At 54.9% G+C, this 70361-nt stretch overlaps 1 protein-coding gene across 1 annotated transcript; it reads left to right on the forward strand.

Moving 5' to 3' along the window:
• Nucleotides 1-28677: 28677 nt before the first annotated feature.
• RUNX3 (RUNX family transcription factor 3) lies at nucleotides 28678-57942 on the forward strand. Its single transcript, XM_068969054.1, has 5 exons — nucleotides 28678-28971; nucleotides 30906-31062; nucleotides 40805-40909; nucleotides 52067-52225; nucleotides 57395-57942. The coding sequence occupies exons 1-5, from the start codon at nucleotides 28678-28680 to the stop codon at nucleotides 57940-57942; spliced, it is 1263 nt and encodes a 420-aa protein (XP_068825155.1).
• The last annotated feature ends 12419 nt before the right edge of the window (nucleotides 57943-70361 follow it).

Raw genomic sequence — 70361 nt, forward strand, 5'->3', positions numbered from 1 at the left:
GGTTGAAGCTGTTAGGTTAGCTGGGTGACCCAACACGTGACTTCAGCTCTTTGAGTGGGTTTCCTCCTCCGTAAGATAGGGCTAGAGCGGTTGCAAGAGAGAAGGCCACCCTGCCCTGAAGGCCTGCATGGCGCTTGGTCTATAATGAGCGCTCGCTCAGCACGGCCACCTCCTCAAAACTCTCGGCCCCGTGCCCCACCCCGTTTGCTAACTTGCCACCTGGCGGACATTCCCACGTCTCACCCTCCAGCTCTGTCTCTAACACTGACCCCCTGGTGTTAATGCTGGAGAAGAAAACGCAGGGAGCCTGTAAGAAGGACCGTCAGGCCCCTTGTCAATGGCTCCAAGAGACGGGGATAGAGAAGAGCCAATATGAAATGCAGTTAGTCACAAGCCCCGGCGGCAGCTAGGTCCCGCCACTTCCTTGCTATGTGGCCACAGGCAAAGTGTGGCCTCTCTGAACTCAGTTTTCTCATCTGTACAATGGGAAGAACAAACAGTAGCCACCTTAAGGCATGCTGGGTGGGTTAATGAGCTCATGTATATTACATGCTTAATAGAGGTCTTGGCGCAGAGGCAAGACCTCCCCAATTACGGAAATTATGACTATTTAGTGTTCCTGTTCCTCCTGGGCAAGAGTCTGACTCTGAACTGGATGGGGAAGGTGAGAAACCCACCTCTCTTCTCAAGGCCCAGTCTAAAGACCTCCTCTTCTGGGGAGTCTTCCTGGGTTCCCCTCTTCTCCTCTCCAGGCCTCAGGAGTGCCCTGCTCCTGCCCACACTACCCCCTACCCTCCTCCTGGCAAGGGGGGTGCTCCCGGGAGCAGGTTGGGCTTAGAGGAGGGAGTGGGGGCGGTGAAAGGACCAATGAATGGATGGACCAACAAGAACCCTCGGGAGGGTTCCAGCTTCTCCGCTTACTTCCTCTTCACTGTCTGGCTCGTTCTTTGAAACAATGCTTGCTGGTGGGAGTCTGAGCTCTCATGTCCAATCGGCACAGCCGTGTGAAGGTTTAGGTTCCTCTTTGGGGTTTTCATTTGCGTCTGGGAAAAGTGTTTTTGGCAAAAGGTTCAGACTTACGTGTGGGCGGAGAGGGCGGATGCCCATAACTTATGATTTGCTGAGGTGACCGAAGTTAGTCCCCCCCTAGAACATCTGACTGAAATTCCACCATGGCGTTTGGCCCCTCTGGGGTGAAGGGTTGCCCACTGGGCTTTTTTAGAATGCAGGGTAATTTCAGGGATCTGCTCACCTTTGTAAAGAGGAGAGCAATGGCTGGGTGTAGAGCAAGCGGAAGACATAAGGGAAGGAAAACTTGGGGCGTGCAAATGAACGGGGTGAAAGGAAAGGGGATGGGGAGGAGAAGGGAGGTCCATTTTGTCATGCCCCTGCCTCAGACTCAACTCGCCCAGGTGCCCTGTGGCTAAAGACAAACACACCACTATGGCCCCAAGAAGTGCCCTCCCCACCGAGGACTTTCCTTCCATCCTCCTTGCCTCCCATAGAGGGAGCCTCCCACCCACAGCTCTGGCCAGCAAGATGCAACAGGGACAAGATGGTTGGAGCAAGGAGTCTCATGTCCTAGGTAGCAAGGGTTCACGGCACTGAGCCTGGTTCTCCCCTATAAGCAGCCATGTCCCCTCCCAGAGGCCGGAGGACATCACCCGTGGGAACAAGTCCGCCTTAGAAAAAAGACGGGAAGGAAAACACGAAAATGCTGTAGTTTGTGCTACATGATGCAATGATAGTGAGGAGCGTTTATTTCTAATTCTTTTGATGATTGTAGGTTTTCCAAAATTTTTTAAATTTTTATTTATCTATTTTTGGCCATGCTGGATCTTCGTTGCTGTGAGTAGGCTTTCTCTAGTTGAGGCAAGCAGGAGCTATTCTCTAGTTGTGATGTGCAGGCTTCTCATTGTGGTGGCTTCTCTCGTTGCAGAGCACGGCTTCTGGGGCGAGTGGGCTTCAGTAGCTGCAGCATGTGGGCTCAGAAGTTGTGATTCCCGGGCCCTAGGACACAGGATCAATGGTCTTGGCGCACAGGCTTGGTTGCTCTGGGGCATGTGAGATCTTCCTGGATCAGGGATCGAACCCAGGTCTCCTGCATTGGCAGGAGGATTCATTACCACTGAGCCACCAGGGACGCCTGGTTTTCCAAAGTTTCAAACGTTGAATACGTATTGCTTATAGAGGGGATAACTTTAGTTTTTCAAAACAAAGAAGAGGAAGGGGCAGCCCCGCCCTGCTAGGAGCAGGTGAACTGGGTCCCGTCAGTCGGGGTTGCAGCGTGGGGTTGGTCTGCTCCCGCCCAGCCAAGACCCCACTGGCCGGCCCTGGTCTCTGTTCCTCTCCCCACGCCCCTTGCCTGTCGCCTTCCTCCCTGTCTCTCTCCCACCTGGCAGTGGAGCGAGGGTCTGTCCTGGGCCAGGCAGAGCCGTACACATAACAGGTGCTCAGGAAATGCTAGTGGCCTGTACCGTGGCCCCAGTCTGAAGACAGGTTCCCTGGGGAGGGCTGGTGTCCCTGGATTCTCCCATGCCCAGTGCCCAGGACGTGGGTGCGATGTGGGCCAGGTGGTGCTGTTCCGTGGACATTTGCTGAGTACCATCTGCACTCCAAACACTGCGCTGGGCACTGAGGATTCAGGTGCGGACCAAACAGACAATGTTGCCTGCACTCCTGGAGCCTGGTGATGTATGGAAAGAGTTTTTCTCAGGAAAATGCCCCAGTGAGAAAGGCCAGCACCTCTTTGGCTGATGCCCTTCCTATGGATATAGAATCTCAGCCTCCTGGGATTTCTGTAAATCTTCCCATGACCCCACTGAATCCTCATCACAGCTCCGTGTGCTGGGCACCACTACCTTCATTGCAGAGATGAACAGACAGAGGCAGGCCGACAAGTGACGGGCTAAAACTAACATTTCATAGAAGAAAGGCCCTAAGGAAAGGAGACGGGAACCATGTTTGTTAAGGGCGTGCTTTGCCAGGCACTGTGGGAGTTCCCATTTTAGTCACTCAGTTCATCTCTAACCCATGTAGTAGGTGTGATCGAAGTTTTACAGATGGAGAACCTGAGGCCCAGCAAAGGGAAGCGACTAACCCAATGTCATGCAGCTAGTAACCACCAAAGCCCAAATTCACATCAGAATCTGTCTGATAGCAAAGCCAAACCAACAGAAGTCTCCTTTCTACCTGGCAGACATCTCTTCTTTAAGGTCTCAGCTCACCACCTCCATGGAGGCCTCCCTGATTCCTCCAGGCAAGGTAATCCATATTCTCTTCTGTGCTACTAGAGTACCTTCAGGCCCTTCTCACATGCTTCCAGGCTTCCCGGAAAGGATAGGATCTGGGATATCCAGACCTTGGAAGGGAGGATCATTGGTGTTCCAGGCAGAATAAATGGCATCAGCAAAGGTATGGCAGCAGGACCTTGTAGAGACACTTGCTAAGAGACGAGAGGGCCTGGGGAGTCCTGCAGCAATGTGGAGGGAGAAGATGCTAGAAGGAAGGTAAGCCAAGCCTAGAGCTGGGCATGGCCTTCAAGGCAGTGGGGTCCAGGCAGGATCCGAGTGAAACGGTGATGTGGGGCACAGCATCCCGTGATGCACCGGGCTGCTGTCTCTGAAATAGGCCGGTGTAGACGTGCGCCTTGAGCTCCTGTGTGTGAGTAGAGACCACAGGGGCCCTCCTGCACCCGCTTGCAAGTCCTATTTTTATCACTCTCTAGACACACATCTTAGTAACTAAAGCAAACTTGTTCTCAGGCACGTAGAGTGCGCCATGGATGGGCTTGTCTGTGGTCTGACGAGGACAAGTCGATGGTTCAGAGCAGCCAAAACGAGACCCATTCCGGGGAGAATCCCGGGACTGGTGCCCATGGAACAACTTGCAGGGCACAGTGCAAAAGGAGAATGCAGGGCCCCTTGTTCGAAAACCATTAAGAATTTAAGGATGGCAAGATACCGAGCATGAAACCAAGAGAGGGGGTCTTCTTCTTTTTAAAAAATATTTATTTATTTATTTTTGGCTGCACTGGGTCTCAGATGTGGTGTGCAAGCTCAGTGGTTGCGGGCACAACTAGCTTAGTTGCCCCGAGGCATGTGGGGTCTTAGTTCCCCGACCAGGGATCGAACCCGAGTCCCCTGCACTGGAAGGCAGATTCTTAACCACTGGACCACCCAGTGGGAAGTCCCAGTGGGGGCTCTTCTAAACAAGGGACCCTGTGTGACTGCTTGGCCTGCATGTCCGTGAAGCCGACCTCCCTAGAACAGGAGGGACCTGCCCTGAGCAGGAGGGACCCTGGGCTGAAAATGAACCCCTGTCTGCTTTTCCTTCTTGTGCTTCATTCCTTTGACTTGTACAGGCTTCCATTCTTCATGCGTCCACAATTTTAAAATAATAATAAACTAAGTCTTATGTAAGCACATCCCTTGAAGCTTTTAGAACCAGCAAGAACTTTAGGGAAAACATGAATTCACCAAATGCCCACCCCTCCTGCATTTTAGGTTGTAGATCACCTGAAGGACTTAGGAGATGTAAAAATAAACTCTGTAATCTCAACACCCAGAGAAAACCACTATCATTCAGTGTATTTCGGTCTAGACTCTTTCCCCCTGTGTCTGTTTTTTGCCTCTAGAGCGTTGTTCCCTTTATGGGTGAGGCCATACAGAGACTATGACATATTCAAGAACTTCACCAAATATATTGATAACCAGTATGATATATGTTGGGAGATGTCTTGCAAGAGTCTAGAGTGACGCTATTCCATAGAACTTTCTGCGAAGATGAAAACGTTCTGTCTCTACAGGCTGACGCTGCAGCCACTCACTGCGTGTGAATACTGAATGCTTGAAATGGGCTGGCCCAGGTCCACAATGAGTCTGAATAAAGGACTGAATTTTTAATATTATTTTACCTTAACTATTTTTATTTAAATAGCACATGTTGGACCATCTAGACCTAGAAGAACATATGTGCCCAACTGTCAACCCACATTATCTCTTGAGGTGAGGTTATGAAGTTTTTCATTTTCCAACTCAAAATGTTTGAAAAGTTTTATACTCAACCATCGTGAACTGCTTTTTGTAAGCGGAAGAAAGCCGCTGAAGATTTAAGTTTGTAATGTATTCAGTGCTATGGCAGGGAGGCTTTAGATTTTTAAAAGCATATCACCAGGGAAGATCAATCCTGGAAGAATGAGATCTATTTTTATTTTTCCTATCAATGTGCAAGAGAAAGAATGTGGGGTTTAGAATCAGAAGCTGTGGGTTTGCCTCCTGTATCTGCCACTTACTGGCTGTGTGGCCATTTAACCTCCGTGAACCTCAATTTCCTCATCTGTAAGATGGGGATATTGATGCTACTGACCTTGCCAGGATGCTGTGGGGACTGAATCAGACAGTGATGATGAGAACCCAGGGGACCAGCGGAGCAGTGGAAGCGAGTTACTGAAGATGATTTCCGTAGAGGTGGAACCGCTCACTCATCTCTGTGGGGGGCACTGCTCACATCTCTGCCATTTCCTAGAAACCAGGAAATGAGGGGGACATCTCCCGACGTGTGTTCGGCAGATGTCATCAGGTGCCGAGCAGAAATGAAGGGGGCTCATAAAAAGGAACAGAATAATGCCACCTGCAGCAACATGGATGGGCGCAGAGATTGTCAGACAGAATAGAGTAAGTCAGACAGAGAAAGATAAATATCGTATCATATGTGGAATCTAGAAAAATGGTACAGTAAGTTATTTGCAAAGCAGAAATAAAGTCACAGATGTAGAAAACAAACTTCAGGTTACCAAGGAGGGGGGGGCGGGGGTGAACTGGAAGATTAAGTTTGGCGTGTATACACTGCTGCTGCTGCTGCTGAGTCACTTCAGTCGTGTCTGACTCTGTGCGACCCCACAGACGGCAGCCCACCAGGCTCCCCCGCCCCTGGGATTCTCCAGGCAAGAACACTGTTGACTAATGAGAACCTACTGCACAAGGAACTCTACTCTGCTCTGTGGTGACCTAAATGGGAAGAAAAGGAATCTAAAAAAGAGTGGAGATATTATATATATATATATATATGATTCACTTTGCTCTACAGCAGAAACTAGCATAACACTGTAAAGCAACTATAGTCCAATTAAAATCAATCTAAAAAGAAAAAGAAATGAAGGGGACTCTGTGACCAAATAAGATAGAGAATAACTGTACCAACCAGTGCTCCACTGAGGGTTTTGTGGAGGACTTTTCAGACTTTTTTTTTTTTCAGACTTTGATATGCTAACAAACACTGGCTTCTCAAAGGAGCTGGTGCGCTGAGAGCCCACTTAGGGAAAAGTTGCTCTCGGGACAGCTGTTAAATCCATCATAGCTGCAGGTGCTGTGGGAGCAGAGAGTTACCTTCTCAAGGACCTAGGAAATTACGTGAAACTTGAAAGGGAAATTTGCTGGATCCTAAATACAAAATGGAAAGTACAAAATTGGAATCAATAAATGTAAAATTGTCTAGCATTCTCCAGGCCAGAATACTGAAGTAGGTAGCCTTTCCTTTCTGCAAGCGTAATTGTCTAGAAAATATAAATTATGACAATTCTTAAAGAGTCATATTAGTATCAGACACTTACATGACCCTTACTATATGCCAGGCACTAAGTGCTTTGCTCTCTTAATCCTTGAAAGTGAAAGTGAAGTCACTCAGTCAAGTCCGACTCTGGGACCCCATGGACTGTAGCCCACCAGGCTCCTCCTTCCATGGAATTTTCCAGGCAAGAGTACTGCAGTGGGTTGCCATTTCCTTCTCCAGGGGATCTTCCCAACCCAGGGAGCGAACCCGGGTCTCCCGCATTGCGAGCAGATGCTTTACCATCTGAGCCACCAGGGAAGCCCCTCTTAATCCTCACAACCCTACAAAACAAATACTAGTATTAAGCCCGTTTTATGCGTGAGACTACTGAAGCCCAGAGACATTACACCGCCGGCCCACGACCATCCAGCTGAGGCTCAAACCTGCACCTGGAGCCTGTGCGCCTCACCATAGCACGTGGGCTCTGAGTTACTAACAACTGAGGTTTTCCCGGATAAAGGACCAGCTCTCGCCGGCCTCCTTCCTGGGAAAGGCTGGTGGCACTTGCGCGAGCCTAGCCAATCAGAGTCGGCTCTGCTGCTTTCTCGCTGGTGAGTCATTACGCTCGCTGGGCTGCAGTTTCCTCATCTGAGAAACAGGCCAGCGGTCATTGGAGGACCCACATGGGGAGGTTTGTAAACCATAGCCCGTGGTCTACGGAGAAGGCACTTGATGGATGGCGGTCTTCTCCTTCATCAGTGCATAGTTGGGGAAACTGAGACACGGAGTGGTGGGAGCCCGGAGGTGGGGAAAGTTGAGCCAAAGGTGAGCTCAGAGAGCACTCCCAAGAGCCAAGCCAAAGTCCGATGGCTGACCCAGATCCGCAAAGGGCTCCTTTCCCATTTGGCAGGGGAGGCCCTGCTGCCCCCCTCCCAAGAGCACTCTGAGCCCTTCGGTGGGGGCCTCTCCCCCCGGGCTCCTCTCCCTGGAGTCCCTCCCACCTGGTACAGGTTCTGTGTGGTCCAGCACTGTGCCCCAAGCCTCCTGCCTAGGCATCTTGCAGCAATCCTCTGGAATTTTCTATTTGGGTCCCCCATGTGGGGTGAGCCGCACACACAGACATGCTTCTACCCCAGTTCATGGACCTCTTGCTTGTCCGGGGGAATATTCCTCTGCCCCAAGTCACCTCTGAAATTGTGGGCTCAGCACTTGATGTCACTCTGAAACCGCAAGCGGTTGGTATTTTTGTCCCCATTTTGCCGAGGAGGAAAGTAAGGCCCAGAGAAGTGAAGACACTTGTCTGCATTCACATCGTGTGTAAGGGGTGGCGCTGGAGTTGGATGCCAGGCTCTGCTCCCCACTGCCACGGGGTCCCCCATGGGCACAGCCCAGGGCACAAAAGGCAGCTCCTGAGTGCACATTCTGGATACACACCCCACACTCCCTCCAGCACCCCTGCATGTCAGGGGCTTTGTTGCTGGGGTAGAAGTTGAATGACTGAGCTGGGGCCCTCCCTCAGGCAGGGCCAGCTTCATGGGCTGTAACCCATGGGATGGCGCAGCGCTCCAAGTTCAGAAGGTCCCCACACTTGTGTTTCATGCTCCACAGTTGCCTCTTGACATTCCTAATAACCCTATCCTTGGCTAAAAGGGGCTGCTGCAGGGTACACGCCAGCTCAGACTCCAGGGTGGCCCCATGCTCTGAGTGGAGGCTTGCCATTCAGCCGAGGCAGGATGGAAGCTGGGCTTCTCTGCCCCCTGCCCCAGGTTGGGGGCACTTGGCCCAGAGTGGTGGGCCTGGGGCATTGGATGGGCTCCTGAGGGTCTCCCTGCCTGAGCAGACAGTGGGACGAGTGAGGCAGGCACCTGGTCTCGCCTTTGGACACATGGTGGCCCTCCTCGATAAGATCACAGAGGCCCCACTGACGGGAGGAGGCGGCACTACAGCTCAGTCAGCGACTCTGGGATGGGGACCAAGCTGTGGTCTGTGCCCATTTGGGGCTCCGTTTAGGGCCTGCCTTGTTCACAGCCAGGTCCCCAGTGGTGAGCTAGGTTTGATTCCCAGGAGGGCTCAGTAAATACCTCTGGAGGAACGAATAAGACAACACAGTTTTCCCAGAGGAGCCAAGCCCTGGATCCCAACCCTGGGATGATCTGCACTTTCAAATTAGCCAGCCCTGGCTCTGAATCTTAGCCCTGCTACTTGCTCCCCATGGGATATATGTAACCTCCCTTTCATACAGTTTCCTCATGTGGACAAGGAGGAAAATAACAGTTCAGACAATTAACCAAGACAATACTTCAAGTGCTTAGCTCTGCCCGCAGCCCTAGTGAAATGCTCAGGGTGTGAGAACTAAGAAGATTATATCAAAAAGCTCTGCCAACTCCTTCCTCCTCAAAGATGCACGGTATTTACTCTGATGCTAAGATTTCCAGTTTTAACATTTTGGGGGTGGTTTTTCTGTATTTCTCCAACGTTTTCATTGCACTCATATTACTTGTATCACAGGGACGGGGTGTGTTATATAAGGCACTCAATTAATGTTGCTCAGACAGTAAAGAATCTGCCTGCAATGCAGAAGACTTGGGTTTAATCCCTGGGTCTGGAAGATCCTCTAGAGAAAGGAATGGCAACCCACTCCAGCATTCTTCCCTAGAGAATTCCATGGACAGAGGAGCCTGGTGGGCTACACAGTCCATGGGGTTGCAAAGAGTTGGACACGACTGAGCGACTTCCCCAGTTGCTCAGTGGGAAAGACTCTGCCTGCCAGTGCAGGAGATGCAGGAGACACATGTTCGATCCTTGGGTCAGGATGACCCCCTGGAGGAGGGCCTGGCAACCCACTCCAGTATTCTTGCCTGGAGAATCCCATGGACAGAGGAGCCTGGCGGGCTACAGTCCCTGGCGTCGCAAAGACAGAGCTGAGAGATTGAGCACGAGCGACTAACACAATTAACGTTATTTATTAACAGTATTGTTTGAAACAGACAGTAAGAAGGAGGTAAGTCAGAGTCAGCTGCCTGCAAGCATTCACTGGGGTCCCAGCTCCTTGGGGCCCTGATGGCATTTGGGGGCTGTGCCTTCACCCACATGCACCCCTCCCCCACAGTAACCTCCCCCACAGATGCCACTGTTTCCCGTGATCCATCCCCCACGGGCACACCTTCCCCACATGTACCCCTCCCTCACTTGTGCCCCTCCCCACCTGTACTCCTGCCTTTCAGGCGCCGCCCCCCCCCCCCACCCACATGCCTCCCACCTTCGGGTTAGCCCAGCCCCAGTCCAGGGCTCTGGGTAGGAGCTGTGGGTGTGGTCAGGCCACCGTCACAAGCTGCCCCAGTTCAGCAGCCAAAGTCTGGCACCCCCCCATCTACGTCAGGCCCTCAGGCTGTGTGCCCACCAACCCCCATGCTCCCCACACCCCCACTCACAGAGGCAAACACACATCAGAGGCTGCACCCACTGTGACAGACACCCGACTTTTCAGGAACCCCTGCCTGCGGGGACCCGGGGACATCTGGTGGTGTGGTCTGAGGGAGACCACAGGGGAAGCAGCTTTGCCCCTACCCAGGCTGGTCCCCGCTTCTCGGGCCAGGAAGTTCATCCTCTTCCTGGGCCGGCGGGGTGGAGGGTGGTCCCCAGACACCTGCCACTGGGCCATGTCCATGTGGCTGATGCTCCGAAAGGGATGAGGCCTTTGGGAAACCCAGGAGAGATGGGACAGAGTGGCGGCCCCAGCTCAGAAGGAGGCTCTCCAGCTGGGAGGTGCTTCAGAGATGCCCGGCGGGGACCTTACAAGTGGGGAAACGGAGGCCATGCAGGAAGGTCCCGCCCTGGGTCACCCCAGAAAGGCAGAGGCAGAGGAGGCGGGAGCGCGTGGCAGAGAGGCAGTGAGGAAGGCGGGCCCGGCCCAACCCCTCTGGGCTTCGGTTCCCCTCCCATCACATGGGGATCACGCGGGCACCTTCCAGATCCAGCAGCCTGATCTGCTGGGAGCTTTGGAAGGCTCCAGGGAGCTCCAGGTGAAGTCCCCTTAGCTCCCTGGCTGCTGCGGGAGAAGAGGATGCAAATAGGAGGGGTCCCCAGGGACCTGGGTTAGCCCCCCCCCGCCGAGCTCATTTCTGGCCTCTTCTTCCTGTGGGGTTGGTTAAAAAATAGCTTCCCATCTGCCGGGGCTGGAGGGGGAGGGTCCATCTGGGGCTGTTAGGTACCCCCAGCCTGGCCTAGGGCAGAGACTTGCCTACTCCAGCCCCCCGAGGACCAGGCTTGGCAGCCTATGATGACGTGGCCCGTCTGACAAAGTTCTCTCCCTTTGACTCAGCACTGAGTTATCACCACTGCTGGGCTCAGACAAGCCACATGCCCAGGAGGCTGTCCTCTGAGTCCCTGCTCTCCCATTTCACAGATGGAGAGGGTGAGGGCACACACCTGCACCGGGACAGAGGGCAGGATCTGGCCCACCCAGCTTGCAGACCACAGTTCCCTCCTGGCTTCCCAGTTACGCTGGTACAGTGCCCCATTAGACAGCAGCTAGAAGGGGCAGCGGCGCTGGGTCTTTGCAGCCCCAGATTACAAGGTTCACAGCTCTTTAGGGCAGAACCAGTGGTCTACAGGGGTGCAGCCTCTGGGGGGCAGGGCAGAAGTCAGCTTTATACCAAGTCAGGCCAACCGGAGCTGAACCCCAGATGCCCTGTTTCCTTGCTCTGTGACTTCTACAAGCCACTTAGTTCTTGGGCCCTCAGGGATCTCATCTGTAAGATGGGAGACAGTCATCCCAATCACTAAGGAGAGTTGTAGGGGTGCACAGGGCCTGCTACGTGGTGAGTTCAGTCATTGAATTATTAACACGCGTGATATATACGCAAGCCTGGGGTCGTGAGCACCCTCAGAGATGTCTCAGGCTGCTGCATTTAGAACCCAGTGTCTGAGATGGAAGTCATGAGCCTTAGACCATAATGTGGACAAGTGGCTGAGTACATGAGTATCTTCAGCCTGGATGGAACCAGAGAGGCCTTGGATGTAGATGGGGCCATTCTTCTGAGGAGGTCAAACGATCCCCAGGGTTTCCTGCCAGGGCCAGGGGTGGAGTGGGGCTGGGGAGCAGCGGGCAGGTGGTGTCGCGGGCACAACAGTGTCCACGTGGGCTTCCCAGTCCTAGAACGTTCTCCAAGGGAGGACCCAGGAACGCCCCCGAGGCGTCCACACCGGGGTATTCTAGGCAGTGTCTTCTTCATAACTGAAATCTGGAAACACCCCAAAGGGCGGACCACGAGGGAGCACCTTGGTGGTCCAGCCAGAGGTGGGAGTCTGTCCACACTCAACCCCCACCATGCCCAGTCAGCACAGTCACATCACCCACAGTTGAGGAGAGGATTAATAACACGGGGAAATGCACACTGTAGGTTGGTGAGTTTCAAAACCGGGTTCAAAACATGGAATATAGGATCCCACCGTTAGAAAAGAAAAGAAAGAGGGAGGGAGAGAAGAAATTGAATCTGTACATACAGTAAGAATACCAAAAGGCTGAAGACCAAAATATTAACAGTTGTTCTGGGTGGCAGGATTGTGGATGGTTTTCATTTTCTTGTGCATAATTTCATTATTTTCCAATTTTTCTTTAATGAGTATGCATTATCCTTCTAATTAGAAAAAAATGTGTTTTGTTTCCAGAGATGGGGGTGTAGGGGCTAGAGGTTGTTCTTCCCTTTCATAGACTCTAAAACTGAGGCCCAGAGTGAGACAGATGTTCACTCATTCCCCTGTTCGTTCATTCAGTCATTCATTGGTCCTTAAATCCTTCCGGAAAGCCCACTAGAGGAAGGCTCAGTTCTAAGTTCCTGGGCAAAGAGCTGAAAGTACTCAGTTCTGGCCTCAGGGTGGTCCCAGTCTGGGAGAGTAAAGGACACAAAAGCAAGTCCTTATAATGCATTCAGAGGAGGGGACAAGTCCTCCTGGGAGCATCAGAGACAGTCTCACAATGAAGGGGAATTAGGACCAGGCTTTGATGTATGAGCAAGGGTTCTGCAGTCAGAGAAAAGCGGGAAGCCACCCCTCACAAAGCACCATGGGCTATTAGAGAGAAAGCATCTGCTATGTGTGGGAAAGTGTATCAGGAGATAAAGCTAGAATGTTCTGTGAGGGAATTTAAGGGCCTTGAGTTGCTTGCCTCTGCAGGCTGTGTGACTGAGAAAGTTACTGAACCTCGGGGGCCTCAGTTTCCTCATCTGTAAAATGGGCTAATGACCTCATTGAGTTACTGCAAGAACTAAGTTAGCAATCATAAAGGACTCAGAATGGTATTTGGTATACAGGAATGGTCATGAAACTGTTTGCTTTTATGATTGGTTGTTATATACCCTGCATGCATTCTGGGAGCCAAAAGGATTTTTAAGCTAAAATTTAATGTTCGTTCATTCATTTATTTATTTCAGTCATTCAACAGAAAGTTACTGAGATCCTAGTATGACCCTAAGCCTTTTTTTTAATCACTGGGAGTAGAGTTACCAGACAAAATACAGGATACCCAAGTCAGTTGAATTTCAGATAAACAATGAATGATTGCACTTGCTGGGACAAGTTTATACTGAAAAAGTGTTTCTTGTTTATCTGAAATTCAATTTAACTGAGTATTCTGTATTTTTATTTGCTAAATCTGGCAAGTCTAACTGGGGATGTGAAACCAAATGGAAAAAGATTTGCTGTAACAAATCACCGCCAATGCAGTAGTTTAAAGCAACAGACATTTATTATCATACAAATCTGGGGGGTCAGAAAGCCTGCATGGGTTTCACGAAGAGTAAGGTGTTGGCAAGGTTGTGCTTCTTTCTGGGCTATGGGAGAATCCACTTCCTCCTCTTGCCCAGCTGCTAAAAGCCATCTGCTTTCCTTGACTAGTGGCCCTTTCCTGTCTTCACAGCCAGCAATGCTGGGCCAGGTCTTTCTCATGCCACCATCTCTCTGGTTCCCCAGCTTTCCAGATCACAGCTCCCACTGACTGCCCTCTTCTGCCTCCCTCTTCCACTTGTAGGGACTCTTGTGATGTATTGGGCCCATCAGATAATCTCCTTGTGTCAAAGTCCTAAACCTTCACCATATCTACAGAGCTCCTTTTGCCACATGAAGTAATGTATTCAGTTTTAGGGGCTGGCATATGGGCATCTTTGGGGGCCATTAATCTGCCTGCTGCTGGGGCTCCAAGAAGGCCTTTCACTGGGGTGTCAGGGACCTGACTGAGGTGGGGAGTTGAGCCATGTGGACTGAATGTAAAGACTTTCCAGGCAGAGAGAACAGCACGTGCCAGGGCACTGTGGTGGGGATATAACTGTGTGTTTGAGGACCAGCGAAAAGGCCAGTATGGCTGGAGTGGGATGAGGGAAGGGGAGAGTGGAAAGAGATGAGGACAGACAGATGGAAGGTGGGTGTGGTCATGAAGAACCCCACAGGGCTGACTGGAACGGCAGAATCAGTGATGCCCCTCTCCCCTCCCCGCCCTCATCTGCCCTCAACCCCCACCCCCAAGACCATCCTGATCTGCTAACACCCACTCATACCAAAAGCCAAACTGCCCTCCGAGGTACTGCAAGCTGAGAAGGAAAAGGGGTTCCAATGAATTAGACTTAAGGATCTTCAAGGTCTTCCCAACCTAGGTATGCTCAGTTGCATCTCACTCTCCACGACCCCATCGACTGTACCCCACCAGGCTCCTCTGCCCATGGGATGTCCCAGGCAAGGATACTGGAATGGGTTGCTGTTTCCTCCTGCAGGGGATCTTCTCAACCCAGGGATCAAACCCTCATCTCCTGTGTTTCCTGCACTGGCAGGCAGATTCTTGACCACTTGCGCCACCTACCACTTGTGCCAACATAGATTCCTATGTTGACCGGCTGTGATTCCCACACTCTTAAGACCCTCTGATTCTAGGGATCTTATATTCCAGGACAAAAGCCTCATAACAGTGTGACCTTAGGCAGGTTACTGAACCCTGCTGAACCTCAGTCTCCCTGCCTGAAAGTGGGGGTGATCATAGAACCCAGCCCCCTGGGCAGAGGGATGATGCCTGGAGTTAAACTGTACCAAGTGCTCAGCACCGTGCCTGGCACAGAGTGAGCACTTAAAAGCTGTGCGTCCTGATGACAAAGATTCTGACATTCTTGGAGTCTCGGAGCCTGGAGTCCGAGACCCTGCCTCCAGGAGCCTGACACTGGCCAGCTGTGGAATTCCAAGTCTCCGGACCACCCCCCTACACACACACTGCCAGTGTACCCCTAATGCCCTGGCCTCCTCCACGTGCTGGGTGGCAGGCCTACCCCACAACCACATGAGAGACCATTCCCCCAGGGTGTCCCCACACCTGGGAAAACCGGCAGCCTGCCCGGCGCTGGCCCCGCCCAGTGGCTGGAACACCGGGCAAGATCAATGGAGCCCGCCTGGGCTCCCAGGCCCGGCACCTTGTTCCAATCAGGGCCGGGCGCCTTCCGCTTGGGACCCCCGCCCGGGGTTGGGGGGCCCAGCACCACCCCTCCCGGGCCCTGTCCAGCTGCCCACGTTTCCAGCCCCGTGACCCCTGAGGAGCTGTGCCCAAGGCCGGACTCCACTCTGGCTGCTGCCTGCCTGGACTTGGAGGTTTTAGAACATGCTGGACGGTGGGGTCTGGCCCGAGGAGCACCAGACTGGGTATGGGCTTGAAGGAGTCCTGTATGAGCCCCTCCCAGCTCCAGCTCAGTTTCTTCAGCGGCAGGTTGGGCTACTTAGATTCAGTCCCCATGTGCTTCTCAAGGCTACTGTGGGAGAAGCAAAAACGGAGACACAAGATTCGGAGTCATGGACACTCCCGGTGCAGAAAAGGCAGGAGAAGGCAGATGGGAGCAGCAGCTTCCTGCCGCGCCGTGGGCCCTCACCTAGGTTCCCCACTCCCTTCCTCCATCCTGAGGCCTTCAACCTCAGGTCTTGGCTCAGATGTCACCTCCTCCAAGAGACTTTCGCTGACAGCCACCCTGCCCTGTCTAGGGAATTAGTGACCCACCCACTAGGCTTCTCAGGGGGCGCTGGTGGCAAAGAATCCACCTGCCAAAGCAGGAGACGTAAGAGACGTGGGTTCAATCCCTAGGTCGGGAAGATTCCCTGGAGGAGGGCATGGCAACCCACCCCGGTATTCTTGCCTGGAGAAATCCCATAGACAGAGGAGCCCGGCGGGCTACAGTCCATAAGGTCGCACAGAGGCGGACAACACTGAATCGACTTAGCACGTACACACTAATTTTGCTGGCGTGTGTATGTATTCACTCCTTGTTTATCTTCCGTCTTCCCTGCTGGAATCAAAGCCATCAGGTCCATTGCTGGATCCTCAGCACCTAAAATAACTCCTGGCAAATAGTAGGCGCTCAAAAAACGTTTGTTGACTGAGTGAATCTATCGCCTCCTCCATCCATTTGCTGATTTCTCCTTTTCCTTTCCTTCTCTTTCCCTCACCAAATGCAGGGCTCCCCTGTATGACTGGGAACATTCTCCCCTATGCTGCTGGGATAGACCAGGTTCTGTGAGCTAAGGACTTTCAGACCATCAAGCTCCCCCGCCCACTCAGTTTGTCTGAAGTTTAGAGATGGAGCAGGAGGAGGACCCAGCCCCACCCAGGTTCTGAGCACATTCTAGGATCCCCTTTCAGAAGCTCACTCAGGGGCGCCCCGAAAGTCACAAGTGATGAACATCACCTTCTTGCCAGTGACAAATTCACGCCAACAGCAAACGACAAAGAGTGCCCAGTGTCTGAGCCTGTGGCGCAGACATGCCAGGTGGGAATTCATGAGCTTGCTCTAGTCTCTGTTTGGCGCTGCCCTTATCCTCAGCCCCGCCCCAAGGGCCACAGGCCTGCTAGGCGAGGAGGGGCAGAACACTGCTCACCACACGTTCCTGGTGTCACTCTGGGCTTCCCAGGTGGCTCAGTGGTAAACAACCTGCCTGCAGTGCTGGAGACGCAGGAGACATGGGTTCGATCCCTGGGTCAGGAAGATCCCCTGGAGGGGGGAATGGCTACCCACCCCAGTATTCTTGCCTGGAGAATCCCATGGACAGAGGAGCCTGGTGAGCTGCAGTCCATGGGGTCACACAGAGCCGGACACGACTGAGCGACTGAGCAGGCAGACACAGCATCACCCTGGCATCACCCCGTTCATCTACCCCTTCTGGCCTTTGGTTCCTGGGGGTCATCTGTGGAACCTGGGCCACAGCTCTGTCTTGTGTCCATGGTATCTGTCCTCTCTGTAGGCCAGGCAGGGCAGCTCAGGTTGCCAAGGTTCAAAAGCTCAGCTCTGACCTTCACCCAGGGTGTGAACTGGAGCCAGTTATTAACCTTTCTGTGCCTCAGTTTTTCTAGTGGTATAATGGAAGTAATAATAAGGTTACCCACTGCAAGGAGATCCAACCAGTCCATTCTGAAGGAGATCAGTCCTCGGTGTTCTTTGGAAGGAATGATGCTAAAGCTGAAACTCCAGTACTTTGGCCACCTCATGTGAAGAGTTGACTCATTGAAAGACTCTGATGCTGGGAGGGATTAGGGGCAGGAGGAGAAGGGGATGACAGAGGATGAGATGGCTGGATGGCATCCCCGAGTCGATGGACGTGAGTCTGAGTGAACTCTGGAAGTTGGTGATGGACAGTGAGGCCTGGCGTGCTGCAATTCACGGGGTTGCAAAGAGTCGGACATGACTGAGCGACTGAACTGAACTGAGCTGAACACACAAGGTGGGCTTCCTAGGTGGCGCTAGTGGTAAAGAATCTGCCTGCCAACGCAGAAGACATAGAGGCCCAGGTTCAATCCCTGGGTCGGGAAGATCCCCTGGAGGAGCGCATGGCAACCACTCCAGTATTCTTGCCTGGAGAATCCCGCGGACAGAGGAGCCGAGTGGGCTACAGTCCATGGGGTCGCAAAGAGTCTGACACGACTGGAGCAACTTAGCCCCCGTGCATGCAACACATGAGGTGGTCATGAGGATAAATGACATGATACATGTAAAGTGTGAACAGCGTTAGTTATTGTAAAAGAGGGGCCTGGCCCCTAGGATGAGGCTGCTGCATACAGCAATGCACGATTTCAGCATCAGTAGACCTTGGTCCAAATCCCAGCTCCACCCCTTCCTAACCGGCTCCAGGAGACTTATTCAATGCACTTCAGTCCCTCACCTGTAAAGAATGCCCAATGACAGGTACCCGGAGGGCTACTGGTAAGGTCTAATGAGCTCGGTAGGGACCGTGCTTAGCAGGGGCTAGATACATTGAAATTCTCAGCATGGTGGGGTTGTCATGTTTAGGATGGCGTAAGGCCACCAGATGATTCAGCCGAGTGAGCTGGTGGACAGGACAACCTGGTTGAAACAGTGATTTTGCCAAGAATAAACATGTCCCAATTTTGATGCACCATGGGCAATTCTGCAACTCTATGCAAATTTAAGCATTTTTGTCTATTCTTTTTTCAGAAGTTTCAGGGAGGAAGAGCTTTTTAAATATTTTTTATCTTTTGCTGTTCTTTACTGCATAATATAGTAACAGGGGGTATATATAAATATTATTTAAGTTATAATAATAAAATAGAGACCCATAAACCTACTGCTCATCTTTTTAAAAACCCCACCAAGTGGACCTTAGGGCTCCCACCAACACCCCCTCCCCAATCACATCCCTCCTTCTCCTTCCCTGCTGCCAAGGTCAGATGGAGGACCCACTCTCCTGGTCTTTGCGTTAACCATCATCTTGTTTATATGCTTTTTGCTTTCGATGTCATTTTCCATTTATGTGGAGATAGTTTGGAATAAACTGAAAGGCAGAAGTAAAGGATGTGAGCCGTTGAGCTACTAAAGTTTACTTGTGGGGAAACCATGGAAGATGGTCAGCCTGTGTGCTCAGTCATGTCTGACTCTTTGCAACCCCTGCTGGACTGTAGCCAGCCAGGCTCATCTGCCCATGGAATGTTTCAGGCGATAATACTGGAGCAGGTTGCCATTTCCTCCTCTAGGGATCTTCCCAACCCAGGGATCAAGCCTGTATCTTTTGCATCTCCTGCACTAGCAGGCGATTTCTTTACCACTGTGCCACCTGAGAAGATGGTCAATTCTCCCCATTTTATAGATGAGGAGACTGAGGCTAAGGTCACACATTAGCAGGTAAAAATGCCAAGGCGAGAACTCAGAGTTGGTAGGCACTGTGTCACTAACTGTCAGGTCACACATGAAACTTTGGTTTCATTCTCTCGTTTGTTCAATAAGTGCTTACTATGAGCCAATCTAGGCTGGACACTGGCACATGGTCCAGCTCCCAGTCCCATCCAACAATTGTATTCCCACTACAATATCCTGACCTCAACTTGAATACCTCCCACAATGGGGAACTCTCTACCTCCCGAGGAAAATCTCGTTCTGGGAAGGAGGTTAGCAGATACTGGGGATGTGTCTGAAAGCTCTGGGCTCACAAACCACCTAGAGAGTCAATGCCCCTAGACTAAGAACAAATAGAAACTTCCATAGCCAGACCTCAACTCCTCCCAGTGCCTCAGAGTTGGGTCCAGCTGCCTGTGTAACCTTGAACAAGTCCCTGACCTTGCCTGGGCTACACTGCTCCCAGTTCCAGATTAATACGGAATTCTAGAACATTGAAGATGGACAGTCCTCCTGGGGATTAAGCGTGTGCCAATGCATTTCTCTCCCTGATGGGGTTTGTTGGAGGCCTAGAGAGGGAATGAACTTGCCTGGGAACACCAGCAAGGAATAAGTGGCTAGAGCCAGGTCATAAGTCATGACCACAGTTAGGCTCCATTCAGCCCCAACTTTCTGATTCATGGAGGACTGGTTTGAGTTTATCAAGGTGTAAGGCACAACTGCTTCCCCAGTCGATGAGGGCAGCAGAGGAAACCTGGAACATGAAAGAGTGGAGGAGGTCAGTCACAAAGAAGGACTTCCAGATGTTTAGAAGGGAAAGCTGGGGCTAGGGCTCCCACTACATCCCAGGCCAGACTTAAGGCAATGACCCACATAGAAGACCTAATAAATTTAAAAGTGGAACAAACAGCTATAAAACTGGGACACCCGCCCCCACCAAGTCCTATGGGTCTAGGCGCAGGCCCACTGCTACCCAGCCTGGGAGAGAGTGCTCCACTCCCCACTGACTGGGTATGACCATGAGTCCCTTCACTGGTCTGGCCTCAGTTATCCCTTCTGTTTTGGGAGAATAAAAAAACCTGCCCATATGCAACACCATCCCCACTGGGCATGGTGAACATAAAGGACTGCAGAATGGGGAGCGGTTCAGACACTGGCTTTGGTGTCAGAGGGACCTGATTCCCAGTCTAGGATTCCTAGCTGCATGGAAACCTCTCTGAGCCTCAGTTTTCCACATGTGCCAAAATCAGAAAGTTGTTCTGAAGTTCATCTCAGACAATGTAGGTGCTCAGAAAACACTCTCCCTAGGCCTGGACCCATGCAAGGGGCCAGGGGACCTGTGGCAATTGGCTAATGGGAGGACCTGTTGCGCAGGACCGGTCATATTGTTGCAAAATGAAAATACAGGCCCCTTGTTCAAAAAGTAATGAAGAAATGTCAAGGCAGGGATGGCAGAGCAGAAACCAAGGGTAAGGTCTGGGCGACTGCATGGCTCATGGGCCCGGGAAGCTGGCCCCGTCTGTGGGGACATCTGGCATGGCTCAGACTCGGTTCAGGTTGAGGGGCTGAGGCCCTGACACCCCGGCTTCCACCAGCAAGCGGAGGGCCACCCCCTCTCGCCGGGGCTGCAGCTGGGATCACGACCACTGGGCCCGGCCACGCTTGGTGGCTGTCGGAGGCGGCATGAAAGACCAACTGTTCTCCACCTCGTCCTACCCCGTTTTTATCTCATGCCATGCATACAGCGCATAGCTGATTTCTTTCCGCAAAGAGCTGCGCTTTTTTTTTTTTTTTTTTCTTTTCCAAGGGCGACGCTGGAAAGCCATGTGGCTTTTATTGCTGGCAGGAATGTCTGAGGCGTTCCTCCACCACCACATGAAATGGAGCCGTAATCTTCATCTGCGTAAGGCCAAAGCCCCCGGTCTCCTCAGAGCCATCGGCCTCTGAGATTAATTAAGGCTTCACAAGGACTGACAGTCATTAGAACCTTTTTGGGGAGGTGGAAAATCCCTAATGGGACTGGCTGGGCCCGGGAGCCACTGGGTGGGCAGGGAGGCGGGGGGCGGCGAGGAGGGCCTGCCGTGGAGGGGAAACTACCCTGGACCAGAGTCACTGGGCAGCGGTGAGAGGGGGTCCAAGGCTCTGCCCTTGGCCTAGGCTGTGACCTTGAGCGAGACCCTTCCCCTCCCAAGGCCTTGGTTCCACCCCTTGATAAACGGGAGATTTGGATATGCTATCTCAGAACCCTGTGGAGTCTGACATTATAAAATCCTGAATCCTGCCCACAGTTTTCATGCCAGGATTCTAATTCTATTCCATGACTGTAACTTCAAGCATCTGATTCTGGTCCATGAGAACAGAGTGTGGTAGTCAGGAACGTGGGCTCTGCAGCCAGTCTGCCTGGTTGGAATCTGAGCGCCACAGTTTCCCAGCTGTGTGTCCTTGGGCAACTTACTTAGCCTCTCTGTCTTTGGTTTTCTCACCTGTAAAAGGGGGTGATAACTGTACCTCTCCCATAAAAGTACTGGGAGGCACGGATGAACTTAACTGCTGTCAGTAATGATGAATAATGCTCAGAAATGTAATCGTGTGGTTGCAATCCTATCCCCCAAATTGGTTTGGCATACCGATTTCTTGGAATCCCATTCTTGCCACCTGCTTAAGGTTTGGAGACATGTTGAACCTGGAAACTCTCCTATCTTTCTTCTACTCTGCAAGAGGAAACAGCCACTCAGAGAGCCCTTTCCCTCCATGACTGCCAGAGCTGAAGCCCTGCGCTGGGACTAGGGGAAGACTATGCTCTTCCCGGAAGCCCACTTGGGCTGCAAGATACCGGGCTCTCCTCTGCCCCCAACAGAAGAGTCCTCTGATTTGATGGGTGCAATAGAGGGTCGTTTGGCACCCACCCATTGCGTGGATGGAGGAAGGCCCTGTGACCAGCCAGCAGAGGGGAGACAGAGCCTAGCTCTGCACCAAGAAGTCGTGTTAGAAGAAGGGTCTTTGAAGGACTTCCCTGCAGTCTAGTGGTTAGGACTTGGCAGTGGCCTCGGGTTCGATCCCTGGTCAGGGAACTAAGATCTCAGAAAAACAACAACAAAGAAGGGCCCTCAAGACCTTCTTGTTTGAACCTCTCAGGTTCTGAGACCCAGAGGAAATAAGTTATTTACTGTCTGAACCTCAACTTCCCCATCTGTAAAATGGAGAAGACAAAATCTCAACCCTGCAGAAGCATCATGAGGGTTAGTGATAACTGAGGTAGCACCCCCAGCACATGGCAGGAGACTAATCAATTAGGGTAACTATTCATCACAGACCAAAGAGCTCTGCCAGAATTATTTCTGCTTTATAGATGACCATGGGCTTCCCTGGTGGGAAGTTCAGCACTAAAAAATCTGCCTGCCAGTGCAAGAAACAGGGGTTTGATCCCCAGGTCGGGAAGATCCCCTGGAGGAGGGCATGGCAACCCACTCCAGTATTCCTGCCTGGAAAATCCCACGGACAGAGGAACCTGGCGGGCTACAGTACATGGGGGTTGCAAAGAGTTGGACACAACTGAGCGATTAAACAACAGCAACAGGTGACCAAAGAGAGCAACAAGGAGGGCGGCAGGAAGACCAGATCCAGGGGCAGGAGCCGGAGCCAGAACACACTTCCCTGGCCACTGATGGGGCCACCTCCTCTCCTCTGGCCAGGCTTGTGCTGAGACCAACACCCTGCCCTCCTTCCACCCTCTCCCTTTTGGAATCTGGGCATCCAGATGCCATGGGCATCCCTGCAGGGAAGCATGGGATTTCTCCTGGAGCAAGGGGTCAAAACCACCCGGGAGGTGGGGGTGGGGTGGGGTGCAGTGTGGTCTTGGCCCAGGGTTCCAACTGCGGGGTTCCAGCAGAGTGGGTGGAAGTCAGGCCACCCCACTTTGGGGGCCACGCTGTGCTGCCCCCAGCCTTGCCGAGTCTCTCTTCTTCTTCTTTGGTGACACGGGTTAAGTCTCTCCCCATTCTGGACCTCCATCGTTCCTATCTGTAAACTGGGGACTATAGCTGAGTCAGCCTCCTCGCAGGTGGGTTGGTTCCGAGGTGAAAGGAGAGCGGGCAGTGGGTGGGCCTCAGTGGACAACTCCCGCAGCCCCTTCCCTGAGCCCAAAGGATCTGCTCATTTCCCAGTCCACAGCTATTTAACAGCTGTCATTGCCTCTAGCCCCCCCTCCCTTTTGCAGTTAACGGTATTGAGGTCTTTCGGTATCCATCCGTATGCGGGCTCTTCCCCTTTCTTCATTTAACCAGTGCAAGGTCGGAGGGGTGAGGCAAGGAATGTACACAACCATTTGGGGTGCCTCCTCCCCAAATTTTGAGTCAGATTGAACTTTTAATCTGATCTGGTCCTCTTTAGCCCAGAAAACCTTGGGCAATGTTCCTTTTCATTTAAACTTGCGTTGACACCTACCACACACAATTGAGGGTTGAAAGACCACTTCAAGCCCAAACACGGTGCCGGTACGTGGGAACAGCTCAGCTAACACGGCTGTTACTGCTTTTCCTGCTTTACCATCCAGCTTTACCATCCAGGGGACCAAGGTTCAGAGAGGCGCGGGCCCTGCGCAAAAGTCCAACCAGCCAACGGCAGAGCCTCTAGCTGTGTCCCACCCGCCGTCTTCTCCCCAGCTCCCTCCCCCTCCTCTCGGAGTCCGGCCCTTTCCAAAAGAAAACAGTCTACAATTTGAGAGGACACCTGTCTTCCTCCTCCAGTCCTCGAAGCAGGAGCCTTCCTGAAAGGCTGCCCAGGGCGGGTGGCCTCAGAGCTGGATTCTCTAGGGTGAAGGCTCCCTGCCCTGAGGGCGACAACCCTTCAGCCACGCTATTGTCTTTCATGGCCCTTTCTCACTAATTATATATGTATATTTTATCATATAGATATTAATATTCCCTGGTGGCTCAGACAGTAAAGAATCCACCTGCGATGCGGGAGACCTGGGTTCGGTCCCTAGGTTGGGAAGATCCCCTGGAGGAGGGCGTGGCAACCCACTCCAGTATTCTCGCTGGGAGAATCCCCACGGACACAGGAGCCTGGCGGCTCCAGTCCATGGGGTCGCAAAAATCTGGACATGACTGAGAGACTAAACACACAAACATTTTAATATATAATACATATGTATCATATACGGGGCCTTCCCTGGTGGCTCAGTGGTAAAGAATCCGCCTGCAATGCAAGAGCTGTGGGTTCGATCCTTGGGTTGGAAAGATCCCCTGGAACAGGAAATGGCAACCCACTCCAGTGTTCCTGCCTGAGAAACCCCATGGACAGAGGAACCTGGCAGGCTACAGTTCATGGGGTCGCAAGAGTCGGCCACGACTGAGCTACCTCCACCACCATATAGCATATATATTAATAATAAAACTTACATATGTGTAAATGCGTATATCTGAAATAAGGATGCAGACAAGCCCTAGTTTAATTAGCAGCATTTGCTTTCTTATTCTTGCACATAGAACAACTGATGGTATATCTGATATGGTGAAGCACAATACCCCTCCCCTTCAGGTGTGGAACCATCAGAACAACCTCCGTTCACAGTAGAGGAGACTGAGGCAAAGCGAGGGACAGGAATGTTCCTCCTGGAGTTCCAGGGCACAAGGCATGAAACAGGTTTCCTCATGGGTCCCTCTGGAGTCAGGGGTGTGTAAGCCAGGCTGGGAGAAATCATTAGCTTCTAGCTGACTGTCCTCTGTGTTATTCACTGGACGAGGGCTCCTGCGAGAGGCTCCAGGGAATAAAGGGAACAACCACCTCCCGGGGAGGGAGAGGGGGCTAAGGGAAGTTTCAAGTTAGGAAAGTGTCTGCCTGGGGGGAGGTAGGGAGCGGGACCAGTGGGTTTCCCGAAGGAGCGTCTGAGAGCCCAGGGGAAGGTGAGTCCTCAAGATCAAGGCAGGGTAGTCCTCTGGTGGTGCCTGAAAACCCTCCTGCAAGCTGCCTCTGCCTGGAGGCAGGTCACAGACAGCCCTTAGCTCCCCAAGGGACCCCACCACCACCTCCAGGAGAACCATCCGGGACAGGACCACCATGGACCAGGCTCTGACTCGGGCAAGCTTTAAATGTGAGGACTGGATATTTCACAAACGGAAAATGTGAGGCCCAGAGAGAGGAAGGGACTTGCCAAAGTCCCTGGACAATGGGTGATCAGGACTTATTTTTGAGCATAACAGTACCAGCTCGAATGGATGTAGCACCACCTACGTGCCAGACGTGTGCCAAACACTTTATGCACGATTCTAAGAGACCACTGTTATTACTCCCACTTCACAGAAGAAACAGATGAGGCTCGGAGAGTTTTAAGCAATTTACCCCAGATCACGGTAGGTGATGGAAAAACTCAGGCAGGGGAACCACAGACCCAAGCTCCTTCCACAGCCAGTGGACCTCTTAGAAGAAGGTTTTCCAGAGCATCTATGTCCACTACCTGCCACAGACAGGGGATCCTCACCCCTCCTCAGGCACCGTGACTCCCTGGAAATCAGACTCGTTCTCAGAAGCTCTCTGGTGGGAGGGGAGACACGTGCAGGCACCTCACTACCAGGAATGCAGCTGAAGCACCCTCCTAAGCACCCTCTAGCAGCAGGAGCGCAGCGCCCAACACGGGATCATTCTGACTCCCTCCCCCTGGCGGAAGGAGTGTCTCCCAGAACCCAGGTTCTGCAAGGTCCCAGGCTGTGTTTCTCTTTACCCAGCTCTGGGCCAAGGTAGGTCCAGACCTCCTGGCTTCCTCTCCCTGTTGCAGACAACCTGGCATGCCCTTAGATGGGGGCTATTCGAGAGTGGCTGTCGATGGGTCCCAGAGAAGAAGGGATCCCTGTCCACACAAGATGGGGAAGGGAGAGATATCTGTGGGCCCCGGGGGGGGGAAGCAGATTTCCAATCGAAACTGTCTTTTGAAAATGGGGAGAGACGGGGTGGGGAGAGGAGAGAGAGGTGTGATGCTAGGTCTGTCCGTCTGGGGTGGGGACAAAAACGGGTTGGTCTTAGGTTGAAACTGGGACCGAGCTGGTCTATTTCTCTGTGTGTGCTCCTCCCCCCGGGTTCCCCAGAACAGGACAAGACTGCGCACATCTACCAGAGAGAACGTTCTGCAGGGGGTCAGAGGGTGCTGGACCCTCCGGGGTCTGAGATAAGGCACAGAACGTCCACGTCCATGGGGGGCGGGGAGGGCAGCCTTCGATCTGCCACAAAGCCACTGGTTTGTCCGATATGTGGCTGCACAGATGGTGAGGAATTGGGCGGGAGGGTGGCTTGTAGTAGCTGGCCGGTGGCGCCTGGTGCACATCTGTGCCCAGAACCTCAGCGGCTGGCAGAGTGCAAGCGTCAACTAGCGGTGGGTCCCGGGACTGCTCCTTGCCCCGCGGCCCCGGCGACCTCAGGCTGGGGACCCAAGTGTCTACAAACCCAGGTTCCCTGGTTCTGGCGCCCACCGGCAGCAAGCGCTTTTCTCTTGGGCTGGAGCCGTGCGGGCACTTGTGGCCAGGTGCCAGGACCCACAGGAGTCCTATCCTCAGGAAACCCATTTGTAAACCGGCCATAGGACGGACGAGAGGGAGAAATCAGGCGGAGAGACCAGGAAGGGCACTGCTGCAAACCAAAACCACTCAACAAATCGAATTTACAAACCCCAGATGCAGCAGGTCCTGACCCCCAAAACCGCTCTGGGGCAGCACAGAGTCACCCGCCCTTCCTGGCCCCAGGCCGTACCTGGACAAGACAAGGCGGGCCTTTGCAGCGGGAAGCTCCCAGAGGTCGGACGCCCCAAGGCCCCTGTACCTCACTTTCCTCCAGGTCTGCAGCCAGTGCCAGCACTCCCGAGTGTGCAGGCCCCTCCTGGCGATCTGCAACTCCGACGTGCAGGCTCTATAACAAGGTCCAGCGAGGGACCTTCATTGTCCCCGCTCTCTAAATGGTCTGAGGGGCCTGGTGTGAGGCTCTGACAGGGCTGGGGACCACCTCTCCAGGTGGTCGAGGTTGGGTCAGGGCCCGGTCCATCCTAGACCCCATACAGGGCTTGATTTCGTTTGGCAAAGACTAAGCAGCCCGCGATGGGTCAGATCCAGGGCGAGATCTTGCTGCCGCCATCGGATCCTATGCTTCTCCGCTCCCGAGGTTTGGAATCCGTCGTTTTGCACCTGTCCAAGGCCGGGAACAACGAATATCCCACCCGATCTCCGAAACGGCGGGCAGATTCTGCACGCGTTCGTTTCCCAGACTCCAGGCGGTCCATCTGGGGCGATAATCCAGAGCGAATGGGGCTTGATCTTTCCAGTCCTCCTCCTCTGTGTAGCCTGTCCCTAGGCCCGCTCTCCCGGCGTTAAGAGGCTGGAGAGGGGATCGTTCGCCTGTTTTGCCTCCGGGAGCGGATGGGCCACGCGGTCGGGAGAGGGGAGAAGGGGAGAATGAGCCGGGCCGGCAAGCAGAAAGAGCTGTCTACGTTCCTGCCGCAGGGCCAGAGCGCACTGCCCGGGAAGACGTGGGCGTGGACCCGCGTGGGCCAGTTTGCATCCACCGGGTGGATGAAAATTTCCTGCTTTGGAAGCCGGGGCCCTTATCCTTTGCAGCCTTTCCCGCGCGTTCTCTGCACGGTTTCTTTCTCATCACGAACTCTGGTCCTCTTCTACTAAGCAGGACGGCGTTTACATGCCCGCGGGGGGTTGGGGCTTGGGGGTTGGGGGAGCGATGGGGGAGTGGAAACGCTCGCGTTTTTCAGGCACCGTCGTGTTTTTCAAAGAGCCATAGGCCGACGACGCAGCGAGGCCTGCGCGATCCTGAAAGTCATTTTTGGAGGGGAGAGCGGAGAGGAATGGTGTTACTTGCCCCCACGCCGATGCGGGCACGGAGGGGACACCCTTCTCTCTGGCCCCGGGCAGGGAGGAAAGTTGCGCAGGGCTCGGTGCTGCAGAGGCCTCTGGCTGGTGAGCGTCATCTCGTGTGCGGTCATCTCGTCTGGGGTCAAAATAATTTGCGGGACAGGTAGAGGCAGGGAAAAGGCACTCTGGGGCCGCTACCCGCTTGGTGTTACCGGCCTTGAGGGCCCCCCGCCCCGTGCAGTCCCCATCTGGGGGAGTGGGGGGGTGCAAGCTTCACAGGCCGAAAGCAGCTGGAGCTGGGGAGGCCTGGCTGCCGGCGGCCGGGAAGGGCACCCGAAGAAGCTGGAGGTGGGGGTGGGGGTGGGGGGGTGGCGGCTGGAAGGACTAGACGTTTTAAACAAATTCTCAGCCTCGGCTCCAGCTCCCCAGAACTCTGGAGGAGCCCAGGGCTGTCGCGCAGGGAGTCGGGGGACCCAGCCCGGACCCCAGGCGCCCTCCCCGGGCGGAGCCTTCCGCCCCTCCCCGTTGGGCGGCCTGCGGCGGCCCCCGTTCCTCCCCGGCGAGCGCAGCCGAGGTGCCCGCGATGGGGGCTCCCATTGGCTGCGCGACGCGTCGCTCGGGCCGGCCCCGCCCTCGCGGGCCCCCGGGGGTACTAACCCCGCGCGAGCCGAGGCGGCGGCGGCGCGGCCACTCGGTTCTCGAGGATTTTGTTCTGGGGCTGCGGCCGCCCAGTTGGTGGGGCGGCCGCGAGCGGGCTGCGGGCGGCGGGCTCCGCCGCAGCCTGAGCAAGGCCGCCGGGACCGCCGCGAGGAGCCGCCGCACGCGGGCCGCGCTACACGCCCGCCGCGCTACACGCCCAAGATGCGGGACTAGCGGGCCGGGCCAGCGGCGCGGCCGTCGGGGGGGGGCGGTGAGGCCTCGCGGCGGGCGTCTCCGGACGCCGCCCCCCGCCACCCCACTCCACCCACCCCACCCCACCCCACGCCCCGGCGCCCTGAGGCCCCAGCCCGGCCGCTTCTGCTTTCCCGCTTCTCGCAGCGGCAGCAGCAGCAGCGGCGGGGGAGGAGAGGCGCCCGCGCCGGCCGCCCCCGGGGGAGCCGAGCCGCCGCCGCCGCCCGCCCGGCGCCCTGACGGCCGCTGTTATGCGTATTCCTGTAGACCCGAGCACCAGCCGCCGCTTCACACCTCCCTCCACGGCCTTCCCCTGCGGCGGCGGCGGCGGCGGCGGCGGCGGCAAGATGGGCGAGAACAGCGGCGCGCTGACCGCGCAGGCGGCCGTGGGCCCCGGCGGGCGCGCCCGACCCGAGGTGCGCTCGATGGTGGACGTGCTGGCGGACCACGCGGGCGAGCTCGTGCGCACAGACAGCCCCAACTTCCTCTGCTCCGTACTGCCCTCGCACTGGCGTTGCAACAAGACGCTGCCTGTCGCCTTCAAGGTGAGTGCGGGGGAGGCCCCCCACCCCCGGGCGGGAGGACACCGGCCAGGCGGCTCCCGGCGTCTCCGCTGCAGGAGCCAAAGCCCCGGAAAAGGGAGGGGAAGGGAGGCGCCCGAGGGACCCCCGCGGTGAGAGCCCAGCCGCCGGGCCCCCCGGAGCTTTTGCGCGCTCCACCCGGGGACTTGGGCGTACACTCTAGAATGCACCCGGCACGGGTAACTTTTTAAGGGCTTTGCCACCTTCGGTCTTGGGGTGGTGGAGAAGAGGGGCCCTGCAGAGAGACCGTTGATGCGGAAACGAGCAGATGGGATTTCGCTCTTCCCCAGCCGGATCCCTCGGATACAGCCCTGCGGGCAGCGAGCGGGGCAGAGAGGAGCCCTGGGATCCGGGCGAGGACCCCGGAGGCGAGGTGCGGAGGGTGGGAGAGGGCCTACCCTCCCCTGCCCGCACCCCTCCTCCTGCACGGCTCTCAGAAAACACTTCCTGCTCACACCGTCAACCCCTGGCTTCTGAAATTTCACACCAGGAGGCTCCAGGCTGGGATGGGGGGCCCTGAACCCTAAACGATTGCTGGCCGGGATCCCGAATGTCAGACCGAGATTGGGGCGGGGGGTGCGCTCCCACCCCTGGCAGCCCCTGGTAGCCATCCCGAGGAGCTTTTTTCTCTTCGCTGGGGAGTAGGCGACTGTTTCATTTTCATTTTTTTTAAGGGGGCAGCGAGATGAAACGAAAACGCCTTGGTTTTCCCCTAAACCTCTCACAGCTGCCGTGAGAAAGGGCAACGCAGGAAGGGCCATCGGCTGGGGGTGGCGGGTGCCCGAGGTGGCTGCAAACAGCGGCTCCTGGAAGCCGAGGCCGTCGTCGGTCCCATTAAGACGACTCCAAATTGGAAAAAGGGATGAGTGGCTCTTTGAGGTCTCCCGGGTGACATCTTAAAATACCAGTGGGGAAAATCTCCCGGGGAGGAGGGGGAGGGGGAGGCCCGTGTGACTTTAATCCTCAGAACGGAGGTTTTACTGTCACTTGGAGCTTAAAAGGAATCTTTGAAATTAAAAGAAGACAGGATGTTGACAGGAAATCTGGCCTTTTTAATCAGACCCCAAACATTTTCTCCTTGAAATTTTTACCATCTGGATCCCTAGTCCCTGCACGCGGTGGCCACGTTTAAATGGCTGTGACTGCCTTTGCAGTCTGATTTCCTTTGCAAAAGGCATCTGCCTCTCCACGCTCCTTGGGGCTGCGGGTGGGGAAAATTGTATTAGGGGGACGTCGTCACCTTCATTTTGCAATTCCCCAGCAGGTGCATCCTCCTGCTATCAGAAGCCCCTCTCTCATTTTAAAGGAGGGTTCTGGGCAGCCCCTCTCAAAACAGCAGTTTGTTTTGCGTTTTGCATTTTCCCTGCATAACGAATTCAGGCTCTGCAGAGGCAGATAAACTGGGCCTGGGCCGCATTTCAGGGCCCCATTTCATACCCCAAAGGGCTCTTGCATTAATTGAACGTGGGGGAGCAGTCCCGTTATTGTTGTTGATAATATTTTCACTCAGAGACTCGGTTGCTAGGAGCGTGTTGATTCCTCTTTTGCTCAAGCCGAAGGAGAGAGAGGAACTGCACCCCAGGACATAGTGGCTGTGTTCATTCCCCGCTTTCACTTAGGTTTCATTGCATTGAAAGGATCAATTCTTCAGGACGTGACTTAACCAGTTGATGTAGGATTTGGGTGTGGAAAGTAGAGATTTTTGCCTTCTGATTTTTTGTGGTATTGGTGGTGGGGGCGCAAGTGTCTATTGTTTTTAAGCCTCTTCTCCACCCCCGCATTTGAAAAATCCGCATTGCGCCTGGGCCGCGTAGGAGAGCTGCTGACCCTGCCCCTCCCCTTCTTTCGCTGGCCTCCCCTACCTGCCTAAGCTGTCCCGCTGCCCCCCATGCCCTCAGGTGGTGGCGCTGGGGGACGTGCCAGATGGAACGGTGGTGACGGTGATGGCGGGCAACGATGAGAACTACTCCGCTGAGCTGCGCAACGCCTCGGCCGTCATGAAGAACCAGGTGGCCAGGTTCAACGACCTCCGCTTCGTGGGCCGCAGTGGGCGAGGTGAGCGGAAGGGCGACTTTGGTGATGGCAGAGGCGCAGGGAAGTAAGCTGAGAACGAGGTTTTGGGGTCCTTGCAGAAGCCCTTGAAGCAGCTCTCCAGGCCCAGCTCCGTCCAAAACAGCAGTTTGGAACCCCTTAAGGTGTTTCAGACGCTTTTGAGGACATGGAGAAAGTTAGGGTCCTCGGCCAGAAAAGACACAATTTTCTTCCCATTTCTGGGGTTTACTAACTTGTGAAACCTTCCGCGTCTCCCCTCTTTCCCGATTAAGCACCTCAGCCTCACAAAAGATGCTGGGAGGTCGTGGACCAACAAGCTCAAAATGGGGCCTCGTGGGTCTTTACGGTGCGGCGCCTTACTTAGAAGCTGGTTTAGACAAATCCTTGGTCTTTGGGGCCCCGAACACCCCAACCACTCTCTCCACTGGGGTGGAGTCTCCCCCACACTTTGAGGCTGCCTCTCCCCAACTGTGGTCTCCCGAAGCCACAGTTTCGCCAGCCCCTTTGAACCTTAAGGTGGTTTAGAAAAGAAAAAAAAAGACGAATGCAGGGCAGGATGCTGGGTGCTGGAAAGCAGAGCTTGAAGGCTGCCATCTCCCACTCTAGAAACAAGGCTGGTGTGCCACCCTGCCTATCTGACCTTCCTGGGGCATTGTGAGGGAAGGCAGGACCAGACACCACTGAGGCTGCCGCCAGGGGCTATCAAGTAGGAGGCGGCTGGGACCTGAAACCCCATCATCACTTCTGGATTGAGAAATCCTAGAACCCCGGCTGGGCGAAATGGAGACTTAAGGGCTTGCTGGCCCTTTAAGACCAGGCTGCCGAAAAGCTAAAAGCGGGGAGTGTCCTTTCCAGGCAACCAGCCGACCCCTCCAGCTTGTTAAGAAAGCTAGCTAGGTTCCCTCTGCTTCCAGTCTCCACAGAGGCTGAGGCAGAATTGTACTTTTCATCACCAATAAACAAGACCTTCTTAAGGTTTTAGTTCCCTCTGAGCCACCAGCCCAGCTCGGAAACGGGCATCTGGGCACCATTTTTTCCTCTCTAGCCATTCCATGTATACATACAAATGTCAAACATATTTTGACTTTTCAGCATTAATTAAAACCAGGGCATTATTTGCATGTAATAACTGTTTACTTGTTACTTTTTTATGAAACTGAAATAGTTTACATTCTTTCAAACATTTCCTGTTCCTGTTGGCTCCCTTCCCCACGCACAGATTTCTTTCAAACGTTGCCCTTAACTGGTTGCAGGTTGATGGATGGAAAATGTTTGCTTTTATGAATTAAGCTTTCATTGCTGCTCCTAATTAGTCTCCAAGCCCCCTTTGTCATTCCCAATCTCTCAAGCCTTTTGCAACTTAATCCCAGCCCCAGCCCCAAGTGGAGAGTCGCGCCACTGGTCGGCGGGGGGCTCGCTAGGATGCTGTTGGATGCGGTTAGATCTCGGGCGGTGGCCGGGTCCACCAGTGGCAGTGGAGGCCCCCTGGAGCTGCCGCAGAAGGGGCGGTCAATGCTGGGAGCCCAGCGAAGCATCAGGGTGGTTCCCCCTACTTCCTCTCCTGGAAAGTGACAAGTTGGTTATTCTGTGTGTTCCTGAGACCTCACCTGGCCGTCCCTGCCACTGAAAGTGATTTCATGGTAGTATTTACACCTACAGACCTGCACCCACCCCACAAGGCCCACAGAGAGGGAGCTAGGTTTCCAAAGCATCATTCAGCCGTGCGCTCTTGGAGCAGGCACTGGGGAGGGAGGTTGGGATCCTGGCTCTGGGAGGTGCAGGAGGTGGAGTTTACAAACTCCATTCTCTCTCCAGTCTCAGTGGTCCTAGGAGGCAGAAGAGGCCTGAGTGGATGTTCTGATGCCCATGGAACTTGATGAACCTTTCAGACCTTGGAGGCTCATCAGACAGCCTGGGTTCTGTGACGAGCCAACCCGGATCCAGTCCCAGCTCTGCCGGTGACTCGCTGGATGACACTGGGCAAATGGCTTACTAACCTCTGTGTGTCTCTGTTGTTTCCTCATCTGTAAAATGGGGCAATACTCGTACCTCCCTTGTGGGATTTCTTTGAGCATTAAGGAAACTGGTACTAGTGTATCGGTTGGCACCTACTGAGAACAGAATACAGGTTAGAGACTGTGTTACTTCAAGTGCCTGGGACTGGAGGAGACCTTTGAAGTCCCTTTGAGTGGTGACAGTCACTGATTCTCTGATTATGGTGTGGTTTGGGCGGGGGTGGGGGAAAACCAGAAGGTGTGAATTGTTGAGTGGGAGAAGTGGAGGCGGCTGGCAGTGAGGAAGGAGGACACAGGGGTCCTGTGGCATGCAGCCACACCTCTAATGCACCCAGCCTGCCCATTGGGAAATTCCCTCCCAGGAACACATCGGTGGTTGACACAGACAGTTTGGGCCAGTGAGGAATCAGGACAGCCTGGGGTTTGGGACTCCAAGCCTTTCCCTGGCTCTCTGACTTCTGCCAGAACTTAAGAAGCCAAATGGAAACTTCTGTTCATCTCCTTGCTTTTTATCCCTTGATCCTGCCTTAATTCTAAGAAAGAGATTTCCGTGCAAGACATATACACAGAACTACCACAGAGCTCTCATGATAAACCTGAAAGTGTAAACCAAGAGAAGAAAGGGAAGGAAACCAAGTCATTCTGCAGTGATTAGGGCTGACGTCCCTGCCCTGCCTGGACGCAGCACCCCTTCTTGCAGAAGATTTTTGCAACATGTCCTCTACCATCCTACGGTTGAAATGTGCATGGTATCATCATAACCTGTCCACCTATGTGCATGCTCAAAATCGATAGAATTCCATAACTCTAATGGAGAGAAAAAGGAAAAGTAACTTATCACGATGTATCTATTTGAATATGTAAATGTTGGAGCTGACAGACACTGTGGGGTGGATGGATGTTTGCACCTCCAGAGGAAGCCCTGTGACCCCAACCCTACAGGCCAGGTGCATGTGACTCAGTCTGAATGTGGCACCATCGCCAGGGACACGATTTGCTGAAGCTGTGAGAAATTTTTGGTAAAACTCTGAGCAAAATTTTTTTGAAACAATTAAGAACTATCTTCTCTCCTGGAAAATTCAATAGATGTTAAAAGAGTGCAAAAACTTCTGTTTTATGTCAAACTGAGTTAGGCTCATGGCTCAGAGACTCTCTATAAGCTGGTTTTCACACAGAAAGAGCGAATAATCCATTGCCTTGTGCAGTGCCCAACATTTTTATCTCCCCTACCCACCACATCCCACCTCTTGAGGACCACGAACCATAAACTCCCAAAATGGCCCCTAGTCAAAGCTGTTGTTTTTCCAGTAGTCATGTATGGATGTGAGAGTTGGACTATAAAGAAAGCTGAGCACCGAAGAATTGATGCTTTTGAACTGTGGTGTTGGAGAAGACTCTTGAGAGTCCCTGGGACTGCAAGGAGGTCCAATCAGTCCATCCTAAAGGAGATGAGTCCTGAATATTCATTGGAAGAACTGATGCTGAAGCTGAAACTCCAATACTTTGGCCACCTCATGTGAAGAGTTGACTTATTGGAAAAGACCCTGATGCTAGAAAAAATTGAAGGTAGAAGGAGAAGGGGACAACAGGGAATGAGGTGGTTGGATGGCATCACTGACTCAATGGACCTGAGTTTGAGTAAACTTTGGGAGTTGGTGATGGACAGGGAGGCCTGGAGTGCTGCAGTCCCTGGGGTCGCAAAGAGTCAGACACTACTGACCGACTGAACTGAATTGAACTGAGGAGGGGGCCGCTAGGTGAAGATGAAAAGAACTGAACCGTCATGAACCGGTTAAAAAGAAACCTCAGTGTGTGGCGAGAAATTTGGAATGTGATTGCAGACACAGGCTTAGGGGGACCACCGGTGGGAGCGGAGTAGATGGCTTCTTGGTTGATCCTGAACAAATCCAGAGGCCCCCAGAGATGAGTCCTCCCCTGTCCATGAAGCCCCAGGGGTGGGGACTTGTTCCACAGGAACCCAGGCCTAGAGGGACAGAGACTGGCCCAGGACCACACTGCCAGACCTCACAACGTGCTGCTGCATTCAGCAACCGAAACCCGGGTCCTCTGGCGAAGTCTGGGGGCTGTTCTCAGCCCCACGGTGCAGCAATTTCCAGGCTAGGACTCTGCCCCCCCACTTCCAGGTCCACCTGCCCACAGTGCAGGAGTTGCACCTTGATGTGCAAGTGAGCCTGGGATTCCTGCACAAGGTCCTCTCAGCTTCCTGCCCTTAAGAGACAGCTGGATGGGTTTGCTGCCAGGCACAGAGAGAGGCAGGGGCGCTCTGGGAGCCGGCTTCCTCCACCTCTGGCTTCCCCCACCTCTGGTTCGCGGGGGTGGGGGGCGCAGCCTCCTGTGGCACCTGACACCTGACCCCTCCCACTCCTGCTCCCAGGTCCCAGCTCCTCCCCTCCTCCTTCCTCCCTCCCACCTCTCTGTGGGTACCTGGGAAGGGTGGTGTCAGGCCTGGAAACTGGGAGGAAGCTGTTGAGGTGGGCTGGTGACCTCAGGGCTGGCCTGTGGCTTGCTGCCTAGTAGGGTGGAGTTTCTCACACCCAAGGAGTAGATGCTTAGGGTCATTGTGGCAGAGCAGGCTCCAGTAAGTGCTAACCTTTCCGGGTTCTGCTTGATTATCAGGTGACCTGGCCAACTCTTTGCCCTGCTGTGAGCCTCAGTTTTCTCATCTGTAAAATGGGAGCAGTAACCTCTGCCCTTTCATTTCACAAACATTCACTGGGCACGTGCTATGTGCCCGATGCTGTCCTAGGGGCTGGGGACAGAGCGATGAAGAAGACAGATACTCTGGCCCCCACAGAGCGTATCATCTAGTTGTCATTCAGTCGCTCAGTCGTGTCTGGCTCTTTGCGACCCCATGGACTGCAGCACACCAGGCCTCTGTATCCTTCACTATCTCCCAGAGTTTGCTCACACTCATGTCCATGGAGTTGATGATGCCTTTCAACAGTCTCATCTAGTAGAGGGAGACAGAATAAACAAGTAGATGGATTATTAACAGTAATAAGCCTTACGAGGAAATTCAAGCCCAACAAGTGGGAGTGGGAAGGTCTATGATGCTTCAGAGTGAGCTTCTTAACCTTTCATCGCTCCAGGAACCCCTTTAACAGTCTCAGAATAGTGTTTTTCAACCTAGAGGGGTGGGACGGAGCGGGAGGTGGGAGGGAAGTTCAAGAGGGAGGGCACATACGTAACCTATGGCTGATTCATGTTGATGTATGGCAGACATTTATACAATATTGCAAAGCAATTGTCCTCTAATTAAAAATAAATTTTTTAGAAGGTGGACCATAAAAAAAAAAGAAAGAAAATGCAAAGGATGATGATGAAAGCCAATTATATTAAAACATAGTTAGCAAAACATTTTTTTTAATGTGATAAATATGCTGTCTAGTTAGCGTGTTAAATAGCAAGATCTAGCAATGGGTTTGATGATGACTGTGACTTTGAACTTGTGACGAGCACAAAAGATATTTAAAGAAATCTGCACTGTCTGTAACGTGATATGTTAACATCTGTGACATCTGTGGGCGACAAGGTCACGGAGACTGCTGTCATGCCTCTGCGGTTTGTTGCCTGCGTTCATCCTTCAGAGAGATGCTACATTTCAGGTGGAGGCTAAGGAAGATACAGATGTTGTCCTTTTCTTTTTTTCCTATCCTACTTATCAGGCCTGCTCGATTCTAAGAGGCATGCCAGGGTAAAAATGCCTCCTTTAGATGAAGTGACCCGGGAGGGCCTCCCTGGGAAGGTGACTTTTCAGTGACAACCTGAAGGAAGGGAGGTTAAAAACAGAGGGCTACAGTGATCTGGCGAGTGCAGGGACTCCGGAGCCCATCGGCTCTGGGCTGGCCACCTAAACCACTCTGGTACCAGGGAGGTGATGGAAGGGTCAGAAGCCCAGGGACCTCTGGAGAGTGCCTGGCTGGTTGGGGAGAGGGTCTAGCAGGGAACACCTCAGAACGAGAGGAAGCAGTAATGGCGCAGAAGGGTCCCTGGGAGGGGGTGGGCCGAGAGCCTGAGGCCAGGAGACTTTCTGCACGCCCTGTTTCCAGAAGCCATGGAAAGTGCCCCTGTGGTCTGTGAGGGGCCAGGCTGGTTTCTCTGGCCCAGACGCCAAGTCAGACACAGGTGCCTTTCCATCCCTGCCTCCAGCCGCCAGTTCTGGAAAGTTCCTCCAGAGAGGCCCCTCTCTGCCCCAGTTCGAGTCATACCTCAATTTAAACGGCTACCCTTCCTCTGCGCACACACACACACACACACACTCTCTCTCTCTCTCTCTCTCTCTCTCTCCCCCAGGCTCAGAAGCCCCTGTCAATTTAAACGGCTACCCTTCCTCTGCACGCACACACACACACACACACACACACACACACACACACACACACACACTCTCTCTCTCTCTCTCTCTCCCAGGCTCAGAAGCACACACACAAACACACACACACACTCCACACACACACACACACACACACACACACTCTCTCTCTCTCTCCCCCAGGCTCAGAACTCTCTCTCTCTCCCAGGCTCAGAAGCACACACACAAACACACACACACACACTCCCCCAGGCTCAGAAGCCCCTGTTGGTCTGCATACACACACACACACACACACACACACACTCTCCCCCAGGCTCAGAAGCACACACACACACACACACACACACACTCCCCCAGGCTCAGAAGCCGCTGTTGGTCTCACACACACGCTCTCTCTCTCTCTGCCCCAGGCTCAGAAGCCCCTGTTGGTGTGGCCCGAGCAGCCTGACTGGTTTTCTTTTTTTTTTTTTTTATCTGAGTATCTTTGCTTTTAGGGGCTTCCCTGGTTGTGATTCTTGGAGTCGCCAAGAGCCGGACAGGACTGAGCGACTCAACTGAACTGGTGACTCAGACAGTAAAGAACCTGCCTGCAATGCAGGAGACCCGAGTTCGATCCCTGGGTGGGGAAGATACCCTGGAGAAGAGAATGGCCACCCACCCCAGTACTCTTGCCTGACAGATCCCGTGGACGGGGAGCCTGGTGGGCTGCAGTCCATGGCGTCACAAAGAGTCAGACGTGACTGAGCGACTGACACGCATCATTGCTTTACAGTGCTGTGCTAGTTTCTGCTGTAGAGCAAAGCGAGGCAGCTGTATGTGTACATATATCCCCTCTCTTTTTTTTTTGGACTTCCTTTCCATTTAGGTCACTGCAGAGCATTGAGTAGAGTTCCCTGTCTATACAGTAGGTTCTCCTTATTCTGTTCTCTGTTTTGTGCATAGTAGTATATATACGCCAGTCGTAATCTCCCACTTTATCCCACCCACTCTCCCCTGTGGTGTCCATACATTTGTCCTCTTTGTCTGTGTCTGCTTTGCAAATAGGTTGACCTGGGTCATTTTTCTAGATTTCACATGTATGTGCTAATATACGCTATTTGTTTTTCTCTTTCTGACTTGCTTCGGTCCGTGTTTTACAGTCTCTAGGTCCATCCATGTCTCTGCAGATGTCACAGTTTTGTCCCTTTTTATGGCTGTTTTCTTTTGCACTGGGTTGTCCTGTTTCTGGGGCTGGAATTTTCACTCCCATCACTGGGTCATCAAGTACCAGCCATGCTAAGCTGGCTATTGGTCCCTCCCCCAACACACAGCCCTCAAACGTTTGTCTCCCACCTGTGAAGTGGGCATATGGAATTGGGTCTGCCTGTCCTGGGTGGGTGTTGAGAGTATGAGGACAGCCCTGGGGGAACGCAGGTGCACAAAGCCATCAGCCCCTGCCCTCGGGGAGTCCTCAGGCCCATAACTGGGGACCGGAGGTAGGGGCACTCAGAGGCAGAGCAGAAGGAGGCCAGTGTGACTTGGGGATCAGTGATCCTTACGCACCCCCCACCCCCCAACCTCATATATCGTGGAGACTTTGATGATAATGGAGAGCAGGGCAGGAAGGGAGACTCCAACTTCAAAAAAGGTGCTGGGAAAATCAGGTTGCCCTTTGAGGAAAAACCTTTACCTTCTACCAGGCCAACTGGTAAATCCCTAGAAGAATCAAAGAGCAACGTAGGAGGTAGAGAGGATGATACTGATCGAAGGCACCCTTTATCTGCTTGTTCCACGGGGAAACCTCCCCAAACATGAAAAGACAGGAGCAGCCACAAATCAAGAGGCAGAACTGAAAATGCAAATCAGCCCGGAGTCAGAAAGCGAAATGTAAGGGCCAGTGAAGTGGGAGACCGATTGCCACAAACAGGACAAGGAGAGTGTTAAGGAGCTTGCTAGAGAGTGGTGCGTGTGTGTGTGTGTGTGTGTGTGTGTGTGTGTGTGTGTGTGTGTGTGTTTAAGGCATTAAAACCTTAAAACTTGGGAAGACCGTGAAGCACATTTGTGTTGGATGAGGACAGATGATAAACATAAAACGTTTCGGTCTCACTGATAATAGAACAAAGGTGTTGAAGTTAAGAGCGTTTCAGAGATCTTCCACCTTGATAGACTTGGTCCTGAAGATGCTGACCACATCACAGTAGACTCGGCCCCACACCAATCACCATGCTTCTCTCTGGAGAGTCATCTCACTGGAGAGATCAGTGCCCCTGAATCCATCTCAGCCCTCCGATGAGATGAAATCACTCACCGCTGCCTAGAGTCTGCTGTTGCTGCTGCTGCTAAGTCCCTTCAGTCGTGTCCGACTCTGTGCGACCCCATAGACGGCAGCCCACCAGGCTCCCCTGTCCCTGGGATTCTCCAGGCAAGAACATTGGAGTGGGTTGCCATGTCCTTCTCCAATGCATGAAAGTGAAAAGTGAAAGCGAAGTCTAAGGAAATAAGCAGAGGTGTAGACAAAGATTTTTATAAACAGAAGGTCATTTTCCTTTTATTTTAAACGGTAACACAAAAATCATGATTTTTAAAGTTTTTTTTCCCCTCCTCAGGAATTTTGAATGGAGAATTTGGGGCCAAATGTCTATCTAAAAATACAACAGAGTTCTGGAAATAACAATTGAAATGACAAATGAAATGTCTGTAGCTCCCAAATCAGTCGTTTTTCAAGCCCCAGTTGCACACGCCAATAAGAAATGAGCAGCAGCATAAATACCCAAGATAAGGAGACGGATAAATAAAAGATGAGGCTTCCATGAGTGGAAATATTTTGCAGCCATTAAAAATGAAGTTTATGAAGAATTTTTAATGATGTCAGTGCTCATGATGTGATGTTAAGTGAACAGAAAAAGAAAGGGTACGGAAATATTTAGTGTCATTTTTACAACTGTGTAAAAACATACACTCACCCGAAAAGGGTTGCAGGAGAGAACATTCAAATGTTAATAGTGTTTCTCTCTAGCTAGTGGAACTGTGGGTGATTTTTTCTTCTTTTTTTATATTTTCTGCATTCTCAAAATTTTCTCTAAAGGTTACGAATTATTTTCAGGAAAACACATGTACCTATCCTAGCTCCCCACCCCAAAATCCTGAGAGTCTCTGGGGAATAGCACAAAGGCCAAAAAACGGAATAAATAAGCCAGGGTGGCCAGAACACAGGGTAAGGGGAATGTGATCAAATGGGTAACAGGCCTCCAGGGGGCCTTGAATGCCAAGCCCAGCAGCTTGAAGTTCACCCAGAGTCCTCTCTTCTGCCCCGGGGTCACAGGAGAGAGGCCCGGCCCTCCTGGAAGAGGAGGGCTTCAGGCTGTTGTGAATAGCTTCCTGGTGCCAACCTCCTGCCTTTATTTCCGCCTCCCAGGTAAAAGTTTCACGCTGACCATCACCGTGTTCACCAACCCCACGCAAGTGGCCACCTACCATCGTGCCATCAAAGTGACCGTGGATGGACCCCGGGAGCCTAGACGTAAGTGCCAAAGCCACTGAGCCGACTGGGTTGGGGAGGAGGGCGCAGCGGGGTCACCAGGGTCGGGCGGATGGCAATGAATCCCTGGAGCCGTGGGGGACTGCAGTCCTGCTGCTCAGCTCTGCACCCGGCCTCCCTGCACTATGTGCTAATGCTTAGCCTGGGGCTGTAGGAAGCCAGGCTGCAAAGGGGAGGTGATGGAATCAGCGTGATCCCCAGCCTGCCACCCCCAGGGTTGACTGCCCGTGAGGGGGCGATGCGGGACTACGGAGAGGAAAGATGGAAAAGACTGCAGAGATGGCGGTGTGTGTTTGGGGTGGAGATGGGGCCCGGTTGCCTTGACTCCACCTCAGCTTCCTCTGCCAGCATGAGAGGCAGGGAGCATGGGAAGCAGGTGCTACTCGGGCTGCGAGGCCACATCCCCTCCTTGGAAACCCTTCCTTTGAATCTCAGTGTGTGATTTAAGTCTCACAGAGCCCAGACACTCTGACCCCAGGACCCACCTCTTGAGATCAAGAATGCAGATCTGATTCCGCAAATGTTTATTGAGCACGTATTCTCTGCAGGGAGCAGGGCATCCATGCATTTTAGCGTCAAAGAGGGTTTCTGTTTCGTTGCTTCTGCCTGCTGGATGACCCAGAGTTTCAGATTCAAATTAGGGAAACTGGAGGGGCAGCTGCCACTGTGGGGCAGAGACCGGTGTTTGCTGAATGAATGAGGGAATGAATGAATGAAACAAAGACGCAGCCGGTCATCTCTGGATTGTTGCTTCCTGAGCTCAGAGCAGAGCTCTTATGTGGACTGACCCCGACTTGTGGCATGATCGATGTATTGAGAGTTGCCATGTCCTTCTCTCTGTCGCTGTGGCCCTTTACAGTTGAGAAAACCCTCTCACATTTCCTGTCCCATGGGATTCTGAACCAGAGGGTCACTGGGTTCCCAGGAGGAGGAATCCAGCCCTGGGGATGTTGAGAACCTGGCCAGGGCCTCACACTGTCTTAGATGTAGGGAGGTGCCCTGTCTTCCCAGAAATAGCTTTCAGTTCCAATTCCAGGCCTGGGTGGGCCTGAGGAAGGAGGCTGGGAAGGGGCTATGGCTGTGCAAGGGCAACATCAGTGAGGACCACCCAGGCCTGGCCCTGGGCCACTCTCCCTTTGGGGAATCAGGCCTGGACCCCCGATATGTCCAACCCACACCAGCACCTGGCCACGGGGAAAGGGCTCAGAGCTGCATTTTCCAGCCCTGGAAGTGTTTCCCTGCAGGCTTCTCAAGGCCACCTCCTCTAACCCCCTCCACCCAGGCTCCTGATCATGGTCATCAGGCCCAAGTGGTTCACCTCCCAGCTGGCACCTGCCCTGGCCAAATTCCTGCTGGTTCCTTCCTGCAGGGATTAGATGTGGATGGGCCCATGACTGTGACGTTGGGCTTTGTGACTCAAGAGAAGTCTTGTCTCCCTTTTTGGTCTCGGTTTTGTCATCTGTGAACCAGGTCAGTGACCCCAAGAGTCTCAAGGCGGTGATGGCTGGGAAGCCCTTGTGAGCCACAGGTGCATGGTACAGAGAGCAGATTCTGACCCGGCTTGCCTGACCGGGGGACCTTGGGGCAGTCCTTGACCTCTCTGCACCTCGGCTGCCTTCTCCAGGAAATGGGATGATACCTCCCAGCCTGCTGGCCAGTGATGGCATGTGGATAGTATCTGGCTGTAGCAGAGGGAGGGTCCTTGTGGGTCTCTGGATCCCTGGTGCTCTGTTAATCCTTGTTGTCTGGCTTCCCCCATACTCCCACCACCACCACCATTGGTCGATGGTTGAACCTTTCTTGGTCAGCAGCAAGGTGGCTGCTGAGAAACCCAGGTCATAGCAATAGAGGTGTTGAGTTTCTGATGAAGGAGGTGCTATTTTACTGTAAGTCTCCAGGGGCTGAATCAGGATGAATGGGAGCCACAGTTGGCCTCAGCATGATACTGAGCACTGAGGAGCCACTCCATAAAGCAGCGAGCTTCCATGCATAGAGGCAGGTGGGCAGGGGACTTGGAGCTTGGTTGGAAGGCTCCCAGGACCCAGCCAATGCCTGGATCCCTCAGATTCCAGAAGGGTCCAATGCCTGGACCCTCTGTGTTCAGCCCTCCCCAGCCCCGAGCTGCCCACCCTCCCTGACTAAGGCCGCTGGATGAGGGAGGGGGCTCAGCTCTCTGCCCTTGAGAGCCCCCAAGTCCCTTGTGTGCTCGTCTCTCCCTAGGTCTCCCACGCCTGAGACAGCCCTTTCCTGGGGTGAGCTGGTGGGGGCAGGGATGGCATGGTTGGAGACAGCAAGAGGAAGGGAATGAAGCTGGGTTCTGAAAGACCCTGGAGTCAGAAGCAAGTCAGTGTGGGCCAGATCAGTGGTTTTAAAGCAGTTTCTTGAAACAAAATCTTGGTTGTTGTTCAGATGCTAAGTCATATCCAACTCTTTGCAACCCCATGGATTGCAGCACACGCCAGGCTTCCCTGTCCTTCACTGTCTCCAGGAATTTGCTCACACTCATGTCCATTGAGTTGGTGATGCCATCCAACCGTCTTATTCTCTGCCACCCTCTGATCTTAGCAGAAGCTCATTTATAGAAAAGGGCGGATGTGGGAGGTGGCCCTCCTGGTCTCCTCCCCTCTGCCCGGCCCTCAGGGCAGGTCTCCCCAGCACCCCTGTTTCCAGCCCCAACCTGGCCTGCACTCTTCCACCTTTGGACACCGCTGCCTCCTTTCTCGGCTTCCATTTCCCCACCTGTAAGTGGTCAGAGGCCGGCTCAGCTGCATTTGGTCAGCGAGCATTCCCGGGGTGCCGGGCCCTTTGCAGAGTCCCTCTCTTTTTGTTGGGGGCGCTGCACTGTGCGTCACGTCTGATCTCAGTTCCCAGACTAGGAATCAAACCTGTGCCCCCCTGCAGTGGAAGTATCTTAACCACTGGACTGCCAGAGAAGTCCCCCAGAGTCTCTTAACTGATTCTCCACTACCCCAGGAGGAGACAGGCTGGCAGACAAAGCCGCTTGCCCCAGGGTGAGCTTCGGTACACCCTTGGGGCTCCAGCCTGGGGCTCAGGGAAGCCGGGGCTGCGTGGAAGGGGCTTCCAAGCCCAGTGTGCTCATCTGTAAGGCAGGGACGGCATTAGCCGGTGCTGTGGGGAGCTGTGAGTGTTCCATGAGTCTGTTGCTGACTGGCCCTCAAGACTCTCCTGATGGATGTTCGCTGGGTTTTCCTTCTGGGCTTTTCTCCTGCTTTGGGACCGCACCACCACCCCCAAACCCCATGTGAGGGCTGAGCCTTCTGTGGGGAGGAATGGGAGTCGAGGCTGGTCCCGGGAGCCAGGGAGCAGGCGCCTTGCAGCTCCCCGAGGCCCGGCTGTGGGTTCTGTGGCTGGGTCGTTCCCCTCTGCTGCCCTGCAGAGCGTGCCCAGTCTGCAGCCAGGTGGCCGGCTGGGTTTGAAGGCTGGCTTGGTGGCTTCCTGCCTGTGTGGCCTTGGTTTCCGAGGTTCTCAGGGCTGGTGTCCCTCAGAGTCACCAGGGGCTGGTCACGAAGCAGGTGGAGCAGGATCCTGAAACATGGTGGTGGGCGGGGTCGTGCTCGAGCGGGCCTGGGCTGGACCACAGTTTGGGAGCCACTCACCCCGTCTCCCAGGCTCAAGGGGTGTTGTACTTGGGAGCGCTTCCTTGGTGGCTCAGGCCGTAAAGAATCCGCCTGCAATGCAGGAGACCCGGGTTCAATCCCTGGATCAGGAAGACCGCTGGAGAAGGAAACGGCTACCCACTTCAGTAATCTTGCCTGGGAAATGCCAAGGACAGAGGAGCTTGGCGGGGTACAGTCCGGGCTACAGTCCGTGGGGTTGCAAATCACTGGACACGACTGAGCAACTAACACACACTTGGGAGGGTGGGGCACAGGTTCCTCACTGAGGCACCAGCCCATCTTGCCTGGGGCTGGGGGTGGTGGTCGGGTCTTCTCTTCCCCAAAATATACATGGGATGATTTCAACAAATGCTACTTTCCTGGGGCCCAACCGTTGTTCTAGAAACTGAGGAGGCTGCACTGAACCCAGCAGACCAGGTTCTGGCCCTCCCGGGTCTCACACACTCGGGGGTGGGGAGAGATGGTACGTCATGCTGCTGTTGCCACGGCCGTGAAGCCCGGATCGGATGTGTGACTGGGCCCCCTCCACCCTCCTCTCCTCCGCCTTCCTCTTTGCTTACCCTACTCTGGCTGCTCTGCCCTGCTGACTCGTCGCTGAAGCAGGCAGCTTCACGCTCTGGCCTCTTGGCCTCTGCCCTGCTGTTCCGTCTACCTGGGCTTGCCTCTCCTGACCCCCTGGACGCACAGACATCCCCGTTCCCCTAAACTTCCTGGCTTTTGTTTTACTTGTCACCTTCTAAGATGCTATATAGCCCACTCACTTATTTCAGCTATTTTTCATCTTCCCTGATTACTGTTCGTGCCCCGCCACCCCAGGGGCGTGGGTGGTCTTTTGCTTTGCCAGACATTGGTGTAGACCCTGGAACACAGACGTGAGCGCGTTGCCAGTGTTCAGTAGATAGTTGTTGAATGGATAAACGAGGTAAAACAAACGATTTAGCGAGTTAGATTTCTGGTAGTGAGAAGTCCAGCGGAGAAAACCAAAGCCTGGGGAGGGGTGGAGCGAGCAGGGCTGGGACCCACAGGGACGTGGCACCTCCTGAAGAGGTGGTGTTGGAGCAGAGGCCTGAAGGAGGTGAGCAGACAGCCACGGGGGTGGCTGGGAGCTGGAGACAGCATGGGCAGGCCAAGTGACCCTGAGCCGGCCACCAACCTCAGGTCGCCACAGTTCCATCTTCCATTCCAGGTGTGGGCACTGGAGGGGTGCCCAGGATGCCCACCCCCAGGGAGTGCACCCAGCAGGCGGGAAGGGGTTAACCTCAGACCTCCGGGGCTCCCCCCTAATCAGGCCCAGGCCGCTGGAAGCCCCAGTTGTGGCCCCAGGAGGGACCCGCTGGCCCCTCGCCCGCCCGCCCGCTTCTCTGCCCAGCCGCCGACCGGCTTTCATCTGCTCACAGGGGGCCGATTCACAGCGGACCACCCCGGGCCCAGCACCCGCCTGCGATGCCGTGCGGCTGTTAAGAGCCGGGTGTAAATCTCCTGACAGGCCACAGAGCGGGCCTTGGGCCCGGGTGCCCCACCCGTGAGGCCGGGCAGACAGTGGCCGCTGTGTCTGAGCTGTGGCCGCACCAGGCCCGGGCCGGGTAGCCAAGGAGGTGGCCAAGAGGCTTCAGATGGCAGAAGGGCTCCATGGCTGGGGCCCACATTGTCGCCCGCAGACCGCGCCTCTCCCGCGGCCCCACCCAGCACTGCTGCTCCTGGCTCCCGGCTCCGGTTGGCCTGCTGCCCTTCTCGCCCCCTCCAGGGCAGGACACGGAGCTGGCCTCCTGCCAGTCCGGCCTTGCTGCCAAGGAGCCCAGCTGTACTCTCTCTCAGAGGTCTCGGGAAGCCAAGACCTTAGCAGCTGAGCTACATGCACCCTGCTCACCCTTCCGGGTTTGCCCTTCGCCACTTGCCTCCACTTTCCCATGTGGAAAATGGGTGTGATGGTAGCGGCCTCCCAGAGGATCATCATGGCCCCTGGAGATGATACGTGTGGCCTGCCTAGCACAGTGTGTGGCCCATCGAAACCGTCTGCTCACGTGGTTGCCACACTCGTCTCGGGGAGCTTGTGTTGGGCCAGGGTGAAGGCAGGGGGATGGCCCTGATGGCCCCCGGGTTTCCCCCTGGAAGCACCAGATTCCTGGCAGTCCCTGAGGACTCATTGCTGGCCCAGGGACAAACGATGCCAGGGAATAGAGAGAAGGGAGGCCCCTCCGCCCCCGCTGGAACCCAGCCCTGGTCCTCAGGCTTTTGCCGCTGTGACCCCCGGGTGAGTCACCCGGCCGGCCGGGATCCGGTGTTCGTCCCCCAACTCTGATCCTTCTCGCACACCTGTGAGGCTACATCCACACACCTGCCCCCAACACTTCCCCCCGACTACTGACTAGATCACTGAAGAGGAGCTGTGAATCTTGAGGGCCAAGGCCAGGCCGGGTGTTTCATTCTCCCCAGCCTGTCTGCACCCTCAGGAGTTAAGAGTGTGAGCTCCGTTTCACAGATGACACACCGGAGGCCCAGAAGAGAGAGTGACCTGCCCCAGTCACCACTGGGTGAGGGCTGCCCGGGACAGGCCCCGGGTCGCTGGAGCCTGGAGGCTCACACACGAGGTCGGAGCCTTGATCAAGATGACATCGGAGGGGCCCTCAGTGAGTTGAGCCCAGCTGCTTGCAGGGGGTCGGGCCGCCAGGTCCAGACAGCAAGGGGGTGCCCTCCCCCAGCGTCCCATCCTCCCTCTCTTCAGAAACACTTGGGGGCCCGTCCTCTGGCTCAGCCTTAGCCCAGGGCTTAGACAGTATGATAACCACTCGACGGATGTGGAAACCGAGGTCCAGAGGGAGGAGAGGGACTTGGGGGTTTAGAGCAGGGTGTGAGTTTAGAAGTTTGGACCGGGCTTCAGAGTGGGGTGGGGCTCCTGCTGGGGTCCACTGAGACCCTCTCATCTGCCTTTTCCCGGGCCTGTCCTCCAGGCCCTGGGCCTAGGCTGGGCCCTAACAGCCAACCGTTTGGCTCCCCCCCACCCCGACTTTGCAAACCCAGGCCCTGTAGGTTGGGGTCCAGGAAGGCAAGGTGGCCAGGTGCTTCTGTGTGACCTCGAGCATGTCACTGAGCCGCAGTTTCTTTACCTGTGTACTAAGGACAGTGGTGGACACCTCTCTACCCGCCCCCGCCGCCATGCGGATGATGCAGGTGAAACAAGGCAGAGTGTGGCAACTGCTGAGACCCTGCAGTGGAGAAAGCGCTCAGTAAGCGTCAGCCGCCGTTTTCCTTTGCATTGCTGCTAGCTGCTGCTCTTAGCCTTGCAGAGGAGCTGTGGGGCTCCGTGCTGGGAGAAGGGGGCTTCCTAGAGGGGGTAGGGGGCTCTTGGACTGAGCCCCAAAGGACAGGAAGACTCCTGACGGGCTGTACCTGAGCCGCTGCCCTGGAGTGTGCGAGGCAGAGAATACTAGAGAAACCCTGTGAACAGCCGCGGAAGGAGCAGGCGGAGGGGCCCCGAGCCAGCAGCCCCTGCCTTCCTTCCTTCTGGGGCCGCTTCCTCACCAGTGGCTAGTTCTTGGAGTCTAAAGTCAGGGACTTTCGAAGCTGGAGGGGCTTCGGGGAGCAGTATGTACAGAGGGGAAACTGAGTCCTAGCGTGAAAGGGCTGGGCCCCTGGTGACCCGGTGAACTGGGCCAGGGCTCCCCACCCCCAGCTCTCACTGTGGGCGGCAGAATGAAAGAGGTCTATTCTGAAGGCTCATCTTCTTTCCTTGGGCACAGGGAGTTCCATTCTGCTCCCAGTGTGAAGGCTGGGGCCCCTTGGCTCTGAGACTCTCTGGCGCCCTGGCCCCATGGAGCCGCCTGGGCTCCCTTTCGCCCCTCCCAGGCCTTGACTCAGGGGTTCCACAGCAACACGGAAGCGGTTCCCCCACGTGCTGTGAAAACTCCCCTCCAGGAAGTCTGCCCTTCGCGAAAGTAGGGTAGCATGTGGTTGGAGCGTATGCACCGGGACCACATTACCTGCTTTATATCCCAGACCAGTCGCTTAGCATAGGGTTCATCTTGAACCCTCAGTGGCCCCATCTGTACAATGGGGACGAAAGGGAAGTATCCGGAGAAGGAACACTGGACTTGGGATCAGGGGTCTGGGTGCCGACACTGGCTCTGCTGGCCTGGCTTTGTGTCCCAGACAGGACTCACTGTCCTGGCCTCAGTATCCCGGTCTCCACATGGAGACGATAATCCTGCCTTCCTTGGCGTGAGCTGGGTTAGAGGTGACCACACAGGGGACAGTGACCTGGGTGGGTGGAAAGCATCCAGAGACCCGCAAGGGCACCGTGTGGCCCACCCACTGTGGCTTGGGGTGGGGGAAAGGGGTGTGACTGGAGCACAGCTACCGGCTACCAGGCTGCGGGCGGTCCTTGAACCCAGGCGAGCTGTGAACCCCGCCCTCCTTCCGTCGGCCCACAGGCGTCTCTGTAAACACTCTGTACTCAGTGTGACTCAGAAACGGGACTCTATCCGCCAGCGACAATAACAGCAAGGCCTGAGGTTTTGCAGCAGCTTTTGTGTAGGCCCATTGGCTCACTTCAAGCTTGTGGTTGACTAAGACACCCAGATCCTTTGCACCGAGCTGCTGTCAGGTCAGTCTGCGGTCTCCACATCTCTCCAGCCGGCTTCCTGCCTGTTGAGATTGTTCTCAGTGCGTTCATGATCCAGCTCATCCACGTCACCCTGCCGTCCCCAGTGGCCGCAGCAGCCAGGGCGAGAGCACGCCCTCCAAGGCCTGCCAGGACCGAGGCTGAGCCCCGTGGCACTCCCCTGGAGACCCTTTCCCCAGGGCTATCCATTAGTCAGTCCTCGATGGCTCACGTTAGACAGCCAACCAGAAAACGAAACCTCAAACTTGGAGGCTGCAAACTGGCAACCCCTGAGCAGGACACATGGTGCCCAGTGGGTTATTTTGTTGCTGTTGTTGGTTTCAGTATGCCAGGCTTCCCTGGCGGCTCAGCTGGTAAAGGATCCGCCCGCAATGCAGGAGACCCTGATTCTCCTAGAGAAGGGAACAGCTACCCACTCCAGCATTCTGGCCTGGAGAACTCCATGGACTGTATATAGTCCGTGGGGTCGCAAAGAGTCAGACATGACGGAGTGACTTTCACCTTTCAGTGTTTGGGTTAATCGCCGACATATATAATATGGGAGACTTAACAGAAAAGCAGGTTTATGGCTTCTGGTAAATTGGAAACTGGCAACACTGGGCCCACCTCCATTGGGGCACCACAGCTGGGCTGGATGGCAACTGCCCCTTCTACAAGGCCCACGCTCTCCAGTCTGCCCCAGCCCCCACCCATTCCATCTGCCTCATTTATGAGATTTGTCTGGTCCCCTTAGGCATCTGAGTTTGCAGCCTCAGCTCCAGCCAAACTCACCCCAGCCCACGTTTTTCCTGTTTCCAGGAGTCCTGGGAGGCAATAGTGGGGCCTGGCTGGTGTCAAGTGGGCTCATTTTGGCTGCCATGTATCCCATCAGCCCGGGCCTGGGCCCTCCTTGGAGGAGAAATTGGGTTCCTTGGTTCTTGGTAGCTTGCTGAGCGCAGTGTGGCCCCCAGGACAACCGGTTCCATTCCTCGGGGCTCTCAGATGCCTATGTGAGCTGGTGGCAGGGGTGTGGAGCCAGCCTGGGGACCTGTGGGTACCAGAATCCATTGTATCCTCATTTGAAAATCAGGAATCAGGCCCATTCTGCAGCCTCCAGCTCTGTCCCCTCGTTCTCAACAGCAGCGAAGAGTCCCATCACACTTTCCCAGGCCCCCCAGGGGGGCCATATTCTGAGACTGTCGTCGTCTTTCTCTGTCAAGCTAGAAAATTCCTCATGGCAGACCCCAGGACTCAGGCAAGCCTTCTCCTCTCCCCCAGCCCATTCCCCACACTTCTTTTCCAAGAATCCCAGGTCTAGAAAATCCTCCCCACTTCCTTGCTGTGTGACCTCAGGCAAGCCTCTTTACCTCTCTGAGCCGCAGCACTGTTGTCTTATAGAAAGAGGACCAGGCCAGCCTGCCTGCCTCAGCAGGAGTGCAGGACACACATGGGCTCAGTGAGGCCACTCTGCCCCGACTCATGGCTCCTCACCACAAACCAGGGTGGGCTCCCGAGGTTTTGCGGAAACTCTGGTTTCTCTGAGGCAGGGGTACTCTCTCCATTTATCAGATAAGGAAATTGAGGGTCCCCCACCCGGGTGGGCTATGGAACAGCAAGTTACAGAATGATACAACCAGGCTGAGACCATTCAAGAAAGTTCCATGAAAAACTTGCTCTGTGTTTTCCATGCACATGAAACCCTAAAGAAGGCCTGGAAAGAAAGACCTCCAAATTGATCACTTGGGGATTTCTGGGCAGGATTTAGGGTGGGTCAGAGGAGCCACCTGTAATGCTTTTCTTTTGGTAGATATTCACGTGTTGCTTGTGAAATGTAAAATGAGTAATTGAAAAAGTTGTGCGTGTGTGTATGTGTGAGGGGGTGATCCCTGTAAGCCTGATGTCATTCAAGAAGGGTTGAGGGTGGCCTTGACTGGCTGCTTAAAGGCAGGGCCACGGCCATCTTGACCCTGCCAGCTCCTCCAGGGTCTTGCAGACGAGGCTGGGGTCCTTCTTGTATGGAAATGGCAGAAGAATCCTGGAAAACGCTGGTAGTTTCTCCAAGCTCAGTGCCCCAAGCAGGTACACTGATCCCCTGTCCCCAGCTTCTGGACAAAGATGGGAGTCCAGCCCCTCACACAGTGCCCCGCAGCACTTGCTGGCATCCTGGTGACTTTCCCCTCCTGTCTGAGGCCTAGAGGGGAGAAGGCATGTGCTGGGGGTTCCCAGGTAGCTCTGGACTGGAGGAGCCGGCATTCCCATCCTGGGCCTTGTCTCATTCCTCTTGCAGATGGAAATGCTGGGGGCGGGGGCAGGGAATGCTGGGAGCAGAGAGTGGTACCATCCCTGGGCTCTCTCCCTGCCTGCCACAGAGCCTGCCTGAGCCCCTATGTATGCCTGTTGCCTCAGATTTCCCTTCTGCCAAAAAGTGTAACATAGGGACTTCCCAGGTGGTCCAGTGGCTAAGACTCCTCACTGGCAGTGCAGGGGCCAGAGTTCGATCCCTAGTCAGGGAACTAGGTTCCACATGCCCCAGCTAAGACCCGACACAGCCAAATAAGTAAGTGAAAGTAAATATTTTTTACAAGTGTAACATAGAGGTGTAGATCTCGGGCTTTGAGTTGAACTCCCAAGTTCAGATCTTGACTCCACAACTTACTGGCTGTGTTGCCTCACCTGTGGCGTTGGAAGGTTAGGGTAACATCATGGCAGCCGCAGGGTGGCCCGTACTGACTGTTCTCTGTCCAGAAAAGAGGTTGGTAACGGCCTATGGGACCTCCCTGCAGAGGCCTAAGGTTAGACCGCAGGTCCAACGGAGCGAGGCGATTCTGCCCACCCCACCCCCACCCCCACCCCCCACCCCGAGACTCTCAGGGATGAGCTGCTCATGGGCTCCATGCTCTGCAGGGCATCGGCAGAAGCTGGAGGACCAGACCAAGGCGTTCCCCGACCGCTTCGGGGAGCTGGAGCGTCTGCGCATGCGGGTGACGCCCAGCACGCCCAGCCCCCGGAGCTCGCTCAGCACCACCAGCCACTTCGGCAGCCAGGCCCAGACCCCCATCCAAGGTATGTCACCCAGCGGGGATGGTGGCTGGGGTGGGCAGGGGCCGGGGGCACAGGGGCCTGGGCTTGGTCCCTATGCCCCAGAATGGAAGCTCATCGGAAGGTCCTTGACTGCACCGCCCTGGTCTTAACGACCGGAGTGCGGATGCCCACTTGCTCTGACACTCATCCCGCTCTGAGGGCCTGCTCAGCCCGGTCCTGGGCTCAGCCCTTCCTTCCTTCACTCAGCAAATAGATACTGCCACCCTCCCTGTGCCATCACAGTGCCCGGCCTCAAGGATCAATGTGAACAGGCAGACACAGTCCCTTCCCCGCCCCGCCAGGAGCTCCCTGTCCCCTGTGGGAAATAGCCATTGGTCCCCCAGCGTGCCTCTTGGAGTTGGACAGGACCTGCCCCAAGAGCCTGAGACAGACACCTGTCTCCAGAGGACATGGTGGGCCCCCAAACCTTGCCTTTCTCATTTGAAAGCACAGTGGTTGGTGGATGCCTCTGCCTGGGCCCGGGTGACGTTCAGATGATCTCACTGCGCTCAGAAAAACTTCGTAAAGTCAGGTTGTAGCCCTGAAGGGACACAGAACTTTCACCTAAGAAAGGTCCCCGCCGACCCAGAGCCTTCCCAGACAGGGAGGAGGAGGAGGGGGGCCTCTGGGCGGAGGCGGGGGATGGAGTCCCTCCCAAGGCCGGATGGACCCGGCAGGCCGCGGGAGCCCCGGCCTCAGGCGGACCGTCCAGGTGCACGGGGCCTGGCGCGCAGCTCTCCGGGTTCTCCTGGCCAGTAGGATGCGTGCAGGGGGCTGAGTGCATGACTGACCCTCAAGCTAGGCGGGGACAGAACGCGTTCATCCCCAGTGCCAGACGAGGCCGGGAGGGCCGGCTGCCATCAGGCGCCGCGGGTTTGTGTCCTTTCTCGGCCCTCCGGGCCTGGTTAGATCCCATTTGGCAGATGCGTGAACTGAGGCTTCAGAGGTGAAGGGCCACCCTTGGGTCACACAGACCATTGCTGACCAGATTCAAAACATCCATAGCACCTGCCCTTGGGCACCTCCTGTACTTCTGAGGGCCTAGGGGGTCCCTACTGTGTCTCTCTGTTAAAGGAGGCCCTGCCCTCAACCCTGGCCGTGTGTGCCAGGCATGATGCCACATTGAAGCATTTGATGAAGGCCCCTGGCGTGAAGAGAAACTTCCTCCCTTCTGGCCTAGGGAGCTGGGCCTTGGCCCTGCTGAGCCCTGAAGGTAGGGAGGGGCGCCCACCCCCCCCCCCCCCCCACGCCCTATGCTGCAGCTCTGGGCCAGGGGCTGTCCACTTTTGAGACACTCAACTCTTGAGCCTGGGGGATTGCAGGGTGGAGGGGTCTGGGCTCAGGATGCAGGGAGAGGCCTTCTGGGCTCGTGCCCAGCCCTACCCAGAAGCTGTCCGTGTTTCCGTCACCCATCAGCCGGCCTTGGTGCAGGTGAAGTGGTCTAAGATGCTTCAATGTGGCATCATGCCTGGCACACATGGCCAGGGTTGAGGGCAGGGCCTCCCTTAACAGAGACCCAGTAGGGACCCCCTAGGCCCTCAGAAGTACAGGAGGTGCCCAAGGGCAGGTGCTATGGACGTTTTGAATCTGCCATGGTGGGGCTAGCACCCAGCCAGGGGCTTCTGGACCCCAGCAGTTGGGCACAGAGTGGTGTCCTGGCCAGCAGCTCCCATGGAAGGGTAGCCCCCCTCCCCTTTCCAGCTGTGTGGACATGGCTTGGGAAGCAGCACCTGACGGAGTCTGAGACAGACCTACTCACCCCTGTCTAGCCCCAGAGGGCCTCGCCTGGCCCAGCATCAGGCAGAGGCCCTGCCTCCCTGGGGCCTGTGTGGGACACTGGCTGACCCCACCCCACCCCTTTGGAGTGAGAGGTAGGGCTTCTGACATCCAAGACCAGGCAAAGAGCCTGACCTTTGCAGTCAGGTAGGCTCTGCTGGCTGTGTGATCTCAGGCAAGTCGCTTCCCCTCTCTGAGCCTCAGTTTTCTTATCTCTAAAGTGGGAAGAAGGAGGTATCTGTCACAGAGGAGCTGTTGGCAGAGCCAGGCTTGGGGAATCCCTCTTTCTGACCCTCCCCTCCTGGTGGGACAGATCTCTGCCTTCAGACTCCCATCCTGGGGGTCCTTTTCAGGGCACCCCCCACCACTCCTCTTGGTTCCTGTTAACAGCTTTGACCCCCCAGTTTTGGTCACTGGCAAGCAGCGCTGAGGCCCCAACCCTCCCATTCCCCAGCCCCCAGCCCCCTGGCTGTGGCCGCCCACAATGGGGGCTTCTCACAGCTCAAAGGCCTCATTCAGCCACCATGCAGCAGCTGGGGCAATTTGGAGAAGAAAATAAACATTTCCTTCCAGTGTTGGGATTGGCTGCTCGACAGCGGCCCGGCCAGCTCGGGTTTCCTGGGGCTACTGGGCTGGAGGGGGTGAGGGGTGGGGGGGGGGACCAGGAGCTGAGGGGTGCTGGGGGCAGATGCTCCCCCCGCCACCTTGCCCTAGGAGGGTGACGGGAGGGGATGGTGGCAGATCCAGGCAGGCCTGCCTGCAGCCCATGGGACTGCCCAAGGGCCACACACACCTGTGCCCACCCGGCACAGCCCCTGTGTTTCCCAGACTGCGGTCCTGTCATCGCATCCTGTGGCCCCTGTTTGGGCTCCCTTTGTTTTGAAAAAAGGCTTTCCTGTCATAGGGGCAGCACTCACTTCCCTGGGCTCAGAGCAAGGTGTTAGCCTCATGCTCCGCTCTTCGGGGGGTGCCAGGCGATGCCCGCAAGGCTTCTTCCCCGGGGGTTGGGAGGTGAGGACAGGAGCCAGGCTCCCCTGCCCCTGCCCCTAGGCTTCGGGGCAGCACTAACCAGTCAAGGGATCTGTTAGGGAGGGTACCAGTTGTGCCAGAAGACCCCAGTCTCCTGGACCCTCACCCCCCCCATCTTCCCAACCTGGAGCCTGGGTACAACGTCGCATTCTGGTCCACGTCCAGGACCAGAGCCTGCTGCTGAGGAGGCAACCCCCAGCTGAGCCGGGAAGACCCCAAAGCCCAGAGAAGCTGCAGGCGTCTGAGGCCACACAGCGCCTCAGGCAGATCTGGGAAAGCAAAGCCTGAGAGCACCTGCAGCTCTTATCCCAGCCGCACCTCAGGCCCTGCAAGCAGTGCCCGCCCAGAGCTGGCCAGGGGAAGGGCTGGGCACGTCCCGAGTCCTCCCTGGCCCCTAGTTTTTGGTGGACAAAGGTCTTGGGGACAGACTGACTTCCCAGTGGAATTGCTGCTGGGAGCTCACCTGCCTGCCCCCAACTGCTGCCCAGAGTCACCCCTGTGGCCAGGGTACAAGGAAGACCATGGTCAGGGGTTCATCTTTGCTGGGCCCCAAATGGGCTGGTTTTCCTGGGTGCCAAGAACGGGAGGTGTCACAGCCACAGCAGCAGCACAGGCCCTCATCAGGCCCCAGCTCAGTGTCAGCACTTTGCAAGCATTAAATCCCTAGGGCCTGTTACCGTCTCCATTTTTCACGTGGGACAGCCCGATGCACAGAGAGGTTAAGTGACTTGCCCAGGGACACACAGCTAGTCAGTGTCAGAACTTAAGATCTGTATCTAAGCTTGGAGACGATACAGTTAACTTCCAATGTGCTGCCTCAGAGATGGGACAGCTCCCCCTCAGGCACGTGTGAGTCCTCAGGACGAAGAACCCCGGGTTCCGTGCCAGGTCCAAGCTGCTGTGTGACCGTCTGGCGAGAGCCTCACCCTGTCTTAATCTCAGGTTTCCTACTAAGGGATTTGGACTCGCTCCTGAAGCCTCTTGGGAAGTTGAGGGTTTGGGAGTCTGATTACCAAAGGTGAGGCAGAGGCTAGGGTGCCCTCGTCTTGGAGCCAAACCCCTGGGGGCGTCAGGGCAAGGCCTGGGCTGGACACTGGGTCTCCCTGCGATGAGGGCAGAGTCCAGGCCACCAGACCCCTCTATGTGCCATCTCACTTTGTTGTGGAGGCAGGTGAGGGTGCTATCTGACCCTCATCTGGCCACCAGGCAGCTCCAGCCTGCAGGCAGCCCTGGAGATGACAGGCCCAGGGTGAGGCTGGATGGCAGGGAAGGACAGAGCCGCTGTGGACGCAGCCCCCTCAAATGTAGTCCAGAAGGGTCCCGTAGCTTCGCTGAGCCCCGCTGGGCAGAGAGGTGAGGCAGGCACACGCACACGGGTACACCCCAGCGGGAGCAGAAAGCGGAGAGCCCCTGACAAGTTCCAGTCCCTTCCGTGCAACATGGGAGAAGCCATCTTTCTCTCTCCGCCTGTTCCCTTTATCTGCAAAAAGCAGGGCTAACTCCTTATCTTGCAGGACCACCAGAGACCCTTTTTACACCCACGGTCTTCCCAGCTCTTACTTAACCCAGAGGGAGAGAGGGAGGCAGGAGCTGTCGGGCCAGGCTGCTGGGTGGCCGGTGCTGGCCCTGTCCTCAGTGTCCCCGACACCAGCAGCCCAGCTGGGGGCCCAGCTTCACCCCTTCAACAGGCCTCTGCACGGCCAGGCTGTGACAAGGACTCCAGGAGGAGAGAGACAAGCCCTCTCCCTCCTCTCTCTGCCCCGGCAGGCGCCCCCCGCCCCCCCGGCCACCCACACCCAGACACCTGCTCTCACCTGCCCCCAGGTGGGGGCCAGATTCAGAGTCCACAGGCTCCAGCCCCCGGGCAGCCCAGAAGGGTCAGAGCAGAGCCAGATCTCGAACCAGGGGGTGCCCCACACGGGCATATGAACCAGAGCCTGAGGTCCTTCTTTGATTATTTTTTCTTTCTTTAAAAATGAGTTTATTTTTTAATTTTTGGCTGCACTGGGTCTTTGTTGCTGCCGGTGGGATTTCTCCAGTTGTGGAGAACGAGGGCTGCTCTTCCTTGTGGGCCGCAGGCTTCTTACAGCGGTGGCTTCTCTTGTCGGCAGAGCACGGCTCGGTAGCTGTCACCCGATGGCTGAGTTGCCTTGCTTATGCGATATCTTCCCAGACCAGGGATCGAACCCGCGTCCCCTGACCTGGCAGGCGGATTCTTAACCCCTGGACCAACCAGGGCCGTCGCCCCAGGTCATCCTTGAAGAAGGGCCCAGGGGCGGGAGGAGGGCGGGAGGGTGTCGGGCTGCGACTGACTGGTCCTCCTTGCTGTCCCCCCGCTTCCACCAGGCACCTCGGAACTGAGCCCCTTCTCCGACCCCCGCCAGTTCGACCGCTCCTTCCTGCCGCCCCTCACGGAGAGCCGCTTCCCCGACCCCCGGATGCATTACCCGGGGGCCATGTCAGCCGCCTTCCCGTACAGCGCCACGCCCTCGGGCACCAGCATCAGCAGCCTCAGCGTGGCCAGCATGCCGGCCACCGGCCGCTTCCACCACACCTACCTGCCGCCGCCCTACCCGGGGGCCCCGCAGAACCAGAGCGGGCCCTTCCCGGCCAGCCCGTCCCCCTATCACCTCTACTACGGCGCGTCCTCGGGCTCCTACCAGTTCTCCATGGCGGCCGGCAGCGGAGGCGGCGGCAGCGGCGGCGACCGCTCCCCGACGCGCATGCTGGCCTCCTGCACCAGCAGCGCCGCCGCGGTCGCCACCGGCAGCCTCATGAACCCCAGCCTGGGCGGCCAGAGCGACGGCGTGGAGGCCGACGGCAGCCACAGCAACTCGCCCACTGCGCTGAGCACGCCCGGCCGCATGGACGAGGCCGTGTGGCGGCCCTACTGACCGCCTGTGTCGGAGTGGACGGCTCTCACCGGCGGCGCACGGCGGTAGGCGGGGGTACCCCCAAGAACCTTCCAGACAAGCGCGGTGGGCCCACCTCCAAGGCTCAGGGCACCAACTGGACTTAACGCTCCAGGGCAGTCGTGGGCCCCAGATGGGTCCACCGGCCTGAGGGGCGGCCCTGGAGCTGGTGGCCGGCTCTAAGAGCATCTCATCCCAGAGCCACGTCTTTGTACAGAGGGGTGAGAACCTCCCCCAGGACCCCGCCCCCCAGCCCAGGTCCTGTTCATCTCATCCCGTGTCCCTGTGGGAGAAGTCCCCTCCTGCCCCCCACCCCCTGCCCCCCCTGCCCAGGGTGACCTGGCTGTCCCCAGCTATGCCCACTGCTGTCAGGGGCCCAGGCCCCCTGGACAGAGACCATCTCTTTCCCAAAGAGAGGTGGTATTTGCCCACATGGTTTGCCCTCTTATCCGTAGAGCCCTAGAAAGACCTCCCCCGGCCATTTTCCTCAGAGACCCCTCACCCCGTGGGCCCAGCCCTTCCCTCCACATTTACACAAGTTGAGTCACAACTGGAAGGTTCCCGCAGCCCTGAAGTGGGGGGCTCCCTCATGGTATGGATGAGGAAGGAACCCCCCCAGAGGTCCCGGGGGATCACTAGCAGAGATGGAAAGAGAACACCCCAGGCCCGCCCCACCCCTCCCTGAGCTCTGCTCCCCGACAACTCGTAGCAGCTAAGAGGCCCCAGCCCGGTCCTAGGGCCCCCCAGCAGACTGGCCTGTGACAGCAGGTCCCTGAAACCAGGGTAGGCACCTACAGATGGGTTCTCCGTGCACTTTACCAATCCAAGCCGTTCGCCCTCTCTCCTCTGGGTGGGGACTGGGAAGGGTCCCTTTTCCCCTAGGCTGGTCTCCATGTTGCCATTTTTGGACAGAGCACCAGAACCGGACAGGTCCCAGCAGAAAGCCTTGGGGTGAGGGGTCATCATGGGGTCAGATGGCAACCTCCATGTCCTACCTGGGTCCAGCCAAGCTGCACACACCCCTGACCCCCAACCTCCTGAGAAGGCCCAGCCAAACCTCCCAACCTCTGACATACAACCCTCCATCTTTAACCAGTCTGCTCCCAAAGCAGTTTTGAACAACAACAAAAAAAAGAAAAAACAGTTGTCAAAGATGATTTTAGAAAAACAAGTTTCTCAAACGTTTTCAGACACCCAGTCCCTTACAGGAAAAGGCCTCGTGATAGTGACTGATACTCCCCCCACCCTCTCGAGGGTGTGGAATTGTTAGCCGCCCCCCCTAAAACCTCAAGATGTCACATTCCTTCAGCAGCATCCCACCAGCTGCCACCAAAGGGTAACCCTGCTGCGGAACAAAGGAGGCGCTGGTGAAAGGCTGGAATCTCACGTCTGTGGCGCTCAGGCATTCATTCGAGAGGGTGTGAGCTGGGGCGCGGTGTCTGAGTGACGGCAGATCACAAGAGCTGTGAAGGGCTTGGCAGCCTCAGCCCCGGCTCTGTTCACGGGAAGTGCTACAGTTTGCAGATGGGAAGACAGTCCTGGCCCCGGGTTTAGGCACGTCCGAGTGTTCTAGTTCTAGAAAGGCATAAGAAACCCATGCCTGAGGTTTTTTTTTTTTTTTAATTCTAGAAAGGCAGAAGTGGAAAAGGACAAGAAAACTCTTAGAAGCGTTGGGCAGCATGTGGGTTTAGTCACTTTTTATCCCCATCTTCTGTGGAGGTGGAGCCTCCTGCACACAGCGCCCCTTGGCGGTTGTCTCTGTAGCAGGCCGTGGCCGGCCTGTCACCCCAGCCTGCAGCAACTGCCGGAGAAGCACACGGGATACACACTCAGGCAGGTTAGGAAGTCCTTCTGGTGGTCTTACTCAACCCCCCTCTTGCTGCAGTTTGTCTTCTGGAAAAAATCGTGTCTCCTCCCTTCAGAACAGCTGCTGGGGGATTCCACTGACTCTCAGGCGGGGCACAGGTACTGGGGGATGGCGGGCTCCCCACTCCTCCTCAGGAAGCAGCTACAAATTCACTGCCTGGTGTCTTCTCTCCTGTTCCCTGTGGTTGTAGACGGGCCCCAGGCCCCAGGGGGAGGCACCCTTGGGTCCCCAGGGCCCAGCACTTTGTAGCCCGCCCCCACACAGATGACTTCACGCTTCCTGATATCCAAGCCCTGGTGGGGGCAGGGACCGGAAAATAAATTGACCCCCTCGCCCCCTGCCCAGTCCCCGACTAAAAGTGATGGCAGCCGTGCTGAGTCTTGTTTTTTAATGCCCATGGTGGGTGCAGACAGCTTGGGCTGGTAAAAATGGGTCCTTATTTTACAAGGCTGCTTTAAAGTCATATGAGGCAAACACACTGACTCAGAAAGCACAAGGAAACAAGGGGTTTGGGTACCGTATTACTGTAAGCCTATTGGTGATGGGTACAGATTGGTTGTGACATATTGTCATGCTGAGGTGTTCAAACCTGCTATACGCATACCTTCCATAAAACCGTCCCAGGGCTGGGAAGAGGGTGGGGGAGGGATGGAAACTTGCTTTGCACTATAATTTGCTTGGAGTGTTTGTTTTTAATGCACAAGTTGCTTGTACAGTAAACCGTCTTCTATACTATTTAACTGTAACATGGAATTTTGACTGATTTGTTACAATAATAGGACTCTGAGATGCCAGACCTCCAGGGCAGTGTGTATGGGGTTGGGGGTAGGAGGGGACGGTGGGAGAGGATGGACCCCCACACCAAGGCCAAGGTGGAAGAGGGCAGGCCAGGGGGCAGGACCAGGACTGACCTTGCTGTTTTGGAGACACCCCCCCTCCTCACAGCTCCCTTGCCTCCTTGCATCCAGCTCCATCAGGAATGGCCACCCTGGGCAAGGGCAGCTGGTGAGGTGTCTTCCTGGTGTGGCTGGAACACCAGGGAAACTGATGTCTGCAGGTGCCAACATCCTTCCTCCCCTCACATGCGACCCATGACTTCTCATGAGTCCACAGAACAAACAGAGCCCCTCCTCCAGCTCATCCCCCAGGCCCTGAGTTAGGAAGGGGCCGAGGCGGGTGGGCTGTGAAGTGGCCTTGGTGAGAGCCCCTCACTGGGAACTGTTTGCTGCAATACTTGACAACCTGGCAGCAATCAGAAGTGCAAGGCAAGCAGCGCCAGCAGCTCCCCCACCATGCGGATGAGGGGACTGAGGTGCAAAGAGGGGGTGTCATCTGGCTCCGCCTCTCCACAGAGCTGTCTGTGGTCGATGGTGGGGCCCGTGGGTGTGATGGTGTGGGGACCCGGGTGGGCTGACTCCCTCCCCACCCCACCAGCGAGGAGGCCTGGCCCGCCGTGCCTGTCCAGCTGGGACTTGTGGAGGGGAAATTTCATAAAACAGACCTTATTTTTGAGTGAAAAGACTTCAAAAGCTAATCCCAAGACTTTGCCTTGTTCGGTTAGGTTGGTCTGCCCGAAACCCAACACCCAGCAGGAAGTTCCCCTTTCTCCAGCCAAACCCTGATCCCCGCCCCTCTGCCCTGCAGCACCCCCTCTGCCCCAGGGCCAGCGGAGTCTTCTCTGAGCAGGATTCCAGCCAGAGTGCCAGGCTGGCTCTGTGGGTGTGCTCTGAGTGCCCTCTGCCCGGATGAGCAGGACTGGTCCTGAAGCAGCGTCTATAATAAGCCAACACTCTGCTTCCGTGTACGTGTTTATGTGGGGGCACTTTGGAGGGCTTCCCAGGTGGCGATCGTGGTAAAGTACCCTGCCTGCCAAGGCGGGAGATATAAGAGACGTGGGTTCCATCCCTGGGTTGGGAAGATGCCCTGGAGAAGGAAATGGCAACCCACTCCAGTACTCTTGCCTGGAGAATCCCCATGGACAGAGGAGCCCGGCCGGGCTACAGGGTCACAAAGAGCTGGATGCAACTCGGAAGTGACTTAGCAGTCTTGGAGGGGATGACGGAGCTTCTGAGTGAGCCCCTGTCCAAGCTCCTTCCTGCCAGCCACACTTGGGTGTCGCAGCTGAGAGAAAAGGAGGTGTGACCTCCACAGCCCCTGACTCAGAGCTCCAGCGCCTTCACCCTAGAAGGCACAGACCAGTACACTCAGCTTCCCAGAGGGAAACGGAGGTCCAGAGAAGTCGAGGACTTGCCTGAGGTCACACAATCCTGGGGCTGTCGAGGCAAGTGCTGCAGTGACTCCATCAGCCTGCAGGTGGCAGCAGACAGGGAGCGTGGACCTTCCCCTTCAGAGAAGGAGAAGGGACCGTGGCCTCACTTAACAGCCAGAATTCAGGTTAGGTATTAAGAACTTCCTCACCTCAGGAGGGTCATCCCAGAAGGGCCTGGGAAATGTCTCGATATGGAAGAAGGGTTTTCTTTCCTTCTTGAGCTCTGTAGCCGTGGGAGGTCCCTGTCCCTCTCTGAGCCTCCCTTTTCACTCAGACATTATACACGCACCTCCTATGTGCCAGGTGTGTAGCAGAACCCAGGTCCCATGACCCCTGGAGGCCCCACTTTGGGACAGAGGTTTACTTGGCTTGCCGGGAAGGTTGACGTCCCTGGCCCGGCAACTACAGCCTACTGCTGGAGCCCTGGCCCAGGCCCCCCACCTCCTGCACCTCCCGGCCAGGGTAAGGCCTTTCTGTTCCAGAGTCTGTGAGCCCCTGAACCCTAGAATTCGAAGTCCTCGAGGACTTGGACCAGTTTGAACAGCGCCTGCAGGCTCTCTGGCCCCTGCGCAGCCCTACAGGCCTGTGTCCGGCCTGGCCAGAGGCTGAGAGCAGTGGTCCAGGCCTTGGCATGTCCAGGGGTGGTCTGCTGGGCACCAGGCTGTGCTTGGCACCCCCTGCTGAGGGATGAAGTGGCCCCAGACAGAATTCTAGCCTTCTGGGCTTCTGGCCTTGGAGAAGACTTGGACTTTCGTTGTGAGAGATGGACGCCTTGGCAGGGGTATCCAGGCCCGGGGTCGGGGGGACTGTGAGGGTCAGAGGAGACTTGCAGCGAGGGGCTGCCTGTGTGGGGCCAGCCCCGGTGTTTTGGGGAAGGGCCGCAGACTGCCTCTTTTCCCTGCTGCCGCAGGCTGCACCCCACAGACACAGCCAGCCAGCCCCCGCCCCCGCAGCGTGGCCCAGGGGGCAGTGCTGAGCCGCCCCAGACACCCAGACTGGCCGCGTGAGCCAGGAATGCGGCTCAGTGGGTCGGTTCATTTTGGGGTCGTAAATGAAATGAGCTGTCAAACAGACGGGGCGGTGGGGAGTGGAGGTGGGAGGCGCCAGAGTGAAAGAATGAACTGTTCCTTGAGGAACCTCAGGGTGCCCCCATTCTTCCCCACGAGGACCAGGGGAGCCGGGGTGAGGGGCCGTGTCCCTCAGCATCCGCATCCACACCTGTGTGGCCCAGCAGTTAGAGGAGCCGGGGAGCTGGATTCCAGGCTTCCTATTTTTAGTTTTGCAGCTCAAGGCCTGCCGTTTGTTTTATATATTTATATTCACCCGCAGAGGGACCCGGCCCGGAGCCCCGCCCAGAGGCAGCCCTCAAGCGGAGGGGAGGGGAGCAAGCCCTAGAGCCCGCTTCTTGGAGCCACCCTCCCTTGGTGCCCAGGCCAGCTGCTGAAACCGGGGTGGCCTCCTGGGTGTCCTAATGGGTGGCACCCATTTGGGCCACACACCCAACTCTGCTCTTCTGAGCTGGTATCTTCAAGGCCTTGGCCAGAGTTCATTCACTCATTCACCAGAGACCCAAGCCCCATGCCACCCCCACGGGCTGGACTGGCAAGAAAAAAATGCCCATTGATGTGCCCCTGGGGGGAGTTCACGGGGCAGGCAGACAGGAAGACAGGAGGGCTAAGCCAGGAGATACAGGGCATGGGTGAGACAGGTTGGAAAGAAGAACAGACATTCTCTAAGCAGCAGGAGAGCCTCTGGATGGAGGGAACCACATGGGCAGAGCCTGGAGGACAGAGGTGCGTCCAAGCTGGAGTGGACAGCAGGGAACATGGAGGAATGGTGAGGGGCCCATATGGGAGGCGAGTGGCCCAGGAGGTCGCAGGGGCTGAAGGTCGAGCTGAGGGGCCTGGATTTTGGTTCTGCAGGCTCTGGGGAGTGGGGGCATGTTCAGATGGGTGTGAGTTAGGGGGACACTATGGCACCCGGGCTGTGCACTGCACGAGGTGCAGAGACCGGCTCACAGGCTACTGCAATAGTCCAGACGAAGAAGGGTGGTGCCCGTATGAAATCGCTGGAGGAGGAGCTCAGGTTTAAGGCATCTTCAACACAAAAGTCACAGGAAGGATTGTTGTTCAGTCACTAAGTCATGTCCAACCGACTCTGCTACCCCACTGATTGCAGCATGCAGGCCTCTGTCCTCCACTGTCTCAAAGCTTGCTCAGATTCATGTCCATCGAGTCGGTGATGCTATTTAACCATCTCATCCTCTGCCGCCCCCTTCTCCCTTTGCCTTCTGTCTTTCCCAGCATCAGGGTTTTTTCCATTGAGTTGGCTTTTCCCATCAGGTGGCCAAAGTATTAGAGCTTCAGCTTCAGCATCAGTCCTTCCAGTGAATATTCAGGGTTTATTCAGGAAGGATCCAGTGCCCCAAACCTCAGACTCAAGTGTCTCTTGGTTTCCTGGGTTCATGGGATTTGATGGAGCCACTGGGGACAAAGTTTTGATAATAGTTTCTATTGTTGCCAAGTGTGTAATAACAGCAGCCCTACCCTCTCCGTGATCCTCGGGCTCCTACCCCGAACAGGTCTCAGTGAAGCCTTATGTCCTGGCTCACGACAACCCCTCACCATCCCTGAGGTCATATACAGCCTCTCAGACTAAAGAGTCCAGGGCTCAAAATCTGGTCCTGGCACCCCCAAAATGTAATGATTTTAAGATCTAATGTCTGAGGTTCACAGATTCTGTGTATTGAATTTTAAAATCAAAATTTTAAAATTGAAGTATAGTTGATTTAGAATGTTTGCTTCAGGTATGTAGCATGGTGTACTCTATTTTTCAGTATTTTTGCAGATGATACTCCATTAAACATTATTACAAGATAATAGCTGTAATGGAAGGACTGATGCTGAAGCTGAAACTCCAATACTTTGGCCACCTGATGTGAAGAACTGACTCACTTGAAAAGACCCTGATGCTGGGAAAGACTGAAGGTGGGAGGAGAAGGGGACGACAGAGGATGAGATGGTTGGATGGCATCACTGACTCAATGGACATGAGTCTGAATAAACTCCGGGAGTTGGTGATGGCCAGGGAGGCCTGGCGTGCTGCAGTCCCTGGGGTCACAGAGAGTCGGACACGACTGAGCGACTGCACTGCACTGAACTGAACTGGATAGCTGTGACTCCCCGTGCTATATGGTGTATCCTTGCTGCTTGCCTATTTTCTACTTATTAGTTTATATCTGCCGATTCCATACCCCTAGTTTGTCCCTTCCCCTTCCCGCTCCCCTTTGCTAACCACTAGTTTGTTAGAGAATATTGTGTGTATGCATGTTTAGTGATGTCCGACTCTTGGCAGCCTCATGGACTTTAGCCCACCAGACTCCTCTGTCCCTGGGATTTCCCAGGCAAGAATACTGGAGTGGGTTGCCATTTCCTTTTCCAGGGGATCTTCCTGACCCAGGGATCGAAACTGCGTCTCTTGCATCCTGCATTGGCAGATGGATTCTTTACCACTGCACCACCTGGAAAGTCCTTTAAAGAATATTATGCTTAGTGAAGCAAATCAGACAGAGAAAGACAAATACTGTATGATATCACTTATACATGGAATCTTAAAAAATAATACAAATGAATGTGTATGCAGAGCAGACTCACAGATATAAGATCACATTTTAAAATTACACCAAATAATACATAGCCATGGGAGAAAATGTAGATTATACAGGTTATCAAAAAGAGCACAAGAAAGGTTACTTATAATCCCACCTCTCCAAAGATAACCATTGTTCATATTTTCAGAAATTTTTCCTCCATGCAGATCTTTATTTTCTATAAATATATAAATATTTTTCCAGGAACAAAGTTTTTTCTAGCCAAGTACACAGTGAATATACAGAATATCAATTAATATTATTAAAAAAACAAATGAAAGGAATCTACAGAGAAATCATTGGAAGACTGTGGTTATAGCTATTTCCTATTTTCTCCTTTATATTTTTTCAGTGTTTTTTCAAGTTTTCTAAAGTGAGCACATTTGTTAGGGGCATAGGGTATTAAACTTTTAAACCTTGATAAACATCCAAGCAGAGGAGTTCAAAATCATGCTTGGACCAACTCTTCTGACATTAGCTGAGGTGTTACCTCTTCAAGGTAGCCTTCCTTGGTAACCTCATGTTGAATTTGGGGCCTTCTCTGCTTTTATATTGGAAATAATAATCAGTATCAGTTCAGTTGCTCAGTCATGTCTGACTCTTTGTGACCCCATGGACTACAGCACGCCAGGCCTCCCTGCCCATCACCAACTCCCGGAGTTTACTCAAACTGATGTCCGTCGTGTCGGTGATGCCATCCAACCATCTCATCCTCTGTCGTCCCCTTCTCCTCCTTCCTTCAATCTTTCCCAGCGTCAGGGTTTTTTCAAATGAGTCAGGTTCACATCAGGTGGCCAAAGTATTGGAGTTTCATCTTTAGCATCAGTCCTTCCAGTGAATATTCAGGACTGATTTCCTTTAGGATGGACTGGTTGGATCTCCTTGCAGTCGAAGGGACTCTCAAGAGTCTTCAACACCGCAGTTCAAAAACATCCATTCTTTGGTGCTCACCTTTCTTTTTAGTCCAACTCTCACATCCATACATAACTCCTGGAAAAATGATAGCTTTGATAGCTAACATTGCATGTCAGGCACTATTATAAATATTTTGCCATTTTAACTCAGCTTCTTAAGGTCTATACTATCAATATCCCCATTTTAAAGCTGAAAAAAACGAGAAACAAGAAAGGAATCCCCTCCTATTTCTAATAAGGGTAGAGCAATACCTAATAAGGGCTTCCTGGTGGCTCAGACGGTAAAGCGTCTGCCTGCAGTGCAGGAGAGCTGGGGTCGATCCCTGGGTTGGGAAGATCCCCTGGAGAAGGAAATGGCAACCCACTCCAGTACTCTTGCCTGGAAAACCCCATGGACAGAGGAGACCTGTAGTTTACAGTCCATGGGGTTGCAAAGAGTAGGACACGACTGAGCGACTTTTTCTTTCTTTCTTTCTTCTTTCGATACCTGATAAAGTTGGGCTTAAATGTCCCATCAACTAAAGGTATAGGTGGCTCAAAGTAAGAGTTGACTTTAGGAAAATGTTATTTCTTGCACACCTGAGTTTGTGCCCCATGAATCATCTTTGACATAAAGGCTGCCCATTAAAGGGGGAAATAAAGGAAAAAGTTATGAGAATATGCCTTAAAAAAAAAAGGAAACCAGAGATGGAAAGGACATAGACTTATAGCCCTTTCTCCACATCTGAGAATAATGCATCTGTCTTTCTGAACTGTGAACCTGAAATTAGACAGAGGCATGAAATCAAAAGACAGAAATGACATCTCTAGACCCTCCGGTGACCGCACCGCTCGTCCTGCACCCTCAAGGGTGAGGGTGCCCTGTGAATGAGGTCTCCCTGGGCGGGGGAGGGGGGGGCGCGGAGCCCCTGGCGGTAAGCTGCCTCACTCTGCAGGGGGACACACAGTGGGACGACCAGCTGAGGGGGCGGTCTTCCCGTCCTCAAACAAGTGCTATTTCTCTTTCCATGAAAACAACTCAGTTCTAAATCACCGACGGCTGAAACTAGAAAAATACGCGGCCCATATTATCATAAAACTATTTTAACACGGTGAGGCCCTCTGGGCAACAGGAGGGGTGGCCAGGAGCCCACAGCAGCCCCTTCCAGTTGCAGCCCCTGGAAACGCTCAGGGGACGAGAAATTTGGTTTTCATTAGCGGCGAATGTGAGCGGTTCTGTCGCTCTGAATGGACCTTTGATTCTGGCGGGCGATGGAATCTTTCCAGGACCAGTGAGTTTTGTTTTGTGTGTGCGTGTGTGTTTTTTTTTCATAGAAAATGGGCCAGGCCCTTCTAGCTTACGTCTCCCCGAACTACGCGGGAATTAGGCGACTCCCCAACCTCTTGACTTCTAAGATCAACAGCTAGGCCTGGCAGGAGGGGCACCCGGGACCATTTGGCTTTATTGACTCTGAGGTTTTATTAAAAATGTTATGTTTCCTTGAGGTCTGCGCCAGACCCAACAAGAAGCCCGGGCCAGGGAGGGGCTCTCCAGGCCAAGGGGGTTTTCACCACCTGGAAGACAGCCCACCTTGACCTGCCTTCTCTCACCCCAGTGACCCCCAGTAGTGGCCGCTACTTTAAAATCTCCGCAGAAAACCCTCTGGCTTGCCTCCGATTGATTTCACGTGAAAGAACACAGGCCACTCTTTGATTCATTTGACACTTGGTTCAGCACCCGCTACCATGATGGGGGCTTGGGATGCAGCTGTGAATAAGCCAGAATCCTCAGCCCCTTGGAGCTCAGGCCCTAGTGGGAGAGAAAGACCATAAACAAGCAGATAAACATGTGCCATGATTTCAGAGAGGAATAAAGGCTACAAAGAATAAGATGGGAGAATATGATGGCGCGAGATGGAGCACCGGAGGGGGACATTTGGAAAGGTGGTCAGCGAAGGGCCCTCTGAGGAGGAGATTCAGGCTGCCAGGAGCTTCAGCCAGGTGCAGCCGAATCTCCGGGCCAGGTGGCATCTTCCCTGAAATGTCTGGAAGGTGTCCAGCATGTCTGGAATCCGGCAGACAGCCATTGATGTGGCCGACTCTGTTCACGAGGTCCCAGACCCTATTCACGAGGTCCCACAGCAGAGAGGGGGCAAAGCAGTTTGCCTGTACCCGACAGGAGCCACAGAACCCTCTTCCCGGCCCCATCTGATCATCAAAACAACACTCCTCTGGGCTATCTTTTTTTTTTCCCTTCCCTTTAGTTAATTAATTTATTTCTGGCTGCGCTGGGTCTTCGTTGCTGCACACAGGCTCTCTCTGGTTGCCGTGAGTGGGGGCTGCTCTTCTCTGCGGTGCGCTGGCTTGTCATCGCGGTGGCGTTGCTTGTGGGTCACAGGCTCTCAGGCACACGGCCTCCAGTAGTGGTGGTGCCCGGGTGCACTTGCTCCATGGCAGGTGGGATCTTCCCAGACCGCGGATCGAAATCCGTGTCCCCGGCACTGGCAGGTGGATTCCTATCCACTGGGCCACCAGGGAAATCCCAGGGGCTGTCTTAACTCAGGCACCCTAGACACAGATCCAGAGGCAGGGATGTTTGGCAGGGGGGGTGTGTTTCAGAAGCGGAATGACAAATAGGACAGAGCAGGAGAAGACAGCTAATTACCGTGATGCATTTGGGCTGGCGATTTTCCTCCTTCTGGTCTCGCAGGGGTCTCTGGAAGGTGAATTGCACCACTGACTCGACCTCCAGGTGGCCAGTGTGACTGACCGGCCCTTCACGGGGCAGTGACCTCCCTGGTAGGCTCCCTGCGATGGGACAGACTGCAGTTCTCCAAAGAAGGGGGGAGATACGAGCTGCTAGAGCCGACCTGGCGGCCCAGAGTAGTGTCGGGAACGTCAAGAGGATCAAGAATACTGGCGTGGATGCTGTCAGGACATAACGAACCCCTCCTCCCTGGGCCAGCACCCCATGCCCCTGCTGCTGGGGAGGGGCAAGAACATGGCCAGAGGGTGGGAGATAAACCCCCATGAAGATTCAGGGGTCTAACATGTTGATGTAGTGAGGAACATGGAGCTGAGGCAGGTCACACCCTCACCTCTAAGAGAAGTTGCTACATTTTTGCACCTTTGACCACATAGTAGGCACAAAGGTCCCCCACCAGGGACTTCCCTGGTGGTCTAGTGGTTAAGATTCACCTTCCAATGCAGGGGTTGCGGGTTCGATCCCTGTTAGGGGAACTAAGATCCCACATGCCTATCCCACATGCCTCTCGGCCAAAAAACCAAACACAAGCAATATTGTAACAAATTCAATAAAGGCATTAAAAATGGTCCTCATAAAAAAAAAATCTTAAAAAAAAAAAAGTCCTCCCACCGAAAGATACATCCATATCCTTATCCCTGAAACCTGTGAATAGTTTATTTGGAAAATGGGTCATGACAGATGTAATTAAGTTAAGGATCTCAAGATGAGAGTATAATCTTGGGTTATCCGAGGAACAGGTCCTAAATCCAATGACAAACATTCTCATAAGTGATGCACACGGGAGGAAGCCACGTGACCACAGAGGAAGAGGCCAGAGGAAGAGGTCACAGGCCAAGGGGTGTCTGGAGCTGCCAGAGGCCAGAGGAAGCAAAGAAAGGATGGTTCCTGGAGACTTCAGAGAGAGCACAGCCCTGCCAACACCTTGATTTCAGGCTTCTGACCTGCAGAACTTTGAG

Source organism: Capricornis sumatraensis, chromosome 3, assembly GCF_032405125.1.
Source record: "Capricornis sumatraensis isolate serow.1 chromosome 3, serow.2, whole genome shotgun sequence".
NCBI classification, from domain to species: domain Eukaryota; kingdom Metazoa; phylum Chordata; class Mammalia; order Artiodactyla; family Bovidae; genus Capricornis; species Capricornis sumatraensis.

Excerpts from the sequence above, each read along its gene's own strand:
- RUNX3 (XM_068969054.1), top strand. The coding sequence starts at position 28,678 with ATGCGTATTCCTGTAGACCCGAGCACCAGCCGCCGCTTCACACCTCCC. Across the intron at positions 31,063-40,804 it reads CGTGGGCCGCAGTGGGCGAG|GTAAAAGTTTCACGCTGACC; the intron begins GTGAGCGGAAGG and ends TCCGCCTCCCAG. Across the intron at positions 52,226-57,394 it reads GGCCCAGACCCCCATCCAAG|GCACCTCGGAACTGAGCCCC; the intron begins GTATGTCACCCA and ends CGCTTCCACCAG.